This window comes from Helianthus annuus, chromosome 4 (assembly GCF_002127325.2).
Source record: "Helianthus annuus cultivar XRQ/B chromosome 4, HanXRQr2.0-SUNRISE, whole genome shotgun sequence".
Lineage (NCBI taxonomy): Eukaryota > Viridiplantae > Streptophyta > Magnoliopsida > Asterales > Asteraceae > Helianthus > Helianthus annuus.
In genome coordinates, this window is record NC_035436.2 from 196,880,743 (window position 1) to 196,941,690 (window position 60,948).

A 60,948-nucleotide genomic window follows, 5' to 3' on the forward strand; every position below is an offset into this window, starting at 1 on the left:
GAAAAAAAAAAAGTAAAAGATAAAATTCATTGATTAAAATAATAATAATATAATCTTTATTTGAATCTTATTAACAAATATTATCTATATCTATTTGTTTAGTGTAAAAGATAAAAAGATAAAATTTATGGATTAAAATAATATATTTTTTATTTAAATCTTATTAACAAATATTATTTATATCTATTTATTTAGGCGGGAAAAATAGTTGAGATCATCTTATAGAGCGCCATGTGTCCCCCATATGATTTACTTTATTATATGTATAGAATAGATGTAATGTAATTAAAAAAATATTTATAAAACTACCGACTTAAAATCCTTATTCCATAAAATTTTAGTTAAAACCCATATGCAACTCAACCGAACACATGCCGGTCTATACAATATTATTATTTCTGTTAGCTTTAATATTAACCTGGTTTTTTGAACCCAAAATTCCTTTTGGGACAAATTTCCCACATCTGCCGCTTCATCATCATCATCATCTCTTTATCATCAATCCTCAATTAAGTACCCCATCTACCATACATATTGTCAGCTTCAATTAATCACCCCCCAATTACATGAGAAGACGACTTACGTACCTGACCACTGCAACTCAGCATTCTTTTTTTTTTTTTTAACGGCAACAACAACGAAACTTTATTCATCAAAACGAGAGACCTAACGAATAGCAAGATGCTATACGTTACATCTATCGACTCAAGAGTACATCCAGGAATACAATTACAACATCGCGACTATATCTAGGATCAACGAAACAAAACAAGATACATATTACTCAAAACACTCTAGGGTGGATCATTCCAAAATGTAAATTTGCTCCATTCGTTCCATGTTATTCCAATATGCCTTGATCTCAACTTGATCCAATCAAACGCTTCTACCTTTATCTCTTCCACCAATTTACCCGGGGTAGTAAGTGAATCATTGAAAACTTTATTATTTCTATTCTTCCACAAGTGCCAACCGGTTAAGAGATGGATTGCGAATATTATTTTTACCTTATTTCTGGGCCATTCCGTTTTCTCATGAAGTCTTGTTTTCAGCTCTTCACCATGGCTTATGGCTTCTGATCGGTATTTTCATCCAAGACCAAAGTAGTAACCAAACTTCTTTAGCGAACGGGCAATGTATAATGATATGGTTTGCGGTTTCGGGAGCTAAACCACAAACTTTGCAGTCCGCTGAACTCATTTGTATTCCCCTATGACTTAAGGCAACCTGTGTTGGAATCTTTTCTTCGATGGCTCTCCAGTTGAACAGATTTACCTTGGCCATGGCAATTTTGCTCCATTCCAAGATATTTGGTTCTGCGTTCACATCAAAAATTCCAGCCAATTCCTTCCGAATCTCCTTTACCGAATATCCATTCGCTGCATTGTTCTTCCACCTCCATGTATCCTTATTCCGACCTATAGTTTGCTGAAGTAATAGCACTTTCAGTTCCTCTCACTCGTTTTTTTCTTCTATACAATTAGGAAGTCTGCAACACTTCCAGTCCCACAATAGGCCACCATGATTTCTTATGTAGTTGTGTTGCACCTTATTTCTTTTATCTTTAGCCAGACCAAAAATAAGCGGGAATTCCTCCTTCAAAGGCCGATTGGATGCCCACGAATCCAACCAAAATAAAGTTTTGTCCCCAATACCCACCTTACTCCTTAGGCTATTTTCGACTGCAATGCCGTTCTTTGCGAACTCCTGTTCCACTCCAATAATTACTTTCCAAACCCCGGGTAGTGTTTTCTTTACCGGGACGCTTTTCATCGTCCTTCTGTTATGATGGAGGGCTTCTACTACTTTTACCAACAACTGCTCCGGTTCTTCTTTAAACCTCCACCTCCATTTCATCAGTAACGCCATGTTCATTTCTCTAATCCCCCCCACACCGAGGCTGCCCATGTTTTTTTGATCCAATTATTCTTTCCCATTTCATCCAACGGATCTTATTCACACCCCCACCTCAGCCCCAAAGGAAACGTCTTCTAATTCCTTCAAGTGTTTTTATTACCTTCTTCGGGGCCCTATACAAGGATAAAAAGTAATTTGGTAGGGATCCTAAGACCGACTTGATTAGTGTAAGTCTACCCGCAAACGAAAGAAGCTTTGCCTTCCAAATTGACAATCTCTTATTGAATTTATCAATCACGTCTTTCCAGTTCCCAGCCCTATTCATGTTTGACCCCACCTTTAGACCAAGGTACGTAAAGGGCATGCGGCCCATCTTGCATTTCATGGTTTGAGCCAAGGACTCGATCTCCGCTTCGTTTGGCCCAATACCATATAGGAAGCTTTTTTTGTGGTTCACTTTAAGCCCGGACATTAAGTAGAATAATCTCAGGATTCTACGCAGTGTCATCAGATTTTCCTCGTCCCATAACCCCAAAAAGATGGAGTCATCCGCAAAAAACAAGTGTGATAAGCAGGGCCCGTTGTTTGGTAACGCTAAACCGGAATACATACCTGAACGAATCGCCTTTGTCATCAGGACATGCAAACCTTCCATTGCAATTGTGAACAAGAACGGGGATAGCGGATCTCCCTGTCTTAGGCCTCTCTTGTATTGAAACTCCCCCGTCGGGGATCCGTTGACTAGGACCGACGCCTTTCCAGAAAATAGAATCCCCATCATCCAAGTCTTCCACTTCGAGGGAAATCCCATGTGCGTAAGTACTGTAATTAAAAACTTCCAATTCAGTGTGTCATATGATTTCTCTATGTCTGCTTTAAAAAGGAAAATTCGGTTCTTTTGTTTCTTTGCCCAGGATACCACTTCATTCAAGATCAGAGGCCCGTCCACTTCATTTATTTACAGCAGTTCCATCTACCCCTGCCTTCAATCCTCCAACTACCTTACATTGCATCTGCCCCCATCTTCAACAACATTAAACTCCATCTCTGTTCATCTCTTTTAAAACAGATCCTCAATTCGCACAAACCCTTACTCCATTTCTGTTATCATTAATCTCCATCTCTGTTCATCAATTAAAGTTACCAGCACTACACCTTCATCTGCCGCCTTCACCGGAGCAGCTTCGTTAATACTAGCACCATTAATCCTCCAACTACCGCCTTCAATTACCCCCATCTACCATGCCAGCTTCGTTTATATTAATCCAACCCTTACATCTGCCCCCTATATATCTACCATCAAACCTTTACATCTCAACAACAAAACAAAATCACCCATCTCTGCTGTTGCTTGTTGCTGCTGTTGCTCGTTGCTGCCGGAGCCGTACCGGAGATAGAATCATCTGCAGGTAAATAGGTAATAATCATTGTTGCTGCTGTTGTTGTTTCTTATGCTTAAGTATATAATTTTTGGGACAGATGTGTTGGTAAATTGGATGTTTTGAATATGCATTTGGAAGTAGTCATGTGTTTTTTTTGGTTAGTTTTTTTTTGAACGGCAAATTTGGATCACTGACGGACCACTGGAGTATCATCGTGCCACCAGCAGAACCACCCGATCATATCCATCTCCACTAGCCAATAATGTCTATACACCAATTCAGGAGGAAACCCAATAAATCTGGGAAAACCCCCTTTGTGGGAATCGAACCCATGACCTAATGGTCATAAGCCTTATTCCACCCCCAAATACCACTAGACTATAATGCCATGGGTTGTTTTTTTTTTTTTTTTTTTTTTTTTTTTTTTTGGTTAGTTGAATGATGGAATCAGATCATCAGTTGTAATAATACAACCATAGTTGTTGATGAAATTCTTTATGTGTTGGTAAATTGGATGTTTTGAATATGCATTTGGAACCTGTCTCATCATGTATTGGTGAATCACGTGGGGATCAAGTAGAATTGGTCTTTAAGTACATTAATTATTAAGTTTTTAATGTTTGACGAAAGTGATTATTTGTTTAAAGGTTTAGTCTTATTAGACTAGTGGGTATGGGGGCCTGCTAGGACCGGCGCCGGTCCCCCACACCACCCCCCACTCCTCCGGCTTGGCAAGATCGGCTCCCCACAGTCGGATAAGACGGGCCTCTCTCCTATCTCTTCACACACACACACCTATACATACATGCGCATATATATATAAAGGGGTTCATCCCCCACCCCCTAGGTCCATCCTCTTCAGGCCACTCCTACTACGTGGCGGTGACGTGACGACCAGGGGCGGACCTATGTGGGATCCAGGGGTTGCACAGGATACCCCTCAATTTTCTTCGCGAAGTGCAATTTTTCTTTTTTAATCTCCGTTTTATGTATTGGGATACCTCTAAGCAAATATTAGGATACTCCTAAGTATAGATGAAGATGAGATAGAAACAAAAATTTCTGGTTAATGAAAACGTAATTTTCCGGTGGTCGACGTAAAGTTGCAGCGGTACTATTTTAAGCTCGGAGAAGATGAAGTTATTATTATAATAGTTCGCATATGGGAAACATAAATAAAAAAGTAAAGGAAGTTTGCAAGTCAGAACTTATATTAATATATTAATTTGTTATTGTAAATGTTTGTTTGTTTTGCTTTTCTTTTTCTGTTTGTTTAATTTTTTTATTTTTTAAAGGCTTTATTTATTTATCATTTTATTAAGTAATGTATTAGCTTTCCTTTATTAATAAATTTTTTGTTCTTTTTATTGTTAATATATTATTGTTACAAATTAAATATTATTTATAAAAATCAAGAATAACATTTAAATTTCTATAAAAAAAATACATTCTCATGTATGTTTGGTACACGCGTTAATATTTTTTTTTTTTTTTTTTGATAATCAACGTATGATTTAAAGTATAAAAATAAAATTATATTTGGATACTATGATTAAATAGTTTTGATTCTCTCATTTTATTAGGGAGTGACACTCTGTTATAGAGTATGGACTATAGAGAATTAATTTTACTTTCAAAAATTAGTTTCAACACATTGGTTGGTTTGGGTTAACCCTAATTACACACATTATTTGCATAATTACACATTGGTGGCACTACGCCAAAATAGGGATACAACCACACGAAAAAAGTGTTTTAAAATATTATAAATGGCCTTTAGCCACACATTTATTTAAATGTGTGACATGCCGGTTTTAGAAAAAATGTGGCTAAAGCCCAGTTTTGACGTAGTGTGGTCGCGAACCGTTGAATGTTTAAAAGTCTTTTGCATTTAATATATATATATATATATATATATATATATATATATATATATATATATATATATATAGGATTAGGTTCAAACGTGAACAAAATCCCATGCGTGAACTGCGTGAACTAATCTGGGCCCTTGATTTTTATCATCTTGAGATTTTAAGTCAATGGCATGATGGTAATTATTTGAATAATTGTTACTAATTAATTAAATGAATAAGGGTATATGTGTAATTTCTATTTTAAACTGATTGCATAAATCTCGTTCTCTCTTACAAATCATCATATTCAATCTTTCTTCATCATACAACTTTCTCTCACCTTCATTGCCCAGATCCATACCCCTGGCAGCTCTAGGGTTCATGACAAAATTGGCCAGTGGATTTTTTCTAGTGGTCAAAGAACCCCTGCTCTCTCCCTCGTTATCTTCTCCGGCAACCAGAGCAACGCCGGCGAAACGGCGTCCCTCGTTCTCTTCCCCTGCTCTACCCCAAAAAACTACCAGATGAGTGCATAAATCCCGTCCATAAATCCCGTCCGACGAAACAACATAAATCCCTCCGAATCAGGCTTCAACGGTGGTCTAGATCTGATGTTTTTCACAGCCGTTTTATCGCCAGAATCGAAGCCAGATCTGATGTTTATCACTGGAATCGAAGAAATCAGGCTAATTTTCGACGGATCTGATGTTTGTCGCCGGAATTAAAGCCAAATCTGATGTTTATCGCCGGCAGCAATTTTATTGAAACTTACCAACACGCTGGTAGCAATTTTGATACTTTGAAACATGTAAAGAAGTATTTGACTGATTACTGTACCTCCTCGGTTATATTCTTACTAAAGCGAAACTTTTGGCAGAGTAAACGAAGGAAACATGAGGAGCTGAAGTTGGGCAGGAAGTTAAAAGAGAAGAAGGTATGCCTATTAGTGTGTCAAAATGTGACTTTTATAAAGTTAGTGTGTCAAATATGGTTGCAAAACTTATGTTATATCAATGAAACTATGTAGGTGGTTTTACACATTACAAATGCACTTTGGATGATTTTCTACCTGTTTTATTTCTGCTACACTTTATATTTTACCCGTTTGACCCATTCAAGACTTCAAGATAAAAACATAAACCGGATCCACACATACCTCTACAGAAAATATTATAGTTTGGTTTTACAACTTATTGTATCAACTGAATTGCGTCATGTTCCTTTCATTAATGACATTTTTGTCTTCTTAGGCTGTACAAAATTGACATTACTTTATAACTTATAAGGTTAACCATTTATTTGCAATTTGCTTCACACCTTCCTTATTATATATGAAACATTGTGCACACCTTTAGTTTGAGGCTAGTTATGTACTTCAAGTCAGGCTTTAGATATTATATATTTATATGTATACAGTTGCACTTAACTTCAATTTATCCTTGAATCAATTGAATGTCCTTAAAATTAGCATTCTGATTGTGTTTCAACAGGATAAACTGCTGGAATTCTCATCGAAGCCAAGTGTATCATCAAATTCAACTTTGAATGTGGCTCCGTTTTCTGTTACCACGAGTAATCGGTTCCAGAGTGGTGGTATTCCTTTAGAAGGTCAGTATCTTTGATTATTCTTGAATGGACTATAACTATACACCGTCATTATTAGATGTGTCATTAGTTTTTTCATTGCTTTAAGGCGATGTACACATGTGTATTCTGATTTTGCTTGTTTTTAAGGCGCTGTACACATGTGTATTCTGATTTTTTTCTCTGGTTTTAAGGCGCTGTACACATGTGTATTCTGATTTTGCACTGTTTTTAAGGCGCTGTACACATGTGTATTCTGGTTTTGCTATGTTTTTAATGTGATGTACACATGTGTATAGCGTCTGTGTTTGTGATATCTCATATTTTTTTTGTATATTGAATGTGTAAAGTTGTTGATGTACACTTGTGAATTATGCAAAGTACTAATTGCTGAGTTTTTTGTGTTATTATAGGAGACGTCGTAAACGAGGAAAGTGGAGATGGAAGGTCGATAAGGATGATTCACGTATGAGGTCGATAAGGATGATTCACGTATGTTTGTTTGCTTGGTCGATAAGGATGATTCAGCATACAACGCGGCGAATAGTTGTAAAAGACTATGTCTTTTTTATTTTTCCGATTATGTTGCGTTTATTGTTTTCACGAAACTAGAACTTGTAATTGTATGTTTTTTTTGGTTTGGCAATCATTATGGAAATTGTTATTTGCTTAATATAAAATAAGTTTACAAGTTTTGTTTATATGTATGTATTATGTAGCTAATTACACATATGTACCATGCTGAGTACACATGTGTACTGTTCAATTCATATCAAAGTACACATGTGTATACCGTTGAAATATGAAGGTTACGTGAATCTTAAAAATCATAATCCGAATCCTGGTAGTGAAATCTAAAAAATAAAAATGAAATAAAAGATAATGTGGATAATGAATTTAAAATAGGAAAGATATAACTTAATTCAATTATTAAAATAATGATTTAAATCTAATTTTTTATATAATTACAATCATACCCTTAACAACTAAAAAGGAAATCAATGGTCCAGATTAGTTCACGCAGTTCACGCATGGGATTAGGTTCACGCTGGAACCCTACCCTATATATATATATATATACATATATATATATATATATATAAAGTGTAAAATACATTACGGCTTAATGTGCATCACGTACGACAACGTGCGTGATTATAGGTATAACATGCGTGATTAATATTTTCAACATGCGTGATTAATGTTTTTCAACATGCGTGACTTGGGTTTTTTAGTTTATAACGTGCGTGATTTTGAAATGAGCGTGCGTAATTACCTGTTATACGTTAAGCTGTAATATACGTTAACTGGCCTCTCTCTCTCTATATATGTATGTATGTATGTATAAAGGTCCATTTTTGTTAGCCGCTCAGTTCCCTAAGGGCTCTCTAGTTCTCAGGAATGACCTCCCTAGGTTAAAGAAAAATTAAGGACCCATTTTACTAGCCGCCCCGGGATCTTAAATTCTCAAGGACAGCCCCGGGTAAAAAAAAATAGGGATACCCTTGAATCTTTCTTCTAGTTCCGCCACTGGTGACGACCCATCCTCTTGGGGTGAGGCTCTCCGTACCCACTAATCTTAGTTATGTGGTAAATTAAAAAAAAAAATGTGAAGTAGAAAACATGCAGAGAGTATATGGAGCATGTACCATTCTCTGTTAACAATTATCTCATAACTGTTTTTTTTTTTTTTTTTTTTTTTAACAGGAGATGCCAGTGGCTTATGATATTTTTTTTTTGTTTTTTTGCTTTGTTTTATAGTTTTTGGATATTATGAAACCTCTTTTATGTTTTGTTTATGAGTTGTGTTTGCCCTGTCCACTACTTGTTAATGAAAATAACCAATTTCTAGCTTCTGTCTTTTGGTGGTTTGATTTTGAATTCTGATAGGAGATCGTAGCTTTTCAATTGCACTAACTAATCCTACGGCTCACCATATATCATGTTAGGATAAGAAACTGTAAGAATCGTAATAGAGAGGGAATCACAAATTCATTATCCAGATGAATCAATTACAACGGTGATTAACGAACTTATACACTCGTTCGTTATTTCTAACAAACTAACTAACAACAATAACCTCTAACTATGAAACATTTACATCTTCAGTCCTTCAACTAATACATTTTCTTATTATTTCCCTAAACATGTAACAATACTCCCTCCTTTTAAAGATTCTTGTCCTCAAGAATCTATATTGAATGAAGGATATCTAGCCATGAATTCAGTCGCAATTTCCCACGTAGCATCATGCAGGGGCAGATCTTTCCATTGAACCAAGAATTTCACAACAGCCTTATTCCCTTGTTTGGCTAATTTACGATCCAAAATTGCTAATGGCTGTAACATCGATGCACTAGAATCTGGTAATGTTACCTGTTGAGAAGGAGGCCCAGGTGCTCTTTTCAGTAATGATACATGAAAAGTAGGATGTATTTGAGAGTTTGCAGGCAGATCCAATGTGTAAGCAGCTGTGCCAATTTTTTTAATAACCATAAAAGGGCCAAAATATTTCTGAGTGAGCTTAGAATATTTGTGTAGCCTTAAAGAAGACTGGATGTAAGGTTGTAACTTTAAGTAAACCCAATCTCCAACATTAAAACTCCTTTCACTTCTTTTCCGATCTGCAAATTGTTTCATTCTGTTTCTAGCCTTCTCCAAAGAATTTTTAAGAGTAGCGATCATCGTTTCCCTTTGCTGGAACCAATCTTCTAATGCTTGCACATTAGTGTCACAGGGAATGTGTGGTAAATGAATTGGTGCTTCAACACCATATAAGGCTTTAAAAGGTGTCATTTTTATGGCTGAATGCCAAGTGGTATTATACCACCATTCTGCTAGAGAAATCCACTTAAGCCAAGATGCAGGTTCATCCATCACCATGCATCTAAGGTATGTCTCCAAGCATCTGTTGAGTACTTCAGTTTGGCCATCCGACTGTGGATGATAGGCTGTTGACAATGCCTGATCAATTCCCTGTAGCCTTAAAAACTCCTTCCAAAACAGGCTTAAAAATAGAGGATCTCGGTCGGAAACTATTGTTTGGGGACACCCATGCAGTTTGAAGACATTATCCATCATACTTTGAGCTACTTGAACTGCTGTGAAAGGGTGTTTAAGTGGTATAAAATGACCATACTTAGTGAACCTGTCCACCACCACTAAAATAACGTCTTTCCCTCCTGATTTAGGCAGCCCACTAATAAAGTCCATTGAAACATCAGTGAAAATAGACTTAGGAACAGGTAATGGACTCAGTAAACCCGGTGTAGCTACAGCTTCATATTTGGCTTTGAGGCAAACATCACATCTTTTAATGACATCTTTAATATCTTTATAAGCACCCTTCCAATAGAACATGTCTCGAAATCTTTGTAAAGTTGGTTGCATACCTGAGTGACCCCCTAAAGGTGAAGCATGGCACAAGCTTAAAATTTCTCGCCTCAATTGTTGATCCTGTCCAATCCATAATTTCTTTTTTCTTGTCAGCAATTGCCCATCCCAACCCATATGTTTGATAACCTCTCCCTGAATCAGTCTCTGGATCAATTGTTGAGCTGCCATATCTTGTGCCCAATGAGCCTTAATTTTTGGTAATAAAAGGGAATCATAAGACGAAATAGCCAATTGAAAAAATGTAGCTCCTTGTACTCTTGATAGCGCATCAGCCGCCATGTTCTCACTGCCCTTCTTGTATACAATATGGTAATCATATCCCATAAGTTTGCTAAGCCATGTATGTTGCAGCGGGGTTGTGATCTTTTGCTCCAGTAAATGCTTAAGACTTTTTTGATCGGTTCTAATGACAAAGTGTTTTAAGATCAAATACTGGTGCCATTGCTTAACAGCTAGCAATATGGCCAATAATTCCTTCTCATACACAGATAGTGTACATTGTCTAGCAGACAATGCTTTGCTCACGAATGCTATTGGATGATTATTCTGCATAAGCACTGCACCTAATCCTTTAGAACTGGCATCAGTTTCCACCACAAACTCTTGAGACCAATTTGGCAAAGCCAAAACTGGTGCATTCATTAAAGCTGACTTGAGAATTTCGAATGCTTGTTGCGCTTCTTGAGACCAATAAAAAGCGTCTTTTTGCAAGAGACAAGTTAGAGGCTTTGCAATAGTGCCATAAGATGATATAAATCTTCTGTAGTATCCTGTGAGACCCAAAAAACCCCTGAGTTGCTTAACCGTAGTTGGTGGAGGCCAATTCTTAATTGCTTCAATTTTTGAAGGATCGGTTGACACCCCTTCCTTAGAGATCACATGCCCCAAGTATTCAACTTTAGAACCACCAAAACTGCATTTTGACATCTTAGCATATAATTGGTTGTCCCTAAATAACTGCAAAACTTCTTTTAGGTCTTTAACATGCTGCTGCATTGACTTGCTATAAACTAGCACGTCATCAAAAAAAATAAGAACAGATTTCCTCAACAATTGTTTGAAAACAGAGTTCATAAGACCTTGAAAAGTTGCTGGAGCATTTGTGAGACCAAAAGGAAGTACTAGAAACTCAAATAATCCCTGATGTGTTCTGAAAGCAGTCTTGTGGATGTCTGACACATGCATTCTGACTTGATGATACCCTGATCTCAAGTCTAGTTTGGAATAAACATCAGCTCCTCCTAATTCTTCCAACAATTCCTCTATTAAAGGAATTGGAAATCGATTTTTGATAGTTTGATCATTAAGTTTTCTATAATCCACACATAATCGCCAAGTACCATCCTTTTTCTTTACCAAAACCACAGGAGACGCAAAAGAGCTAACACTTGGCCGAATGATTCCCATATCCAGCATTTCCTGAACCATTTTCTCAATAATGTCCTTCTGCCCTACTGGATATCGATATGCTTTTTGATTGATTGTGACTGCTTCATCAATTAATTGAATCCTGTGATTGCAGCTTCTATCAGGTGGTAAAGATTTCGGAGTCTGAAAAACGTCATCATATTCTTGTAACAATGCTGCAATTTCAGCATCTTGTTTAACATCACTTAGCTTGGCTTGATGCTGAAAAGAATCATTCTCTCGTATTTGCATACTAAAAAGTTGAATTTGCACCATGGACTTGTCATTACTCATTAACTCTGACAGTTTTTCTAGAGAACATAAAGAAACCTCCTTATGATTGATGCCTTTCAACTGAATGACTTTAGAGTCCACCTTAAATTGCATGGTCAATTCCTTAAAATTCCACATTATATCATTGAGAGATTGCAGCCATTGAATTCCCAAAACCATATCATAGTTATCCAACGGCAATAAGAATACATCCGTTTTGAACCATGTTCCCTGCATTAGCCACTGGAAGTCCTTACACAATTGATTACATCCAAGCTCATTACCATTGGCCACTTTAACTTTCATTAGGGGTAACTCTTTTGTATGACATTGTAACTTCATTGCCAATTTTGAATCCACAAAATTGTGAGTTGAACCTGAATCAATTAAGATCTGTATTTGTCTAGTACCTATAGTACCAACCACCCTCATTGTGGAAAAAGAGTTGACACCCATTAAGGCATGTATAGAAATCTGTGCATCCATTCCCATTTCTTTCAATTCCCCCTGAGTCTCTTCCTCTATATCTTCTTCATCAGCATATAATTCCAAAACATATAAGTGTTTAAACTTACAGTTATGAGTGGGAGAATACTTTTCACTACACCAAAAACATTCCCCTTTAGCTCTCTTCTCTTCTGCCACCTTAGCAGGTACTTTTTTTACATTCTTTAACATCTTATTGGCAGGTGGTGTTGGTAGTAAAGCCAAAGAATTCACTGGATTGGTTATACTTTTTGTACTCGTACTAGACCCCGTACTAGACCCCACGCTGGTACTCACCTTTGCATTAATATTATTGTTGTTATTTATAAACCCAGATTTCTTAATTTCTTTGTCACCAAAAAGTGTAGAATACACCACACTTTGTTGCTTGGCCATAGCTATAGCATCTCTCATACATTTGGGCTTAAAGATTTTGACTAAGCAACGAATTTCAGGTTTCAATCCCCCCACATATAGGCTAGCAGCATATTCATCAGTTAAGTTAATTTGACCCTATTTAACAAGGAGTCAAATTCTTTAGTGTAATCTTGAAGAGTACCTGTTTGATGGAGATTTTTCAATTCTTCCATGGGATCTTGAGATAATCTTTCAGAAAATCTGTTCACAATCGACCTACAATATTCATCCCAACTAATATCTTCTATCTCTCGATCTTGACTGTCAAAATACCCCTGATGCCATTCTAGAGCCGGACCTTCTAGATTGATTACCGCATAATGGACTTTTGCCACTTCTGGGGTTTTATCCACCGCAAAAAAATGATTACATCGAATAATCCATCCCTCCACTTCTTCTCCGTTGAATTTTGGAAAATCCAACCTTCCTGTTCGAACTAATCTCTGATCGTGTTGTCCCCCGGTTCTTTCATTACCCATACGATCTAACTTGCTGTTGATTTCAGCCATCTGATTCACCAACGCCGTCACACTGGTTTGCAGAAACAGAATTGCCTCTGAGTTCTGCTCCAATACCAGTTGTTGATTCGCTATTGCAGTTGCGTTATCCTGAGACAATTTCTCTAATCGTTCCATTGCTTGATGTCTCGTCGGCATACACGAAATACAAGCCCTAATTCCTCAATTGAACCACAAAATACAGAATTATAGGTTGCAGAGCTCAGGATTGAATCGAAACGGTAGAAATTGACCGAACAAATGATCAATTTCAATGATTTTGAAAAAAAAAATTGAGTAGAAATTGACCGAACAAAGATCAATTTCAGATGAATTGAAACGAATTTGAACGCAAATCAAACTTCAAATGATTGAGCACAGATCTTCCGAGGATCGGAAGCTCTGATACCAATGTTAGGATAAGAAACTGTAAGAATCGTAATAGAGAGGGAATCACAAATTCATTATCCAGATGAATCAATTACAACGGTGATTAACGAACTTATACACTCGTTCGTTATTTCTAACAAACTAACTAACAACAATAACCTCTAACTATGAAACATTTACATCTTCAGTCCTTCAACTAATACATTTTCTTATTATTTCCCTAAACATGTAACATATCATCCTCATTTTTAGCTCCAAAATCACCAATCCAAGCCTAAATCTTTTATCTTCAAGGTGATCTCAAACGTTTTAAAGGAAAACGAAGAGAAGATTGGTTGTTCATACCACTTACAAGTCCTTACATGAGCAAACTTTATATTAAAATTATTTATCTTACATAAATATAAAGGAGAAATAAAAGAAAAACATTAAAAAACAAAAACCAAAGAATTAAAATAAGTTAGTTAAAAAATAAAATAAACCGAATAATGAGTTGTTTGGTAAAAGAACGTGATATTGAATAAAAGATAAATGCAAAAAATGCAATATATTACTTTAAAATAAAGAAATAAATATAAACACTCATTGGTAAATAATTTTTTAAATAACCTATTTTGGTAATTATTTTTTTCACCACCACCATTGTGGGAAAAAAACTTAAAAGAAAACACCTATTTTGGTAAAGATTTTTCAAATCAACCATTTTGGTAAATATTTTTTCCACCACCACTCTTTTGGGAAAAAAACTCTCATCACCACACCCTCCAAGTGAAGAGGGGGGGGCGCCATCTTCCATTTGCCACCATGGTAGCGCCAACTTTGAAATGTTCAGGTGGGGCCCATTAGTTTTAATCCAATCAATTTTTTTTTAATTTTGTTCAAGTGGGGCTCCATCCACACCCTCCAAATTAAAGGGGGGCTCCATGGATGATGTGGATCCTACATGGCTTGATAAAGCCCCTATGGGGCTCCAACCACACCCTCCTGGGGATGGTACATGTGAATGCTCATAACTTTTTTATTAGCCTATATTATAAATTAATCTCTACATTTATTTTAAGTGTTAAAATAGCTCATTACCAAACTCATTATAAAGACCATAACTTAAACGAATTTATTACATATTTTAAGTGAATTTAAATCAAAATGAATTTATCCGGATTCGATTCGAATTCGAATTTTTAGTCGATTTAGAATCGAATTGGTTGATCTTAATCGAATTTGAAACGAATACAAATTCAAGCAAAAAACTAAATTATATGGAAAATTCAATTCGAGCAATTCGAAAATTCGATATTCAATTCGAGAAAAAAAGTGTTGGCTCCACATTCGAAAATTTCTAAATTAATTTGCTGAATTTTGGTTATTAAGTTTAATAAATTTGGTTTCCTTTACGTTTTCTTAATTCTGATTTGGTTTTGTATTAATAATTTTGTTTTGTGGTAAAATCTTGGTTTTGAGTTTGGACAAGTGGTTGGGGTCTTAGCCTATTAGGTGGGAAAAAAGTGATGCTACGTAGATGACATATAGACGTACTTTTTCCCATTCATAAAGGCCCAAAATGAGTATAATAAAAGGGGCTTGATTTATTTATGTTAGTTCTATATATTAACAAATTTGATGTAATTAAAAAAATAATTATAAAACTGTGTACGGTTAATGAACAACCCACTAAAAATCCTTATTCCTTAAAATTTTAGTTAAAACCCATATGCAACTCAACCCAACACATGACGGTCTATACAATATTATTATTTCTGTTGGCTTTAATTAACCCTGCTACCCCTGCCTTCAATCCTCTACTTATCTCTCTCCTCTAATAAATAACTAACCCATATGGACACTTGGCAAAGATTTAGACTAGCCACATCAACACAATCCTATGTGTCAATCTTACAGCCCACTTCACCTTTCTTTTAATCGGGTTAAAGCTTGGGTCCTTGGTATCTGACCCGGATCCACTGCCCAAATTAATTTGAAATTTTTATTCTGCCTTGCATCATACTACTGTCTCTCTCTCTACCAACCATCGCTCTCACAAACCCTATCTCCTCGCAGATGTGATTCAGCGTTCTCTAACCCTAACCCTCACCATCGTCGGAAGATACCAGCGATTTGATCCGTAATACAACCCTTGCATCATACCACTCTCTCTCTCTACCAACCATCGCTCTCACAAACCCTATCTCCTCGCAGATGTGATTCAGCGTTCTCTAACCCTAACCCTCACCATCGCCGGAAGATACCAGCGATTTGATCCGTAATACAGTATGTTTTCATTGCCAATTTCTAGGTTTTCGATTTTTTCCTATTTGTATGGTTGTGGTTAAAAGAAATTAGGGTTTTTCAACAAAAAATTCAACTCACTTCATTACTCGTATGGCTATTTGTTTGTTTGATTTTGATTCTGCTTTTTGTTTTTCAGTTACAACTGTGATGATACCCTAATGGAATAGAGTGCCTTGATAACGATTATGGTTTGATTTTTCTTCTGGCAGTTCATTTGCTTTCAAAATTCAAGATAAGAGGGGTCGTATGCACATATTTATTAGTGGTATGCTTTTTATTTTGATTCAAACATTTAGATTTTAGACGTTCAGAAACCTTAAACGTCTTGTGCGCTTGCCCTGCTAGATTCTCATAGTTTGGCGGATCATACAATGGCCATAATTCAGTTTTATATGTTTTCTTTCTATAGTTAGATTCTAAATACTATTTTGCTTTATCTGGTTTTTGGACTTGACAACAATAATAAAGAAGGTGCAATGGATGTTGTACCTTTCTCAGCTGAAAAAGAAGGCTGGCGGAACTCTTGCGTTAGTCAAACAAGGTCAAGACAAGATAAAGTCAACCCCAGCAGGGGAATATCTTACATCGGCTCTGAATGATTTTGACCTGGAACATTATGATGGTCTCGCAGCTATTTCTGATGGAACAAACAAGCTACTAATGCTGGTACGATTGCTGTTATTTTTGAATTTTGTAATCACTTCATATATTTATGAACTTTTAACTTTTAATCTAACTTTTAGGTGAATTTGATTTGAATGGTGCAGGTTTTGGCTGCTGTTATTAAAGCAGGTGCTTCACGAGAACATGAAATACTTGCTGAACTTTTAACTTTTAATCTAACTTTTAGGTAAGTCCGATTCTTTTTTGTAGTTTGGCTTCTTTTTGTTGACTTCATGTTCTCATTTTGTTTGTAAATCATGTTGTACGAGTATGATGTTGTAGTATCCCCACCTGTTACATCAGTCCGCTAGCCTGGGCCAAGTCTGCAGAGAAAATGGGACCCGGATTGCCTGAATACCGCAACACATATGACAAGAACTACTGTTTAGGGCAGCTCATATTTTGGCATAACCAAGCTTACGCAGAGCCTAATGCTAACCTCATCAAAGCAAGCAGGGGTTGCTTATCGTTACCGGAAATCGGATAATTTTATTCCAAAATCCAGAAGCCATCATCTCAACGTGTCTATGGCCTGAGAACTGTGAAATCCATGCTTTCTAGGATGGTCAGTTCTCTCTCTCTCTCTCTCTCTCTCTCTCTCTCTCTCGACATATAATCATTAAATGATTTGCTCCAGACACTTTACACTAAATGTGGCAGAAATGGGTTTGACTTCGTATTAATGAAAACTGATACATACTTGGGTCATTTTTATAAATAATTACTGGATTAATTATGATAAAAAAACCATTTTGTTTTAAAGTTTCAACCCATTTGACCCTCTTCCCTTTTAGGTATATATATTTATTTGACCCATTTGAACCATTCGAGATAAAACAGTAGGTCGGGTAACAGGTAGGTTTGGGTCAAACGAGTGGCTGATGTGCAAACACTTTTTTTAGATTGTTTACAAATAATTAATGACTTAACTATGGTGACAAATGCAATATTATTGTATAATAATAATAGAGTCCTTAAATAAAAACGATATAGAAGGTTGTATGCATCAAAATAGACTTCGGGTAGGTTTGGGTCAAAACGGGTTGTTCTACCCACTAACGGTTTATTGTCACTTAAATTGTTTTAAATTAATAAATGCATTAATTTTAATCACAAAATCAATATTATTACAACACTACTCTACATTTTTTAATAAAACGAAGACAAACAAGCATTCAATGAACGATAAACAAACATATATTAAAAGGTATGTAATATACTATACACTAACAATTATTAAATGCATTTTATTAGTGAAAATTCAAAGTATTTAAATAAAAATATAGAAAGTAAAAATCCTAATGAATTATCGAACATAAATGTACATATTACCGAACGTTCACGAACATAAACGAATAGATGCGATCTCTGTTCGTGTTCGTTCAGTTAACTAAACAAACGAAACTTTTTGTTCGTGTTCGTTTATTTATCAAACAAACTTCCTGTCGAACGGTTCACAAAATCGCTGAACGTTCGGTTCATTTGCAGCCCTATTTGAATGATATAGATCTATCATAATACTAAATTTTCGTTTATAATTTTTGTTATAGGTTATGGAGCAGCTGGTGGATAGACTAGACGTTGCAATGTTTAATGCTATTCTTCGTGAATCCGCTGAAGAAATGCCAACGAATCCGTTATCAGATCCGATTGGTGATCTTAGGGTTCTTCGTATTCCTGCTGGAAAATCAAGCTTTGGAGCTGGAGCCCAGTTAAAAAATACCGTGAGTGCTAAACCCTATAACTTACAAGTGGTGACTCTGACCAGTTGACCTATGAGTGGTCAATCTGGTAAAATTAATAAGTTGCTTAAAGTAAAATGGAACAAAATTCAGCCAAACTGTAGTTGTAATTCATAAATCCTAAATCATTTTATTCATAAAGTTACCATTATTGAAATTTTATAATTAGTTTAATCACATTTTACACACTGATTATTTATGATAAAACTAAATTCTTGGACAGGTAGTGTTCGGATCAACCCAACCTGACAAATACCAAAATTTACATATTTTGCCACCTGTAATACAATTCACTTTATATGAAGCGCTAAGCTTTTTTAGCATTTAGCTTATTGTATCCAGAATACCTCAGTGATTTAGGAAAAGAGCTCACGTTAACTTTTGAAGTCAACCGATTACATTAGAAACGAAAATTTTGTAAGATTTTATTACTAAAATGTCACAGACCATTACTTATGCTTATTTTTCCAGTTTAGATCATTAAACCCTAACTTTTGTGAGTTCACTTTTTGGCATGTTTAAAGTGGTTAAAGATATTGTCTTTGACTGTGCCTTAACAAAACCATTTTTAAACCACCCCGTTCCAACCCACACATGATGTTGAAGTTGTTAATGGGGCGAAGATGTTATTTTTAGTATTATTTATATATAAAGTCTAAATTTTTTTAACAACTTAATAGGGTGCCGACACACCTTTTAACTGCGTTTCTAACAACCTCATTTCAGAAGATACACCAGCTTTTAAGGTAATTCTATATTTTACAGACCTATCAAATTGAAATGTAATTTTGGTGATAATACTTGTAGTAATTGAATTCTGTTATGGAACATATTAGAGCACAAATCTTAACAAATAATTGCAAAAGTAAACTTTTAGCATCCTATTTTCAAATGTTAGTCTTTACTTTGTGGATATATATAGTTGAGATATGATGCTCGGTTTCTTTTGGATGGGCGATATTTGAAAAACAGTATAAAGAACTTGTATAGAATAAGCCTTCATTTTTGTATACTAGCATGAGATTGATGTCTTTCATGTGCTTTTAAATTTTTTATAGATATCCTTACATAAGATGGAAAAAGGTTTTATTTGTGTTGTAATTGGCGTATTTATTGAGAAACTAAATTTATGATTCCAGGGGACCGTATCGTACACCGGAGATAACCAAACCCCTAATGATGCTGCTGACAAGAGCATAGGAAAACGCCCGGTTAGTTCTGAAAGCAATGAAACTAAGAAAGATGCTCGTCTTGAACTCAAACGAAATCTGAAAGAGGTGTACGATGTTGAAGATAATGATTGTGCATCTGCTACAAAAGCTAGCCCAACGATCCAGCCTATTCAAGTTCAAGATGGCAAGTTTGATTTTCTCATTCCCAAGCTGGAAAAATAATTATATCAAGTGTGGTTGTGTGGTTGTTTTGTTTATGTGTTTTTTTCCAGAAGACTTATTTTAGGTTTTGGGATTTGTGGCATTTTAACTGTTGGTTTTTGAAATGTTGAACAACTTATGATCGTTATTGTTATTTCAATGACTAGCAATCTTGTATTGCGTTTGGTGTGTTACATGTTATGTCTATGGATGCAATATGTTTCTTACTATCTTTATTACTTACATTTATTAGTAAACAACTGTGTTTCAAAAATGTGTCAATATTACAAATTATAGTAAAGATATTTGTCATCTACAAAACTCATTTCTAACAACCACACAACTATAAGTTATATAATCGACTCAAAATCTAATACTTTTCAGTACAATTTTTAAAAGAACATTTCACATTCAATTAACATCTAGCATTTTCCATATATTCACCATAAAGACCAACCTTTTTATCAAATTTATACATGATTATCAACGTTCTATCAACTTATCCAATACATGGTTATATTCTATATACTTGTATCCTATATTTTTTCTAAGTTTTGTTCACACATAACCACTTATTTACCTACATTTTATAATAACCGTATAAACAATGAACATATAAACAATATATTTGCTTTGTTCCCCAGATTCCTATAAACGAATTCGTGCCGTGACTGCTAGACAAAACCGACAACATCGAAAACGATGTTTAGAGAACAAGAAAATTTCACATGCATCAAAGTTGACTACTTCTAATGTTTCGCAAGTTTTACACGGTAATCTTATACTTTAGTTTTTTACTTCTTTTTTTCATTGCATATTAAAGTCATAACTTTCGTATTTGTTATCAATGACTGTTGTAATTCAATAATCACGAGTTACTATCTTTTTATTTTCTCAGATTCAAACATGTTTACTATTCAAGCTAAGCATAACAGAAACTTGAGAAAGCAACATTTAGATTCCAGGAAATTTAATGCAACGTCTACGAATTCCATTGGTACCTATTTTTTTATTACTACAAAACACGTTTATTAATATTGTCAAATAATATTAATTGATTTAACCTAACTTACATTAATATACTTGCATCTTATTATATAACTAATTGTCTTGCAGATGTTGGAAAGGGTAAACGCAAGTTATCATCTTCCAGTCAATTTACATTTTTTGTCGACCAGAACGAGCATGTAGGCCCACATATTTCTGTGGATTTTCAAAAAAAAAACGACTTGCTAACAACACGTCAAATATAATTCGTTCAAGCCCATTATCAGACATAACTAATGGTATTATCTTTTACTTACGTTTCATTATTAGTAAATAGCAATGATAACTCTACGAAATTCAGAAAAAATATTAATAAATATAACATACGGAATTTTGCAAAACATGTTAATAATATATATCAACCTAAATTTTGACAATTAGTATCATATATATTGCATATATATAATTACAAAAAATAAACAAAAGTGTGTAAAGGTTGCTATTGTCTGCACATGCTCAATGCATAGCATCTTCATATTTGTGTATTTGATACTTGGTTGCAGGTGTTACAAAGGGTAAAGAGAAGGTATCAACATACACTAATCTACCATTAAAAAATGCTACTCATGAAGAGAATAGTTTTCAGCGGACGTCTCTTAGATTGCAACAAAAAACTATTCAAAATAAGAGGCTTAATACAAATCAATCAACTCCATTATCAAGCATCACTAACGGCACATTTTATATTATTTACAAATATTATTAAATTAAAACAAAGTTACTGATTTTACAAATTTTCAGTCTATGCTACTTTTGATAACAACATCGCGACACCACCATCGTTTACTTCCAATCTGATTGAAAGCATCTCTATTTCTACCGTCAATAATGACTCTTTATTGACCAACCGGCACTCCACTAAGCGGAAGTTCAATCCCGTTGGTTTGGATATTCCTCAATTTCCTACAGATGAATTGAACTCATAGGATGAAGAAGTAATTAAAGGAATCTCTAAAGGTATGTATTTAAAAGTATGCGTTTATAAATTTCATACATCATTATACAAACATATATAAATATTAAGTCAATTGTTAACCGTTATGTTTTCTAGATTACTTGGATCATCTTGATCAGGATAATGTATGTCAAATATGTAAAGCTAAATTATGGAAAGCTGAAGCTATTAGAGGTCAAAAAGATGAAAAATGTTTTTCTCTTTGTTGCGGTTATGGAAAAGTTGAGCTTCCTCCGTACAAACAACCTCCTACAAGTTATTTACAGCTATTTGTTGGTGGTGATAAGAAAAGCAATTACTTCTTAAAGAACAGTCGACGTCTTAATTCAATGTTCTCCTTTACCTCGATGGGTGGCAAGATTGATAAATCAATTAATAAAGGAAGGGGCCCAAACATTTTTAGAATAAGTGGTCAAAATTGTCATTTAATGGGAAGTTTGCTTCCTCAAGATGGTTCTAAGCCAAAGTTCTCTCAACTTTACATCTATGATACTGATAATGAAATATCAAATAGACAGAATGTTTTCGGGTATGCTGACAAACTCATTTTTATTTATTTATTAGTTTATTTCACGACCTTATTTTAATCATTCAACAATCATAACTTATAGTTCTTCTATTATTATACAGTGTTACTTCAAATAAATCTCAAGTTGATGAAGCCATTGATGTGGAGCTTATACAACAAATTAAAGACATGCTGGATTTAGAAAATCCTTTTGTCAAGATTTACAGGATGGCTAAAAATTGTTTTCAGGAAGACCCTCATGTGAATCTTAAGTTACAGCTTATTGGTAAAAGAGATAAAGACGGGAGGACATACAACATTCCGTCATGTTCTGAAGTAGCAGCATTAATTGTCGGAGACATTACCGATTGTGTAGACAGACGTGATATTATTGTTCACACACAAACAGGCAATCTTATACGTATTAGTGAACTGCATCCGTCTTATCTTCCTCTTCAGTATCCTTTGCTTTTTCCTTTTGGAGATGATGGTTATCGCGTTGATATCCCACATCGAGAGTTGCCTCCTGACAAAAAGAAACCCAAGAAGCGTAACTTGTGTACAATGAGGGAGTTTTTTTTCATACAGAATTCAAGACAGGGAAGGATGTTTTTCACTTATTCATAATTCAAGAAGGCTATTCCAACAGTTCTTAGTGGATGCTTACACAATGATCGAAAGTGAAAGGTTGTTCTTCATACGTGGCCACCAAAAAAACCTACGTTGTGAAACGTTCGAGAATCTAAAGAATGTAAAAAACGGTGGAGGTTTAAACGGCTCAAACGTTGGTACACCTGTGATATTGCCCTCATCTTTTACTGGTGGAGCTAGATACATGATGCAAAACTATCTAGACGCGATGTCACTATGTAAGTGGTTTGGGTACCCAGATTTTTTTATAACCATTACCTGTAATCCCAAATGGCCTGAAGTCAAGAGATTTCTTAAAGACACCACCTTAAAGGCCGAGGATAGGCCAGACATATTATGCCGATTGTTTAAAATTAAACTTGATGCTTTTGTTAAAGATTTGAAGGACAAATCCATTCTTGGAAAAGTTCTAGCCGGTAAGTAACTTACGTTGTGTACTTTTTGTAGATATTTTACTGTTTACAACAATTCTATATGACTGTTGTTTATTTTTTTGTAGTTGTTTACACTGTAGAGTTTCAAAAGTGTGGACTTCCCCACGCTCACGTGTGTTTGTTTATGCACCCTGATGACAATGTTCCTACAGTTGATAAGATCGATCCCGTGATTTGTGCTGAGATTCCTGATGAAATCGAAGATCCAGAATTGTATTTGCTTGTAAAGGAACACATGATGCATGGACCTTGCGGTGCTGATAATTTCAATTCTCCATGCATGATAGATGGAAAGTGTTCAAAAAAGTTTCCTAAGAAATTTTTGGAGCATACCTCAATTGACGGTAATGGTTTTCCAATGTACAGAAGGCGAGATTCTGGTAAAGAAATTTACAAATATGATGTTAGAATGGACAATAGGAATGTGGTTCCATATAACAAAACCTTGCTTAAACGATATCAAGCACATATAAATGTCGAATGGTGCAACCAGGCTGGTTCTATCAAATATTTGTTTAAATACATAAACAAAGGTCCAGACAGAGCTACCCTTTTGTTGAAACAAGGCAACAACGACGATCCCCTTAATGAGGATACTGATGAGATTAAAGAATATTACGATTGTAGATATGTATCTGCATGCGAAGCGTCTTGGCGTATCTTTTCTTATGATGTTCATTATCGGACTCCGTCTGTTATCAGGCTACCTTTCCATCTTCCAGGACAACAAAACGTTGTTTATGGTGCTGAAGAAGATATAGACGACGTTTTAAGCAAACCTTCAGTTGCTTCTACTATGTTTTTAAAGTGGATGGAAGCTAATGCAACATATCCAGAAGCACAACATCTAACATACGTTGAATTTCCAACAAAATTTGTATGGAAGCTTGAAAGAAAAAGTTGGGAACGAAGGGAAAGAGGCTTCTCTATTGGTAGAATTCATGCTGTGTCACCCGCTCTTGGTGAAGCATACTTTTTAAGGATTCTTTTGAATAAAGTTAAAGGCCCAAGATCATTTGTTGAGATTTTGACAGTCAATAAATAGATATGCAAAACTTTTAGGGAAGCATGTTACAAACGAGGTCTTTTGGAGGATGACACTGAATATATTGAGGCTATTCAAGAGGCAAGTCACTCAGGATCTGGGTATTTTCTACGGTCTTTGTTTTCGACAATGTTGCTTAATGAGACTTTATCTAGACCTGAATTTGTTTGGCAAAAAACATGGCAGTTCCTATCTGACGACATTCTCTACAAACAACAAATGCTACTAAAAAGTCCAGGTACTATAATTTATTTTTACAGTTTTAGTACTTACATCATTAAAAAACAAGATTTGCATTGACATTACGTTATATAATTGTAACATGTTCTATTTGTAAAAACAATCCATGAGTTGCAATAAATGCAATTACAAATCGCATATGTTCATGAGTATGTAATAACCTTTTAATGACCAATGTATTTTTTTTACTTAGTTGACCCAAATCAAATGTACCCGATATATATACTAAATTGGCATTCAATCTATGTCTTGCGTATAATGATTAATCTATGTTTTCACTAATTTGACCCATAGGATATCCATAATCTCAACATTTATCCATATGCTTTATTTTTCTATGGATGAGAAATATAACATTAAATTGTAGGTAAACACTTTGTAGGTCTTTCCTTACATTGTTGCGTGTTTGAAAATTGACTGTGCACTTAGGCATATTTGTTTTCAGTTTAACTTTTTCTTATTGTTGCTAATATTGATTTCCGTTTACATTTGTTAAGGATTTATTAAATATTTATTAAATTGTCTTAAGTTAATAAGATTTCCATTTACATTTGTTAAGGATTTGATGAAACCTGCTAATGAGCATATAGATTTTTCTTTATGTTTTAAATTCTTATTATGCAATTTCCGAGCTGACTTTATTATAATCCACATTTGTCTGTTGTAGAGTTATCACTTACTGACAATCAAATCAAGAACCTTACACTATTTGAAATTGAGAGAATATTACTTCGTAATAACTCAACTTTGAAAAAGTTTCCAGCAATGCCATTTCCTGATTCTGATTTTGTTTCAAATTGCAACAATCGATTGATTACCGAAGAGCTATCTTATGATATCGATAATCTGAAGACCGATGTTGTTACTCTCATTAGTGCGTTAACAGATGAGCAAAGACATGTCTATGATAATATTATGACATCTGTTACACGAAATAAAGGAGGTGTGTTTTTTGTATATGGTTACGGTGGTACTGGAAAAACTTATTTGTGGAAGACATTATCAACAGTACTCAGATCTAAAGGAGAAATTGTTTTAAATGTAGCTTCGAGTGGAATTGCATCTTTGTTACTAACCGGAGGCAGGACCGCACATTCCCGTTTCTCTATTCCTTTAAATCTAACCGAAGACTCTATGTGTTTTATTAAGCCAAATAGTGATGCTGCAGAGCTACTAAAAAAAGCCTCCTTGATTATTTGGGACGAAGCTCCAATGACTCACAAACATGCCTTTGAAGCCCTAAATAGAACAATGAATGACATTTTGATCTCTGGCAATCATAGCAGCTCAAACATCATGTTTGGAGGTAAGGTCGTTGTTTTTGGTGGAGACTTTAGGCAGATTCTTCCTGTGGTACAAAATGGAAGCAGGCATGACATTGTTAATGCGTCATTATGTTCTTCTTATATTTGGTCAAACGTCAAAGTCTTAAGGTTGACAAAGAACATGAGGTTATCTTTAGGGATCGACTCTACAAACATCAAGGAAACTACTGCTTTTTCAAACTGGTTATTAGACATCGGAGAAGGAAAAGTTGGTGAAGCAAATGATGGTGAATCAACTATTGATATACCTGAAGATCTTTTAATTGGTGATTCTTCTGATCCTATTATTGATTTAATTAACTTTGTCTATCCTTCCATTCTTGATAGATTCCATGACCCTAACTATTTTGACGATAGAGCCATTTTAGCACCTACAAATGAGGTTGTTCAATCTATCAATGATCGCTTGATGTCTTTGTTTCCTGGCGATGAAAAGGAGTACTTAAGTTCAGATTCAATTTGTCAGTCAGATCATGTAAACGAAACTTTTGATGAAAAGCTCTACTCACCGGATGTTTTGAATGGACTTAAACTTTCAGGTGTACCTAATCATCAATTAGTTTTGAAGGTGGGTGTTCCAATAATGCTACTTCGAAATATTGACCAAAAGAATGGTTTGTGTAATGGTACAAGACTACGAGTACTTTATCTTGGTAATAGGGTGATTGAAGCTGAGATTATATCTGGTGCTAATATTGGTACAAGAACTTTCATCCCTCGCCTTAATCTGTCACCATCTGATAAGAAAATTCCTTTCAAGTTCAAAAGAAGACAGTTTCCGGTTGCTGTTTGTTTTGCAATGACTATTAACAAAAGTCAGGGACAATCATTATCCAAGGTTGGATTGTATCTCAAAGATCCTGTTTTCTCACATGGTCAACTTTATGTGGCACTATCAAGGGTTAAAAGTAGAGCCGGTTTAAAGATGCTGATAACATAACAGATAAAGATGGCCATGCTACAAATAAGACCACAAATGTTGTATACAAAGAAATTTTTGGAAATTTGTAGTCTTTTTTGTTCATTTATCATTTGTTAAGGAAACTTTTGCATTTATTTTATTTAAACTGTTTTGAATATAAAGTTATATGTGTTTTCTTTTTTTACCGTTCAATCCGTGTGACACACGGGTAATAACCTAGTATATTATATATGATGATATACCCACTCCCCATCTCTGTCGATAAGGAATTCTTAACACTTAAGAGAGATCAGCTGATTCTTAACAGTTGCTGATGCTGTCGGTAACATCATTGTGATTTTTTATATCTGCAGTCGATTTTTCTCAGTTTGGGTACTAATAGTTGATTGCTTTAGTTAAGGCTGAGAACATTAGATTTATTTTATAAAGGTTTATTATGTTTGCGTTAAATGCTTCTGTTTTTGTTTCCCTTTGGCCAAAAGTAAGGTTTATGTTCAGGCTAGGAGGAAAAACGTTTGCGTGAGGTTTCTGATATGAACCAAATCATAAGAAAATAGAGAGATAAGTGAAACTTGATTCATAATATTTCATTCGATAAATACTCTAAGCTACTACTTAGATAACTAACTGCAAAGGAAATGGCTAAGTAGATGGAAAATACATGGGTGAATGGGAACCAACATGTGAGGATTTATGCTTGCATTCTTTTGCTATGATACTGTTTTGCTTCATTTTTGTATGTAGATTTTGTTGGAAGTTTAGTGTGAATGAAAGTCTCAAGTTGGTAATTCACTTTGTCCCACATCGGTGTGGGAGTGAAAAGATAGGCTATATATAAGGAGAAACCTTAATGAAGCCTTTGAAGTCTTATGACATGTTTTACCACAAGTCCTACCCGCGCGCACGCAGGGGGGGTGCAAAAATGGAACCGGATTTAGTTGAACTCGTGTACGCCCGCACATCCTGCGGACACGAATGCAGCTCCGAAAACCCGGGCTCGCGAGAGACTAATTATTTTTATTAATTAGTCTTTAAAACAGTTGGTCTTAATGGGTCTTTAACTGAAATGATTTTCAGTTTTAATGAGAACCATTATACTATTCAGTTTCGAAACCGCTGAGCCATTATGTGAGTTAATTCTCTGCAATGATGAGGCATAAGTTTTGAAACCGACTAGCTTTAATTCTCTGCAATGATGAGGCCAGAATCAGTTATGATCTGTGCCTATAAAACCCAATGCAGACCAACACAGTGAGACACACCGAAATACAATCTCTTCTCTCGATCTCTCTGCAGCATTCTCCGGTTTATTTTCAGGCAAGTGTTCAAGTCCGGCAGCGCTCGGTGCTGTTTCGAACCGGCGTACCCTGGGAACAGACGGCGAATCTGTTTAAGGGAATTGTGTCAAACACAAGCCCGGTTAAATCGTTTACTGTTTCTTTTATACTTCTATTTGCAATCTTCTCTAACCGCTGTTCTCATCAGTGGTTTCTAATCAGTGGTTTCTTATCAGTGGTTTTCAAGCAGTGGTTATTTTTCTAACAGATTTTCATTTTTGTATGCTTTTAATGTGATACTTTGTTTAGAATCTTGAGTTTGTTGCTAGTGTGTGTGGTGTAGGGGATGTATCCGCATTAAATGGTCTGAGTGATCTAATTGTCGTCAACCTTATATCTATAATTACGGGATGTAGCCACTAAATCAACAATTTATACTCTATATAAGCCTATACGTGGAGTATAGAGGTCTATATGCTAGTATAGCCCTATACAAGGAGTATAAAGGCCATACGAGGTTTATACGAAGGGACCTATACGAACAATATAGACAGACCTATACGAGGCATATAGGTCCAACACGCTAGACAAGATCTGACACGCATCAGTTTTTGTTATACATTAAAAAAGTTATACTGACACGTCTAGCTCAATACGAGTCGTGGTAAGGGTGTGAAAATAAGAGAAAGGGTGTCTCGATAATAACACCCTAATTGCTAAGTTTGTGAAGGAGGTAATCAAAATAATGCCAAAGAAATAAAAAAATAAATAGATGATAAAAGAGAAAAGGAAAACAAAAAGAAATGATTTTTGATTGGTTGGTTGAGTTTTAGCTTTGACCAATCTTCCTTTGTTGACTGAGTCCACCTTATTTTACCTGTGATCCCTGTCCTCTTTAGCCCTGGTACATGGTACAACGATAGTGACAATCCATGGATATCCCAGATTTGCTGCTCCTTCGTAAATTATATTTAACACTTCCCAACTTCCCACATCAATCCAACCTAAACCTCTCCTTCTCTATAGTTTTTTTTTTTTCGATTTCTAATGTTACTTTTCATTTATAAACAAGTTAAATATCTGAGTACCCGTTGTTACGATTTTTTTTATCAAAACAAAACCCTAAATCGCTCTCTCATTTCGCAGCCGACGCCCCACATATTCTGCCGTCCATTTCTATCCACCGTCAGTTGCATCGACGACAAAGTTTTTTTCAGCAGATGATTACCTCCAATTTTATTGATTATATAAATTTAATAGACTTACAGTTGTTGTTTCACAATATTATTAGTTGAATGCTTAAAGTTGTGTAACCTAAATTCCGTTGTTCTTAATGATTTCAGTATGGAGCTCCACTCTACAATGATATGGAGTTGCACTCTGCAGCGAAAGGCATACAACTTTTTAAGACACTAATATGTGGTACAAGTGGACTATACTACTTTCATAAAAAGGTAAACACAATTAGTTTTTTACTTTTTAAGTGGTTATTATGATTTGGTTTACTTTTCTTTTTTTTTTCTTTTGTTTTCTTTTTTTTTTTATGACAAAATTTCACTTCAAGTTTGATTGCAGCATTATGTATCTCAAATTATGATTACAAACTAATGGTAGGTAGACGAGCAACAAGCTGCGCCGCTACCCCTTTCTAAATAGCAAACCCTACCCTGCTAAACACAAAATTCTGCCCCTTAACATGTGCGGTGTTTCATTTGGTTTACTTAAAATGAAAGACAAGTAGCGAAGTAATTTATTCTAGTTGTTTCGTTGTTTTTAGATCCTCCACATTCATAAAACCGGACATAGAGTTTCTAGGTCGGTTGAACGGTTTGGATTGGGTTCCGAATGTGTTCGACATTTTACCTAATTTTTTCAAGTTTTTAGATATAGGAATTCAAGTTTCCTGCACTTAACGATAGGCTTAATAACCTGCACCTAGTAGTATTTTGAATCCGCTGGCACAACACCAAAACAAACCTTTGTCTATTATTAAACATTCTATCATTCCGTTCTTGCCAAACAAAGTAGATATGGTGACATTAATGAATATTATGTAAGATCAAAATATGGTGACAAGCATATTTTTGTTTTATAAATCGTGGATATAATTACTTATCGATAAAGGTAGAACTGACCAACAAGATTGGTAAATGGGATTTATATGTTTAGGGTGTTGACGAGTTGACGATAACACGTACGTTTAGGGTGTTGATTAAGTATCACTATATAAATTTTGAAAAGTCTTTAGTTTATGCAAGAGTTTTCACATCTCTTATAATGATAATAAAAACATTCATAATCAACATCCTTCCGCAACGCGCGGTATATCGACAACTTGTTGGAAGACAAACAACATTGAAGGGATTTGAAATTTTAAATCTTTATGTCAATATAGAAGGGATTTGAATTTTTAAATCTTTATGTCAATATAGAAAGTGATTTTAAGTAGGTTTAAGGAAATTTTAATGAAAACGATGTAGTTTTTATTGGTTTTGCTTGTAAGATTAGGTGTCTAAGAGCACCGTATTCACTTTCCCCTATTTTGTTTTATTAGTTACATACAACATTTCCATTAAGTGGTTAGATACATGGGTTTTGCCTTCTCTCATACTTCATTTCCTTGCATCACAAAAATACCATAACATTTTGGCACACTCAAATACCCTTAGATTGTTGTTTTTCATCCTTGAATATTGGTTGAAACTAATCAAATATCCTTTGTTTAATTTCTCTTTCTTTATCACTCTTGTATATAGTTTTTTTGTTTTTTCGAGAACATGGGTTCTTAAATTTTGTTTGATCAAACTTAATGATGTTCTTTGTTCTTCTGGGTGATTTTAATAATAAATTAATAATCAAATATATCCTTTGACGTTCTGTTTCATTCTTGATGTTTGAATGATTCGCAAATAAGGAGAGTACGATTCCAAGTTTCTGAAACTGGATGAGATCAAGGCTCAGATGCTAACAGTATTTAATTTTACAGGGTACCCAGGTATACTTGCACGGTTGGCAACTACTTTAAAGAAGTATGGGACCAGCTTGGCACACCTTACTGTATGTGTTATGCAGCGGCACAAATGGTGACCATTCTTTATCGTATGCATGGACCAGAAGAGTGCAAAAGTCTGATTTTATCACCTCAAACTTTGCTTAATCTTGGTTGTCAATATGTAGATAGACTTAGAGTCTTTCTTACCGAAAGCGAGTATGGACTATATGATATTGAAGCTCAACCATTCCTTTATCTCCGCACGAAAAAACCTGAATCATTAGCCAAGTCCGACAAACCATACTTGATCAAAGATTTGGCGATACATCGTACAAAGGAAACAATCTTGAAAGCCCTTATAAGTAATTTTCGTGAAGGTGGGCCACAATACCTGATGCTAGGGGCATGCAACATGCATGGACTTACAAGTGCTAAGGCGGCGGATACAACTCCGGAGAAACCGTTTATTAGAAAAGAGCCTCGACTGAAAAAGAATTATCCCCATGAGCATTTCGTGCTCATCACGGGAATCTATGTTGCATCTGTGAATCCTACACGCATGAATGTACAGTTGAGAAACTTGTGGGGCGATTAGGGATTTAAAGGAACTGCATGGGTCGAGAGTGACTTTTTCGAAGAGGCTTATCTACCAAGTATTTGAGGAGGTTGATTTCTTTTAACTAATGTATCATACAAAGGAAACAATCCTCAAAGCCCTTATAAGTAATTTTCCTGAAGGTGGGCCACAATACTCGATGCTAGGGGCATGCAACATGCACGGACTTACAAGTACTAAGGCGGCGGATACAACTCCGGAGAAACCGTTTATTAGAAAAGAGCCTCGACTGAAAAAGAATTATCCCCCTGATCATTATGTGCTAATCACAGGAATCTATATTGCATCTGTGAATCCTACACCCGTGAATGTACAGTTGAGAAACTCATGGGCCGATTGGGGATTTAAAGGAACTGCATGGATCGGGAGTGACTTTTTGGAAGAGGCTTATGTACCAAGTATTTGAGGAGGTTGATTTCTTTTAACTGATGTTTATTTTGTTTAAAGTAGACTTAGTTCTCGATAATAGTTATTGTTTACAAACAATATTAATACATTAGCAAAGTTGGTGCTTTCTTTGTAATGGGTTTGTTTATTTTGTTCATGTTGGGATTGAGCCCTATCAGAGGAACAGATAATGTAAAGCCAAAACCTGATCACAACAATGGATTCACAATAAGCAGAAGTTTACTCTAAACTCTCCCCTTGACAGTGGTTATCTAACAGCTGATGGATCTTGAGTGCTGCTCAACTACAACAACTGGTAAACCAAACTCTGATGATTATCCAACGACTGCTGAAGACAAACACTGATGCTCTATCTACTGCTGTTTCCTAAGTACTGCTGAAGACTCAAGCACTGCTCTCTCAAAGACTGATCACCTTTAAAGAATGCACTAAAGATTCAACATCTGTGCTCAGACTACAACAGTGGAACGTGAAGCAGTAGTTTTCCTTAGCTTTACATTTTATTACTTATCAGATGTTACATGTCAGTAGTTTGTATAGAACAGTGTTTATAGTTTGTTAGGTCGTTAGATGTCACTATCATGGTGACGTCAGCTGAAGTTCATCAGTAGTTTGGTTTGCCTATAAATATGACAGTATTCTGTACTGTTATATTTGATCGTTTTGAGTGAGTTCTTCTCCTCAATTCATCCTTTCATCTTGTGCAACCAACTCTGGTGTATCAGGCTGAGGGGGACTTTAGATTGTAAGCTTGCATTGTAATCTTTTGCTTTTATGTAAATCTTTTGACTCAATGAAAAGCAATTGTTTATCAATCTATACCTTCCTTTGATTGTGTTTACAAAGTTTGCTACAAATTTCCGCTGCACTTATATCATTTCATATGTTCTGATTAATCGTTTTATGCAAACAAACACTATCATGATGGCCCCAGATCCTAACAGTTCATGGTTGGTGTTGCTTGTTTTCCTTTTGTTTGTAATGCTAGTAGCTTTCCTTGCTCGTTTTACATAAATTATTGTTCAATATTGTTACATAGTTTTAGGTCACTACAGAAGTTATTTATTTGAAGGTCGAAGAGACCTTAACCATGATAAGAAACTTTTAACAATAGTTTAGTTCATTAAAATCATAAATACTAACATCACCCTAAAATAGACAATAAGAAATAGTTATTAAACATGTAATTTTGCTAGAATTTGAACTATGAAGTGTTATATTGTGCTCACGAACTTCATGTAGTAAATGATTCATTCTTTAGCAACATATTCTTTTCAACAAATTATTTCTTCCTCTACAAGTTTGTAGACCTTTTGTCGGCTGTAGTGATTTGTTGGGTGTAAACAAGTATTGGATCTAAGTGCGAACCAGTAAAGTTTCACCCATGACAAAAATGAGTTGTCAAGATTTTAACTAAATGTGGAAGAAAAAGTAACAAAACAAGATAAGGTATGGTGACTTGTAACACACTTGTTCTCTAAATCCTAACACAGCTACTGCTACTGTGGAACAAGCATACTCTTTGTTGTGTCCTGTTAAAAACCGAAAAAGAAAAAATAAAAGATCAGATCTTGAAGCTTCTTCCACCTCTCTTCCATACTCCAGTACCCTCAATACCTTATGACAAAATAGACTTTGAATCCGGGCGCCATTTTAACTCTTTAAGAAGAGAAAAAAGCGCCGCTAATTCATGTGACATCGCACTGTCCTTCATGTTGTTACACGCAACTACTTTAAGTCTTTTAACTTCTTTCCAAGAATGAACTACAGGTTAAAAAATCGTCCATTGTAAGTAGTGAGCATCCTTCCAAAGATAGAGACGCCACTCTCCTATACACCATGTCAAAAAAACAAAGGAAAAAAAAACATTAAAAATTTAATCCATACCCAATTCGACGGATTTTCACTTGCATATATAAATATAAAGATTTATGATACAATACGAGGAGTATAAAGGCCCATACGAGGCTTATATGAAGAGATCTATACGAACAATATAGACCTATACGAGGCGTATAGGTCCAACACGTTAGACAAGATATGACACGCATCAATTTTGTAATAAATTGAAAAGGTTATACAACCCGTGTAGCTCTATACGGGTCGTGTTAATAGTGTTAAAACAAGAGAAAGAGTGTCTCAATAATAAAATAATAAGACCCTACTTAAATTGCCCTTAATATGAATTGAAAATAATACCTTTCATTTGATTTGTCTGACTTAACTGGGTTTTAATTATTGGACTTAAGTGGCATGTTTCCAATATGCCGTGCATTTTTTAAAAATTTGTCTGAAATAGTAAAGGTGAACAAAACACAAGGACGAAATTGAAAAGCAATTGTTTATCAATCTATACCTTCCTTTGATTGTGTTTACAAAGTTTGCTACAAATTTCCGCTGCACTTATATCATTTCATATGTTCTGATTAATCGTTTTATGCAAACAAACACTATCATGATGGCCCCAGATCCTAACAATTGGTATCAGAGCCTGGACAGTCAAATTCGATCTAACAATCAATTTGACATAACAGTTCAGCTCAAAAGTTATTGATACTAAAGGATTGGTTGTATTCAGTTGAAAAACAGAGTAACGAGTGAATCATGGTCAAAATGGTTATTCAAAAACTCTGTAAATCAACCAAGATGTCATATGACACACAAATCTCACACAACAAGTGTTTTCATGCATATATCACTCATAGTTTTCAGATCTGTAAAATATCTGATAAATTATGGGATCGTTCGATGTTCTCAAAATTGATTTCAATTGTTCTTTCGATATTTGTGATGTTTTTCCATAAACACTAAAGTATGTACCTCAGTTCAGCAGAACTTGTGTTCATCCAAAATACTAGAATACTGCTGACATAGAAAAGGGGGAAATAAAACTTTAGGCAAAATCTCTCATGTGCTTAAAGGCAAGTTAAGTACCTTCAAAAGGATCAAATCAACTTTGTCCAAAACACATTGAGAAAATAAGGTGTCAAAACTGTCCTAATCATAGGTAAATGTGAGATCTGTAATAAAACATGATCAAATATGGTCAGATCTCTCAAAACATTGCTTCAAAGTGATTATGGACAAAGTATGTTCAAAATATAATCTCCTAGTGAATATTTCTGAACATATGAATAAAAAGGGTAAAAAGGGAAAAGGAAAAAGAACAAATCTCAAAGTGTAGCTATCTCAAAAACTTTTGAATTCAAAAGCAAAAGAGTATAAGCACAAAACACTCTTGAAGTTCTAGTCAGGTCATCAGTGGTCATTTTGCAACTGTGTGCATTCATCAATACAGAAATTGTTCTGGTAACAATAGCATCTACAGTGATGGTGCTTAAAAGGAATTTACAATCAATTGACAAGAAAATGACCCAAACAATGGTCAAAATAACTTGAGAATAATATGATCATGAATTTACTGGAAAATTGTCGGATCCTTTTGATTATTTTCAAAACTTCCTTTGATTTTTGTTAAGGTGTTTTCCTCTAATATAAAAACCAGATAAAATATATTATGATCTTTCACTCATTTTTTTTAGTAAAAGTTCATCTCTGGTCTGGATGTAATTACCTTATTTTTGTGTATAATTACTATCCCTAAAACTGATCAAAAGGAAATGACACACATATCAAGATCATGATAAGCTCAAGTTTGGTTTTCACAGATCAAAAAATTGATTGCAAATTGATTTAGACTACTGAGATACTCTTGCTCTAGTTCAAGTAATTAGACACAAAATGAGCAGCTCAGGTAGAAATGTCTTCATCATCTGGAATGCTAAACCACTGTCTAAGATAATAGACATTTGGCAAATTCTTGAACAAAATTCCATGTAGATAACTGCTGGCAATTTAATCTTGATAATTTACATCTAAAATGTATTTTGTTAAGAATAGCATCTCAAATGCTCAACAGATGTTAGATAAGATACTGTGCCTTCACAAAGCAAAATCAAGTTCTACATCTGAACAAGCAGATGCTAACATTGTTTGTCAAAAGTTGAAATACTGCTGCACTATCAATTGTTGAACCAATTTTATCTTCTACCACTGTTGTTTCTAAAGTGCTGTTGTGCCTTAACATCTGCTCTCTAAAGTCTGACCACTGCTAAAGTGTCAACCTCTGTTCTCCAAAACACTGATGTTTAAAATCTTTGTACCGTCCACTGTTACATCCACTGTTTCATTTTATTACCGTTGTAACTACTGATACTTGATCCATCAGTAGTTGTCAAAACAACTGTCCTCCATTATTTACCATTCCATCAAATGTTTGACACGTGGTCAGTTTTTAGCCTTCAGATCAAAATAACCGCTGCCACATCAGCAATCACTTTTTCCCTAAATAAAACCCTGATTAAATCCAAACAGGGTTTTACTGTCGAATTGAATTCCAAAAGTTCTCTTCTCATAGCAGTTTCCCTCTCATAACTCCAAAAACTTCTTCGATCTTCTTTATCCAAAATGACGAAACCAAAATCGAAATCAAAATCAAAACCATCATCTTCCTCCACAACAGCAGATGCCACTCAAATGGCCGCTGAAACACCGGAGATTCGCTACAAAGCTCCACACAACTATGTAGGTATACTCACAAAACCTACCGATAACCAAACTTTCGACTCCATCCTTGACATCATTTCTGCATCAAAGTACAAAACTTTGATAACAACAGACGCTCCTATTTACCTTGATACCCAGAGAGAGTTCTGGAAAAATGCCACCCTTGAAAAACAAGGAGATATCATCGCCGCCATCAACTCCTCGATACAGGGTAAGAAGGTAAACATATCACCAAAATCCATCTCTGAAACCTTTAAACTCGATGATTTAAATGGAAAAACCTCATTTACAAAAGACGAGTTGGTAAAGGATTTCATGAACAGGGGCTATGCAGAACAACCAAATAGGGATACCTTACAAAAGGGTTACTTCCCTTCTGCACCCAGATTTTTATTCCACACACTGCTCATGTGTGTTTCTAATAAAACAACGTCTTTTAATGAGATACCAACGAAAATCCAATGCCTGGGGTATGCAATTTTAAATGATAAAAACTATAACTACTCCCAGGAAATATTTGATGATTTGGTAAAGAACGTTGATAATAAAGCATTTCTGCTCTTTCCAAGATTTCTAAGCTAATATTTTGAACAAAAATTTGTTGAGAAAGATGCAGAATTGCCCAAACAAGGTGTCTCATTCAAAATAAACTGTTTAACAATTGAAACATTTTCGAGAATGATGGCACCAATAAAATTAAAAACAAAGGAGGCTGAGCAGGTTTTAGAAACTGCTACTGATCCTCAAGCAACCACTGCTGAGCCCACTGCTCCAGGTGATCAAAGTAGCACACCCACTGCTTTGAAACCAACACCTGCCACCAAAAAGACCAAAAGTAAAACATCCAGAAAACCCACCAAATCCACACCAAAGGCAACTCTGGAAGATGAGATCCCAGAGTCAATGCCAGTGACAACACAAAAGTCACAAGAAACCACTGCTGCTACTTCCTCACAGCAGATGGAAGAAAGATCTCAACCCCAGCCTAAAACTCCTCCTGCATCCTCACAAAAGGATCAGGTTGTAAGCACAGGGACACCAAATTATGAAGCTCTGTATCCACTCGGATCCCTCTTCCACAGTCCTGATCCCAAGGACATGTCTCTTTCAACACCCATACCCTCACCAATCATATTACCACAATCAATAATACCCCTGTTGCATGCAGTTGATATGGAACAGACACAAACCAGTTCCTCTCTATCACCTATTACTGAGAGTATACCTCCACAAGTGACTGGGTCTGATGCTCATACCTCTGCTATCCCAGCAACAGCTGAGGAGGTTACACCCCCTGAATTACAAGTAACTCTCGGTGGTAGTTCAAGTGGAGCAACAACTAAAACTGATGGATCAACAGATCTTCAGTTGGACAGTTGTTACATTACTAAGACTCCCTTGAAGGCAATTTTTTCCATGGCAACATCGGTAACCACCAGTAAATTATCTTTAACTGCTGGTAACATCAAAGGTTTATCGGTTGCTGAAGAAAGAAGTCCCCAGTACCAAGAAAAAGGGGCATCAATGGATGACTTTTGGGCCACAGCTCCTAAGTCACACATTGATACAACCACTGCTGGTGGGGATTCAGATGATCTTGTTAATTCAGGTGATGATTCAAAATACATTGAATTGACGGCCAGAGTTAAAAATCTGGAATCTTCTATTGCAGAGATAAAAGATATGGTGCAGCAGCTGTTAGAAGCTCAAAAAGCCCAATCATCTGCCCCTCCTGCTCAAGCACCTGCTCCACAAGCATTTGCTGCAAATGAGCTTTGGAATATCTTCCAGCCCATGCTTGAACAACAGCAACAAATGGCTGCTAAAAAGCATGCCAATCAAGTACAAATGCTGACCAACATGGTGGAATCTCGGTTCAAAGACACTCAAGCAGACATCAAAGCTATAAAGGCTAGCATACAACAGAATTCTCAAAGTGAGAAAGGTCCATCTACCATTTTCTTCATGGATACACCCCTGGCAGATAATGCCAAAAAGGGGGAGAAAACCAAGCTGAAAAAGAAAGGTATAGAAGATGGGTTGTACATTGAACCAGAAAAACCCAAAACCTCAAAAACTTCAACTCAAACAGCTGATACAATAGCAGTTACAAAAACTACTGTATGTAGTCAAACAGCTGCCATCTCATCAACACACACCACCTCAACACAAATCACCACAACTACTGTTCCACCACCACCACCTGTGTCCACAACACAAAAACCACCATCAAAATCAAAAACCACCAAACCATCATCACCCCCTGCTAAAAGGCAGGAGACAACAGATGTTACAACATCTGTTGTAATGGCAACAGTGGTTGAAACACAAGTTGTTTAACTACTGCTAGTCAACCACTGATCACCACCCAAACAACTGCCACAATAACCCCTGCTCAAAAGCAGAAGACATCTGCTGATACATCAGTAGTTGTAATGACAACAGCAGTTGAGACACCAGTTGTTTCAACAGTTGTTAGTCAATCATCCACCACTGCTCTATCCTTTCCTATATCTCAACCAAAGCTCTTTAGCAGAAAAAGAAAGCCAATCACTGCCGATGAAGGGATACATGATCCGAATGCTGAAAAGTATCCACTGGAGCTTGAAGCCATTAAAAATGAAATGAGGCAGTTTTATACAGAAACAGATCCATCAAAAAGAAAATTCTCCTCACTCATAGGCTATATAGCACCAGAAGATATAACTGATTATCTCAAGATAAAGGCTAGGCAAGCTAAAGTTAAAGCTAAGGTTGACAGTGAAAAAGAAAGGCTAAGCGAAGAAGGCATTGCTAATAGACTGGAGTTCTACCTTGCAAAGGTTAAGCAGATGGAAGAATTTGCACAAGAGCTAGACAAAGAAAAGGCTGATCAAAAGAAGAAGTTGAGAGAACAACTTCTAGCCTTCATCATGAAAGAAAAGTTCTATCCTGCTGAAGAACAACAGTTTAAAGAATGGCCTTTAGTAGCTTTAAAGCATGAGGCTGAAAGGATCCAAAGAAATAAAAATGATCCTTCAAAGAAAAAGAATGCTCCAAACTGGAGTAAATACAAAAAGCTCATTGCTGACCTCACTGCTGAATATAAAGGAAAGAAAAAGGAGCTAGTGGATGCTAAGGTGGACACTGCTGAAGCCATATCAAAATGGTCTAGGCAGCAAACTGATGAAGCCTATGAGAGGCTGAAGAAAAGGAAGAAGAGAGAACAAATGGTGAAGCTGGAACAACAAATTGAAAACCTCAAAACAATGCTAAAATCAGCAGACAACCTTACTCTTGTGACAAACCAAGAAGAAGGTAAACAGCTGTCTGACAAAGAGGTCAAAGAAAAGGAAGCAGAGTATCTCAAAGACACCATCATGACAATGGGTCTAAAAGAAGATAGCTCAGCAAGAATTCAAAACCTTTTTAAGAAGGTATTAAACAGTCCTGCATCCCCAAACACTGCAACAGGCATGATAGAAAAAGAAAAACAAGAGCTTACTGGACAAGAAACTGCAGAAGACATAGCTGCAGCAAACAAAGTCATTGAAGAAGCTTTCAAAAGAATGTCTGAGAGTTTGCATATGTTTTCAAGGCCATCATCCCTCAACTAATCTGATAATAAATCTCTCCCAAGAAACCCATTGGATTCAAAAATACTAAAGTGGAAGTCTGATCAAAAGACCCACGTATTGACTTTGCTCAGATCCAATGGTGAGGTGAAGCACATATCAAGGAAAGAAGCACTAGGCCTTAGTGTTGAAGATTTGCAGGATCTCCTTGAGCTTTCACTGTGCAGGGATGAAGATGACCAGAGTGCCAAAGAATTTGAAGCTGAATTTAAGGAACAAGCTAAGGCACTCTTGATGAGTAATAAAGATCCTGTATAAAGACAGGTTTTGGCATTATCTGTTCCAGGGGGAGATTGTTGGGATTGAACCCTATCAGAGGAACAGATAATGTAAAGCCAAAACCTGATCACAACAATGGATTCACAATAAGCAGAAGTTTACTCTAAACTCTCCCCTTGACAGTGGTTATCTAACAGCTGATGGATCTTGAGTGCTGCTCAACTACAACAATTGATAAACCAAACTCTGATGATTATCCAACGACTGCTGAAGACAAACACTGATGCTCTATCTACTGCTGTTTCCTAAGTATTGCTGAAGACTCAAGCACTGCTCTCTCAAAGACTGAACACCTTTGAAGAATGCACTGAAAATTCAACATATGTGCTCAGACTACAACAGTGGAACGTGAAGCAGTAGTTTTCCTTAGCTTTACATTTTATTACTTATCAGATGTTACATGTCAGTAGTTTGTATAGAACAGTGTTTATAGTTTGTTAGGTCGTTAGATGTCACTATCATGGTGATGTCAGCTGAAGTTCATCAGTAGTTTGGTTTGCCTATAAATATGACATTATTCTGTACTGTTATATTTGATCGTTTTGAGTGAGTTCTTCTCCTCAATTCATTCTTTCATCTTGTGCAACCAACTCTGGTGTATCAGGCTGAGGGGGACTTTAGATTGTAAGCTTGCATTGTAATCTTTTGCTTTTATGTAAATCTTTTGACTCAATGAAAAGCAATTGTTTATCAATCTATACCTTCCTTTGATTGTGTTTACAAAGTTTGCTACAAATTTCCGCTGCACTTATATCATTTCATATGTTCTGATTAATCGTTTTATGCAAACAAACACTATCATGATGGCCCCAGATCCTAACAGTTCATGGTTGGTGTTGCTTGTTTTCCTTTTGTTTGTAACGAGTTAATGTCAGCCGCGCGTTGCGGCGGGATACTTAACTATGAATGTCTTTAGTATTAATATCTGAGATGAAAAAATTATTGAGGTTTGCAACAACACATTGGCATTTTGTTAAAACTTTAGAGAAAACAAAATGTAACCAAAATTAAGAGTAAACTTCTCTTTTGCTCCCTGTGGTTTGGTCACTTTAACGGTTTTGCCCCAAACCTTTAAAAATAGCCATTTTACTCCCTGATGTTTTGGTTTTGTTGCCAGTTTGCTCCCTGCGGGGAGCAAAATGGAAAAACAAACAATTTGGATGGAGTTAGAGGCGGGGAGCAAACTGGCAAAAAAACCGAAACATCAGGGAGTAAAATGACTATTTTTAAAGGTTTGGAGCAAAACTGTTAAAGTGACCAAACCACAGGGAGCAAAGCAGAAGTTTACTCCAAAATTAATTATGATATAATACGATAAAAACATAACCGATAAGTATTTTTAGTATTGGGTTGGTCTGTGACAACATGAGAATTAAACCCATATGTCATTTTTTTCCTGTTCTAAATTTCATACAAAAAATAGTATTGTTATAGTGCAATCCAAAGAACATGTATTCGGATGGTATTGTTTTATTGGAAACAATAAGAAAGTAACTGAACAAAAAGTTAATTCACTTGATTCAATTCAAACAATACTCATTTGAATTGTACTATTATATTGGAAAAACATCCCATTAATATCGCATCTGCAATGACGTCTCGTAGACTGAGGTAACTCACCGGCGTAACTTCTTCAATGGCGACGCCGAATCAACCGAGTAAATAAATAATAGAGTTAACTTTCGTTTTGCTTCCCGTGGTTTGGTCATTTTAACGGTTTTGCTCCAATAGTGTAAAAATAGTCATTTTCCTCCCTGGTCTTTCGAGTTTGTCACCAGTTGCTCCCTAATCTTTCGAGTTTGTCGCCAGTTTCCTCCCTGATGGAGTTAGAGGCGGGGAGCAAAATGACCAAATCATATGGAGCAAAATGAAAGTTAACTCTAATAATCGTGTGGGATTTTGATCGGACAATTATCACTAACGAATGTGATCGTTGACGAAACTGTTTCATCCTTTTCATGTCAATCATGGTTCTTTTTCTGATAAATTTACGGTCAAAGTATAGTGCCAAAATCGGTACCAAAAACCTTGGTGCTTTGCGACCGAAGTTTATATAATGATCCAACCAAAATCATGCTATATTGGTCATTTGTAATAACAAATTTCATCATCTAAATATTATGTATCCACGCATCTCAACCACGCAAACATATCATAATACAAATAAAATCATTATATGCATTTGTAAATTACAAAAATTCTAATTTTGAAACTAACATTCCTGGACTAAAATGAACAATGAATGCTGCAACCAAACCCTAAAAAAATAATTTCGATGATGAAAGTGAAGAAGATTCTACCAATAATTCGTGACGGAACAAATTAACAATTGCAGATACAATAACGGTAATACTTGCAATAATTTGAAGGTTTGAGACGATAAACTGTTACGTCAGGGAGATTCATACAAAACAAAATAAACATGAAAGAGATTCATACAAAACAAAACCAAAATAATCGTTTTGGTAAAAACTCAAAACTGAAACATATCTTCTTCTTCACTTCTTCAGTTAAGTTTAAACGGCCGGAAAATGGGTACACAAAAACGTGATCACAATCGGATAATTAACCGATGAAAATGCGTATATAATGTTAATGTTAATCTCTTCGTTCCGTATCATCGGAGCGGGAAGAACTGAGGACGATTCTTCTGAATTCCATGGATCCCTCATGCTAAACCGATGAACAAAGGATTACGGAGTCACGGAATATCTCAAACATGAATTTAATGATTAGGTAGGATACAATAGTTTTTTATTTAAATGGGGAGGTTTGTGAAAGCATGACGGTTCGTTAGCCGGTGCATTAATTTAATAAGTAGGTGTGATACAAACATGTTTTTACTTAAACAGTGTGGTTTGTAGTGGAATGACGGTCCGTTATTTACATTTTGTAGTATTATTTATTATATAATATAATATAAATATGCCTTGGTGAAGAGATGTGATGCTCCGGTGTTCTTTAAATGATTTCGTCTGGTAGGAAGTTGAAGAGACACATCCCAAATTGATTTTTTATGCATAAAATTAAAAGGGTGTAAGTAGATAAGTAAAGGGTGTGACTTTTAAATAAATAAGACATATCCTAAGTTGCTAATTGTATAAGGGTATAATGCTAGTAGCTTTCCTTGCTCGTTTTACATAAATTATTGTTCAATATTGTTACATAGTTTTAGGTCACTACAGAAGTTATTTATTTGAAGGTCGAAGAGACCTTAACCATGATAAGAAACTTTTAACAATAGTTTAGTTCATTAAAATCATAAATACTAACATCACCCTAAAATAGACAATAAGAAATAGTTATTAAACATGTAATTTTGCTAGAATTTGAACTATGAAGTGTTATATTGTGCTCACGAACTTCATGTAGTAAATGATTCATTCTTTAGCAACATATTCTTTTCAACAAATTATTTCTTCCTCTACAAGTTTGTAGACCTTTTGTCGGCTGTAGTGATTTGTTGGGTGTAAACAAGTATTGGATCTAAGTGCGAACCAGTAAAGTTTCACCCATGACAAAAATGAGTTGTCAAGATTTTAACTAAATGTGGAAGAAAAAGTAACAAAACAAGATAAGGTATGGTGACTTGTAACACACTTGTTCTCTAAATCCTAACACAGCTACTGCTACTGTGGAACAAGCATACTCTTTGTTGTGTCCTGTTAAAAACCGAAAAAGAAAAAATAAAAGATCAGATCTTGAAGCTTCTTCCACCTCTCTTCCATACTCCAGTACCCTCAATACCTTATGACAAAATAGACTTTGAATCCGGGCGCCATTTTAACTCTTTAAGAAGAGAAAAAAGCGCCGCTAATTCATGTGACATCGCACTGTCCTTCATGTTGTTACACGCAACTACTTTAAGTCTTTTAACTTCTTTCCAAGAATGAACTACAGGTTAAAAAATCGTCCATTGTAAGTAGTGAGCATCCTTCCAAAGATAGAGACGCCACTCTCCTATACACCATGTCAAAAAAACAAAGGAAAAAAAACATTAAAAATTTAATCCATACCCAATTCGACGGATTTTCACTTGCATATATAAATATAAAGATTTATGATACAATACGAGGAGTATAAAGGCCCATACGAGGCTTATATGAAGAGATCTATACGAACAATATAGACCTATACGAGGCGTATAGGTCCAACACGTTAGACAAGATATGACACGCATCAATTTTGTAATAAATTGAAAAGGTTATACAACCCGTGTAGCTCTATACGGGTCGTGTTAATAGTGTTAAAACAAGAGAAAGAGTGTCTCAGTAATAAAATAATAAGACCCTACTTAAATTGCCCTTAATATGAATTGAAAATAATACCTTTCATTTGATTTGTCTGACTTAACTGGGTTTTAATTATTGGACTTAAGTGGCATGTTTCCAATATGCCGTGCATTTTTTAAAAAATTGTCTGAAATAGTAAAGGTGAACAAAACACAAGGACGAAATTGAGAGCTAACTCTAATCAAAATAATGTGAAAGAAATAAAATAGATGATAAAAGAGAAAAGGAAAACAAAAAAGAAATAATTTCTGATTGGTTGGTTAAGTTTTAGCTTTAACCAATCTTCTTCCTTTATTGACCGAGTCCCCCTTATTTTACCTGTGATCTCTGTCCTTTTTAGCCCTGCTACATGCTACAGAGATGGTGACAATCCATGAATATCTCGTAAATTATACTTATAACACCTAAAACTCTCCTTCTCTATAGGTTTTTTCTCGATTTCTTAGGTTAATTTTCATTTATAAACAAGTTAAATGTCTATTTAGTGTCGTTCAAAAAAGAAAACAATATCTGTTTCTTACCCGTTGTTAAGAATTTCTATTAGTAGGATCTGGGAACCTCAGTTAAACAAAACCCTAATTCATCATCTCCAACTACCCAGCAATTACTCCATCTCTGTTCATCAATTACACACCAGGCTCCGAGTGCAGATGGTCAAAGGGCATGTTTGGCTAAGCTTTTCAAAACAACTTATTGGCTTATTGACTTATCAAAAAGCCAATAAGTTGTTTTTGTGTTTGGCTAAGCCAAAAGTCCTTTTAGAAATGGCTTTTTGCAAAGAAGAAAAAGGAGGTTTCAAGAAGTCACAATATTGTGACTTTTTTGCCAGCTTTTAACTTTTCAAACTACAAATTACCAATATACCCCTTCTTTACCCCCTTATATCTAAAAGAATGCCCATTTTAGTCATTTTACATCAATAAACTAATCCAAACACTTTTTTTAAAAACTCCTTTTCAAAAAGTCATTTTCCCAAAAGTCATTTTCCAAAAGTCTTTTTTAACTATAATAAGCTTAGCCAAACATGCCCAAAATATAGTAAAATTGATTGTTGATCGATTGTTCTGTTCATCTGCGCCAACATCCTCATTCATCGTTAATCTTCAATTTCTCCAACTACTCATCTATGTTCTCATCAATCTTCAATTACTCCCCCATCTACCACCCTTACATATGCCCTATATCTACCCACAAACTTCAAACAAGCGACATCAGCAGCTTACCAGCGACAGCGACATCAGCAGCTTTTGCTCCGGCGGCCCTTCTTCTTCCACACTCCAAGAGGTCGCATTTACATTCTAAAGGTGCTTTTGATTGATTGTGCAAATTTCTTACCTTGAATTGCTAGTTGAATAGCCTAAGAAAACTGATTGATTGTGCAAATTTCATACCTTGAATTGCTTGTTTTTTTTTCTAGGGAATGAGGAGATGATATATACAAGGGGAATTGACGAATGTTTGTTTTTTTTCTAACTGAGAATTGACTGGTTTTCTTTTCTTTTTCTAAAACTGATGTCGAATGTTTGTTTGTTTTTTTTCTAACTGAGAATGTTTGTTTATTTTCAAACCGAGAATGTTATTTAATTTACTGATGTCGAATATTTCGTAAAATGTTTTTCAGTTGCATCGACGATGAAGTTTTGTTAAGCAGGTGAGAACGACCAATTTTATCGATTATATGAATCAAATAGACTTACAGTTATTGTTTCACAATATTAGTTGAATGCTTAAAGTTGTTGTGTTAATGATTTCAGTATCGAGCTCCACTCTACAATGATATGGAGTTGCACTCTGCAAAGAAACGCATACAACTTTTTAAGAAACGAATATGTGGTACAAGTGGACTACACTACTTTCGTAAAAAGGTAAACACATGTTAGTTTTTTTTTACTTTCTAAGTGGTTCTTATGATTTGGTTTAACAAGTAGGGAAGTAATTTATTCTAGCGGTTTCATTGTTTTTAGATGATCCACATTCATAATACCGGACATAGAATTTCTAGGTCGGTTGAACGGTTCGGATCGGATCGGGTTCTGAGTGTGTTCGACGTTTTACCTAAATTTTTTCAAGTTTTTAGATCTAGGAATTCAAGTTTCCTGCACCTATTTTTAATCTGGCTAGACTTCTTAAACGATAGGCTTAATAACCTTCACCTAATAGTATTCTAAATCCGTTGGCACAACACCAAGACAAACCTTTGTCTATTATTAAACATTCTATCATTTCGTTCTTGCCAAACAAAGTAGATATGGTGACAATAATGAATATTATGTAAGATCAAAATATGGTCACAAGCATATTTCGTTTTATAAATTGTGGATGTAATTACTTATCGATAAAGGTAGAACTAACCAACAAGATTGGTAAATGGGATTTATATGTTTGACTATATGTGAGTTCTGGATTTTGCACGTTTTGCTTTTCCATTCATGTTTCCAAGATGCTCATATATAATATTAATAGTAAGATAAGCTTGTAACATCATCTTCTTCAACTTGGTCGCTGCAAGTAAGTTACCGTCCATCAGAAAAGTTCGTTTCTGTCAACCGCCTTTCATTTTTCACCTGCACTCAAGGGTATCCTAACATTTACTTAAGCTATCTCCGATAAATAAAACGAAGACTAAAAAAAATTTGCACTTCGTCACAAAAAAGTTGAGGTGTATCCTGTCCAAACCCTCGCCCACACATAGATCCGCACCTACTTGAATATCGGTTGAAAGTTATCAAATATCCTTTAATTAATTTCTCTTTCTTTGTATACAGTTTTTTTTCGGGTTCTTAAATTTTGTTTAATCAAACTTAATGATGTTCTTTATTCTTTGGGTGATTTTAATAATATAAATTAATACCTACACGCGTTAATGTACAGTTGAAAAACTCGTGGGGCGAATGGGGACTTCAAGGAACTACATGGGTCGGGAGTGACTTTTTCGACGAGGCTTGTGTACCAAGTATTTGAGGAGGTTGATTTCTCTTAACTTAACTGATGTTTATTTTGTTTAAAGTAGACTTAGTTCTCGATTTTAGTTATTATTTACAGACATTGTGTAATGCATTAGCAAAGTTAGTGCTTTCTTTGTAATGGGTTTGTTTATTTTGTTCATGTTGGTGCTATTTGTTTTCCTTTTGTTTGTAATGCTACTAACTTTCCTTGCTAGTTTTACATAAATTGCTGTTCAAAAAGTGTTTCCTTCTAAACCTGTGTTCTTCACTTAAATTTGCTTGCATTTTCTTAGAAAAGTCAATAAAAAAAGTTACAATATTGTTACATAGTTTTAGGTCACCACAGAAGTTATTTATTTGAAGGCCGAAGAGACCTACACCATGATAAGAAACCTTTAACAATAGTTTAGCTCATTAAAATCATACATACTAACATCACCCTAAAATATACAATAAAAAATAGTTATTCAACATGTAATTTTGCTAGCATTTGAACCATGAAATGCTATATTGTGCTCAAAGAACTTCATGTAGTCAATGATTCATTCTTTAACAACATATTCTTTTCAACAAATTATTCCTTCCTCTACAAGTTTGTAGACCTTTTGTCGCCTGTAGTGATTCGTTGGGTGTAAACAAGTATTGGATCTAAGTGTGAACCAGTAAATTTTCACCCATAACAAAAATGAGTTGTCAAGATTTTAACTAAATGTGGAAGAAAAAGTAACAAAACAAAACAAGATAAAGAAGGTATGCTGACTTGTAATACACTTGTTCTCTAAATCCTAACACAGCTACCGCTACTGTAGAACAAGCATACTCTGTGTTGTGTCCTATTAAAAAACGAAAAGAAAAAAAAAAGATCAAATCTTGAAGCTTCTTCCACCTCTCTGCCATACTCCAGTACCCTCAAGACCCTCAAGACCTGATGACAAAATAGACTTTGAATCCGGACGCCATTTTAACTCTTTAAGAAGAGAAAAAAGCGTTGCTAATTCAGGTGACATCGCACTGTCCTTTATGTTGTTACACGCAACTACTTTAAGTCTTTTAACTTCTTTCCATGAATGAACTACAGGTTCAAAACCGTCCATTGTAAGTAACGAGCATCCTTCCAAAGACAGAGACGCCACTCTCCTATACACCATGTCAAAAAACAAAGGAAAAAAAAACATTAAAAATTTAATCCATACCAATTTCAACGGATTTTCACTTGCATATATAAACATAAAGATTTATGATACACATCTTTAGACTAACGCCGCATTAGTCTAAAGATCATTTCAGTTCACCACATTTTTTTTTAATGTGTTGATACGAGTACTAACTACTAAGCACGCCATGCGGGAAGAACAAGATCATAGTCATACCTACAAACACTTGCAGCACTGAATGCGTTGTTATCCAATCCCAAACAATCCGCAAAAACCAAGTCCCGAACAGCTTCGCACACCAAAAACAACGCTCCGAGCCCCTGCTTATCTCTCAACTGACACCTTTCCAAATATAACTCTTCAAGCGTAGGGCAAGAACCTAAATGCTCACTAGGCCCGGGATTCGGACCGATAAATTTGCAAGACTGAAACTTTAACGTCTTCAAATTCGTGCAATACGATAACGCGGCTAACCACCCACCTTCAAATTCGTGCAATACGACACAGTGTAGGTGGTGGTTCCACGGTACGGTGGTGGTACGACATGATGATGCGACGGTGTTGGGTGGTGCAACAATTTGGTGGTGTGACGATTGGATGCTACATTGGGTGACGATTGGGTGGTGTGATGGTTCGATGACACGGTGGTGGTTCAACGGTTGGGTAGTGGTGCGACAATACTGAATGATCACAATGTATATCTATTTTTTATTTGTTTAACTTTATTTTTCTCTTTTATTAAATAAATTATGTCAACATATTTAATAAAAATAAAAAATAAATGCCATCTAAGATAGTTTACCTCTCATTCAAGTTAATTATATAGGATTAGCGAATAAAATAAACTGATAAAACACAACGTGAACCAGTAACTAAGTAACTAACTGATAAAACACACATCAAAAATGCTAAAAATTATATCAACCAGTAAGTAACTCTGATAAAACACATTGTGATAAAGAGTAACTGAAACCAGTAACTGCTAAAACACATTGTGATGCACCTAGTAACTGATAAAACACAACGTGAAGAAATTGTTAATGATTTGAACTTCTTAATTTATAGTAACTGTCCTTTTGAAATCGTAATGATTTGAAATAGTCAAAGAGATATACGTTTCCAAAAATATCTAGATAGTTAGTTTAGGATATATAATATTCCAAAATTAAATTAATAATCAAATTACCATCATGCCATTTTGAATAAAAAAAAACTAAAAGCCACATGTCACCTCCATATTGCTTCCTAGACTTTCTAGGAAACTTAGCCTTTCTAGCAAACTCCCACACGTGTATGGCCAGAATTTTATCATCAAATCGTAAAATACACTAGTGTATCTCAACATCAAATCCTGGCCTTTGATCTACACACATGTATGGCCAAGATTACTTCACTCAGTTCGCAAGCTACACTAGTGTTCACTCTTGAACCTAATCCTCTATATATATAGGGTAGTGTTCATTTGAGAACCACTCTTATTGCGAGAACCAATGTGAACACACCAAAAAAAACTACCCCCCAAGCTAAATGCTAAAAACTCCCCCCCCCCCTAAGAAAACCTAATCCCCCACCCCCCTTAATTACGGAGTATAGCGATATTAATTTAAAAATATTTAAAAAAAAAATTTGTGTGTTTTTTTTAGCTATTTTAGGTATTTTTAGTTGTGTTCACATTGGTTCTCGTGGTTCTCGCAATAAAGGGTGGTTCCTAACGGATCCTTCTCCTATATATATATATATATAGTGTGAGGTTCATTGGGGAACACTAAAAAAGTGGGGAACAGTGGGGAACCGACTCAAACGAACTCCGATTGGACTCATTCCAGCGGCGTTGGAACCAGCTCGTCGAACCCTAACTAGGATCTCTTAACCCTAAACCCTAAATCATAACCCCTAAACCCTAAAAATGTTAGGGTTTGCCTTTTAGGGTTTAGCTTTAGGGTTTAGCTTTAAGGTTTAGCTTTAGGGTTTAGCTTTAGTGTTTAGCTTTAGTTTTAGCCTTTAGGGTTTAGCTTTTAGGGTTTGTAGTTTAAATTTTATGGTTTAGCTTAGGTTTTAGCCTTATTTTATAGCTTTAGAGTTTAGAGTTTAGGAGTTCGGATTTAGGATTTAGAGTTCAAAGATCTTAGTTAGGGTTCGACGAGCCGGTTCCAACACCGCTAGAATGAGTCCAATCGAAGTTCGTTTGAGTCGGTTCCCCACCGTTCCCCACTTTTTAAGTGTTCCCTAATGAACATTCCCCTATATATATATATATATATATATATATATATATATATATATATATATATATATATTTCCGATCACAAAGAGTTGTGTCTCAACTTAGATTATTTATATCATTATTATACCCGAATATTAACCCTAGATAAGAATCTAAAGATGAATTTCCACGATAGTTATTAACTTTAACATTTATATTTTACATAAGTATACAACTCGCATAACCAAACGACATATCACCAATGCGTCGTCGAGTCACACGTTCGAGTAATAAACAATTTTTTCAAACAAGTCTGGCTAGTTGAGTGAACGTAATACTTCGCCAATTTGGCCCTACTACTATGGCTATGGGGTGTTCACAGTTCGGTTTTATAGGTCAAAAAGTAAGTCAAACTGCTATTAACGGGTTTTTTTTTTTGTCATAGAAAACTGAAACCGCACCTAACCACTGAAATCTGAAACCCAACCAAACCGTTACTAACGGTTTAATCTTTGTTTGGTCTCACTATTTAGAACTTATAATTATAACCAAAGAGGTACGCTTAAAATGGATGTGAGTGTACATTGTAATTTCAGTTTAACATCTAAAATCACTTTTGACCATGATAAAAAAAGATGGATCATGTAAAACGAATTATATGACCATCAAGTTCTATTGTTATAACCTTAAAAAATGGATTAATCCTTCTTATTTTCTTGTTCATATTTCTATTTCGTTATACCTATTTGGTTTGCTGTTTTTATACCTGATTGGTTTTACTGTCCAAAATTAACAAAGTATAAGATTTCAGGCTGTTAAGTTGAATAAAATTGGTTTCCTTTATATTTTATTGATTCTAATTTGATTTAGTAATTTTGTTTTGTGGTACAATCTTGGTTTTGAGTTTGGACAATTGGTTGAGTTCTTTGGTAAGAAAAAAGTGATGCTATGTAGGCGACACATAGAGGTATTTTTTTCCCACTTAGAAATGCCCAAAATAAGTGTAACAAAAGGGGTGTGATTTATTTATGTTAGTTCTCTACATATTAACAAATGTAATGTAATTGAATAAATATTTATAAAACTGTGCACGATTATGAACAACCCACTTAGACCAAGTGTAATGGGCGTTTTTTGCCCTCAATCCCGCCCAATCCCGCCCCAAAACGCCAGCAAGGCCGCCCCCATGGGCGTGTTCTGGCGTTTTCTTTCAAAAAAAGTCCGGCAGCATGTTTTGAATCACGCCGGAGAAGAAGGGGCTTGACCAATGATGTTTAATCTTCTTTTTTCTTGTCTAATAGTTTTTTTGTTGTTTTTTTTTTTTAATTTTATTTAATAATGCCCCACAATCATTACATCCCCACTACACCCATTTTAGAAAATGTCTCTAACGCCCCATTGCTGACGGGACTGCCAAATAACGCAAAACGCCAAAGATAGGGTGTTAACCACTACAGATTGTTTTAAAATAAAATCCTTATTCCATAAAATTTTAGTTAAAACCCATATGCAACCCATGTTGGAAAGTGTTTGCTGCACATGACAAGGATGTGTGCATGCTGGATGTTATTGTCCGTTGAATAAAAGGAGTCCTAGAAGTCTATTTTGAATAAGTAGTTTGAATAAACCAGTCCAGCACGTGATTGTACTTGTTTGTCCGGTCTTTAGGCTTTGATTCAGTCTGCTAGCTGTTCCTAGTTATAGTCTATTTGGTTTCCAGTTGTATTTAAAGCCAGCTTGGCCATTAATGAAAGTTAAGTTTTACGAGTGAGAAATCATATACCATTGAAACTCTTTCACTTACACATGACGGTGTATACAATATTATTTCTGTTAGCTTTTAAGTAACCTGGTTTTCCACCATGAATCCTCAATTAAGTCCCCCATCTACCATACATACTGTCAGCTTCAATTAAACCCTTACTTACATGAGAGAAGACGACTTACGTACCTGACCACTGCAACTCGTCGTCCAGCATTCAATTTGTGTATCTGCTGTAAATAAATGTAACCTCCTACCCCTCCCTCCCTGCCTTCAATCCTCCAATTACCTTACCATCTGCCCCCTTATATATCTACCAATTGCCGATTCCCACTCCCCATCTCTGTCTATTATAAGGAATTCTTAACAGTTAAAGAGATCATGCAGATTCTTAACAGTTGCTGCTGCTGTCGGTAACATCATTGTGATTTTTTATATCTGCAGTCGATTTATCTCAGTTTGGGTACTAATAGTTGATTGCTTTAGTTAAGGCTGAGAACATTAGATTTATTTTATAAAGGCTTATTATGTTTGCGTTAAATGGTTTTGTTTTTGTTTCCCTTTGGCGAAAGTAAGGTTTATGTTCAGGCTAGGAGGAAGAACGTTTGCGTGAGGTTTCCGATATGAACCAAATCGGTGTTTCGAGAAACTAGAAAGAACATAATAAGAAAATAGAGAGATAAGGGGAACTTGATTCATAATATTTCATTCGATAAATACTCTAAGTCTCTAAGTTACTACTTAGATAACTAACTTCAAAGGGAATGGCTAAGTAGATGGAAAATACATGGGTGAATGGGAGCATGTGAGGATTTATGCTTGTATATGTATCTGGTTGCATTCTTTTGCTATGATACTGTTTTGCTTCATTTTTGTATGTAGATTTTCATTTTTGTATGCTTTTCATGTAATACTTGTATTAGAATCTTGAGTTTGTTGTTAGTGTGGTGTAGGGATGTATCCGCATTAAATGGTCTCAGTGATCTAGTTGTCGTCAACCTTATCTCTATAATTACGGGATGTAGCCAGCCTATACGTGGAGTATAGAGGTCTATACGCTAGTATAGGCCTATACGAAGAGTATAAAGGCCATATGAGGCTTATAGAAGGGACCTATACGAACAATATAGACCTATACGAGGCGTATAGGTCCAACACGCTAAACAAGATCTGACACGCATTAGTTTTTGTTATAAATTAAAAAAGTTATATGACACGTCTAGCTCGATACGAGTCGTGGTAAGGGTGTGAAAATAAGAGAAAGGGTGTCTCGATAATAACACCCTAATTGCTCATAAGTTTGTGAAGGAGAAATCAAAATAATGCCAAAGAAATAAAAGAATAAATAGATGATAAAAGAGAAAAGGAAAACAAAAAGAAATGATTTTTGATTGGTTGGTTGAGTTTTAGTTTTTGACAAATCTTCCTTTGTTGACCGAGTCCACCTTATTTTACCTGTGATCCCTGCCTCTTTAGCCCTGGTACATGGTACAGCGATAGTGACAATCCATGGATATCTCAGATTTTCTGCTCCTTCATAAATTATATTTAACACTTCCCAACTTCCCACATCAATCCAACCTAAAACTCTCCTTCTCTATAGTTTTTTTTTTTTTCAATTTCCTAGGTTATTTATCATTTATAAATAAGTTAAATACCTGAGTACCTGTTGTTAAGATTTTTTATCAAAACAAAACCCTAAATCGCTCTCTCCCATTTCGCAGCCGACGCCAGACAGATTCCGTCGTCCAATTTCTATCCACCGTCAGTTGCATCGACGGCGAAGTTTTGTTCAGCAGGTGAGAACGACCAATTTTATTGATTATATAAATTTAATAGACTTACAGTTGTTTCACAATATTAGTTGAATGCTTAAAGTTGTTGTGTAACCTAAATTCCGTTGTTCTTAATGATTTCAGTATGGAGCTCCACTCTACAATGATATGATGTTGCACTCTGCAACGAAAAGCATACAACTTTTTAAGACACTAATATGTGGTACAAGTGGACTATACTACTTTCATAAAAAGGTAAATACAAGTTAGTTTTTACTTTTTAAGTGGTTATTATGATTTGGTTTACTTAAAATGAAAGACAAGTAACGAAGTAATTTATTCTTGTGGTTTCATCGTTTTTAGATGATCCACATTCATAATATCGGACATAGAATTTCTAGTGCAAACCCTCGCCCACACATAGATCCGCACCTACTTGAATTTCTAGTGCAAACCCTCGCCCACACATAGATCCGATAAATAAAACTAAAACGAAGACTTAAATTAATTGCACTTCGTCACAAAAAAGTTGAGGAGTATCCCGTACAAACCCTCGCCCACACATAGATCCGCACCTACTTGAATATTGGTTGAAAGTTATCAAATATCATTTAATTAATTTCTCTTTCTTTGTATATAGTTTTTTTTAGGGTTCTTAAATTTTGTTCAATCAAACTTAATGATGTTCTTTGTTCTTCGGGGTGATTTTAATAATATAAATTAATAATCAAATATATCCTTTGACGTTTTGTTTCAATCTTGATGTTTGAACGATTCGCAAACAATGAGAGTACGATTCCAAGTAGTTTCTGAAACCAAATGAGATCAAGGCCCAGATGCTAACAGTATTTAATTTTACAGGGTACCTGGGTATACGTGCACGGTTGGCCACTACTTTGAAGAAGTGTGGGACCAGCGTGACACACCTTATTGCATGTGTTATGCAGCGGCACAAATGGTGACGATTCTTTATCGTATACATAAACCGGAAGAGTGCAAAAGTCTTATTTTATCACCTCAAACTTTGCTTAATCTTGGTTGTCAATATGTAGATAGACTTAGAGTCTTTCTTACTGAAAGCAAGTATGGACTATATGACATTGAAGCTCAACCATTCCATTATCTCCGCGTGGAAAAATATGAATCATTAGCTAAGTCCGACAAACCATACTTGATCAAAGATTTGGCGATATATCGTACAAAGGAAACAATCCTAAAAGCCCTTATAAGTAATTTTCGTGAAGTTGGGCCACAATACCCAATGCTAGGGGCATGCAACATGCATGGACTTACAACTGCTAAGGCGGCGGATACAACTTCGGAGAAACCGTTTATTAGAAAAGAGCCTCGACTGAAAAATAATTATCCCCCTGATCATTTCGTGTTCATCACGGGAATCCATGTTACATCTGTAAATTCTACACGCGTGAATGTACAGTTAAGAAACTCGTGGGGCGATTGAGGATTTAAAGGAACTGCATGGGCGGGAGTGACTTTTTCGAAGAGGCTTATGTACCAAGTATTTGAGGAGGTTGATTTCTTTTAACTGATGTTTATTTTGTTTAAAGTAGACTTAGTTCTCGATTTTAGTTATTGTTTACAGACGTTGTGTAATGCATTAGCAAATCCCGCTGATCATTCCGTGCTCATCACGGGAATCTATGTTGTATCTGTGAATCCTACACACGTGAATGTACAGTTAAGGAACCTCATGGGGCGATTGGGGATTTAAAGGAACTGCATGTGCGAGAGTGACTTTTTCGAAGAGGCTTATCTACCAAGTATTTGAGGAGGTTGATTTCTTTTAACTGATGTTTATTTTGTTTAAAGTAGAGTTAGTTCTCGATTTTAGTTAATGTTTACAGACATTATGTAAATGCATTAGCAAAGTTGGTGCTTCCTTTGTAATGGGTTTGTTTATTTTGTTCATGTTGGTGCTATTTGTTTTCCTTTTGTTTGTAATGCTACTAGCTTTCCTTGCTCGTTTTACATAAATTACTGTTCAAAAAATGTTTCCTTCTAAACCTGTGCTCTTCACTTAAATTTGCTTGCATTTTCTTAAAAAAAGTCAATAAAAAAAGTTAAAATATTGTTACATAGTTTTAGGTCATCACAGAAGTTATTTATTTGAAGGTCGTAGAGACCTAAACCATGAGAAGAAACCTTTAACAATAGTTTAGCTCATTAAAATCATACATACTAACATCACCCTAAAATATACAATGAGAAATAGTTATTCAACTTGTAATTTTGCTAGCATTTGAACCATGAAATGCTATATTGTGCTCAAAGAACATGTAGTAAATGATTCATTCTTTAACAACATATTGTTTTCAACAAATGATTTCTTCCTCTACAAGTTTGTAGACCTTTTGTCGGCTGTAGTGATTCGTTGGGTGTAAACAAGTATTGGATCTAAGTGCGAACCACTAAATTTTCACCCATAACAAAAATGAGTTGTCAAGATTTTAACTAAATGTGGAAGAAAACGTAACAAAACAAAACAAGATAAAGAAGGTATGGTGACTTGTAATACACTTGTTCTCTAAATCCTAACACAGCTAGCGCTACTATAGAACAAGCATACTCTGTGTTGTGTCCTGTTAAAAACCAAAAAAAAAGATCAAATCTTGAAGCTTCTTCCACCTCTCTGCCATACTCCAGTACCCTCAAGACCTGATGACAAAATAGACTTTGAATCCGGACGCCATTTTAACTCTTTAAGAAGAGAAAAAAGCGTCGCCAATTCAGGTGACATAGCACTGTCCTTTATGTTGTTACACGCAACTACTTTAAGTCTTTTAACTTCTTTCCATGAATGAACTACAGGTTCAAAACCGTCCATTGTAAGTAATGAGCATCCTTCCAAAGACAGAGACGCCACTCTCCTATACACCATGTCAAAAAACAAAGGAAAAAAAGCATTAAAAATTTAAACCATACCAATTTCGACGGATTTTCACTTGCATAAATAAACATAAAGATTTACGATACACATGTAACTGAACTAAATATAGAAGTGGCATAAATGATGCGTCAATGCACGGCATTGCAACTTATAATATATTTGGAAAAAGAAAGAAAAAAGATCCCGACTTTAGAGGGCGCACACATTCGTACTCAAGACAATAACGGTCCATTTAGAAAGCAAAACGCATTATTTCAGTTCACCACATTTTAATTTTTTTAATGTGTTGATACGACTATACGAGTACTAACTACTAAGCACGCCATGCGGGAAGAACAAGATCATAGTCATACCTACAAACACTTGCAGCACTGAATGCGTTGTTATCCAATCCCCAACAATCCGCAAAAACCAAGTCCCGAACAGCTTCGCACACCAAAAACAACGCTCCGAGCCCCTGCTTATCTCTCAACTGACACCTTTCCAAATATAACTCTTCAAGCGTAGGGCAAGAACCTAAATGCTCACTAGGCCCGGGATTCGGGTCAATAAATTTGCAAGACTGAAACTTTAACGTCTTCAAATTCGTGCAATATGACAACGCGGCTAACCACCCACCTTCTAGTTTATGATCGCAAAGGGTTAACTCTTCCATCATTTGGCAACACTGGCCGATCGCTTTAATCCCGTCATAACTCCCTTCGCAACCGACAAGCTCAAGCTTTAACAACCTCGGACACACTTGAGCCAAAATAGTCAACCCAATATCCGATATCACAGAATCATACAACCCATTAACCGAACCAATGAGTTTCAAAATCTGTAAATTCCGAAAACCTGCAAGCCCTTTTAGATCCAAATCGGTACAGGAGCACAACTCAAGTTCCTGCAAAGCCAAACACTCATTTGCAATAGACACCAACCCTTCTACGCTTACGCCACACAACACAAGCCTTCTTAAATTAGGGCAACATTGAGCTAGAATCCGAACCCCTCTATCGACCGCACGAGTGCTCAAAAAATCAGGCTTCCAAACACACTCATTGTCGGATATAAACGAATTAACATGAATCGACACAAACTTATTACTCAAACAAATACCCGAATTCCGAGGGGATATTATGCAAGCTTGAACAATATCAACATCAATAAGATTAGGAAAACGAAAACCAAGTCGACCCGAATCAAGAAAATCCCAATCCAATAATCTCAATGACTTAACTAAACCACCACTAATCTTTAACCACCTTTTACAAACTAAACAGCTAGAAAGTTGCTGACTTTTTGCAAGATTTGAGAGTATAACAGTCAAAACTTGATCTGAAACCAAAAGGGTGTAATCTTGAGCTACCAAAATGGGGCTATTTCTATCTAGGGTTAGGGTTTCATCAGGTTCAGAAGGGGGTGTGTTTGAATTTGAATTTGAATTTGAATTTGAATTTGAGAGAGAATTAAACCTCATTTTGATAATAATAATAATATCATTCTTGAGAGCTTGTTGTGAGTCTTGCAGACATATGCTTGATCTTTTCTTCAATGGGTATGAAGGTATCTATCAATCAATTTGATTTGGGGGGAATCTAGGGTTAGGGCTTGAAATGAAAGACTCACCAAGATTGAAACTTTATTGCCGCATTTGCCCTTCTGAATCGTCAAGATTGTTGATAGATGAAATTGTTGAAGCCCCAAAATGTGAATTTGATTTTTGAGAATTTTTTAGAAAGTAAGCTCTCAATGTCTATGAAATTTTTGTCTTACCTTCTCTCTGTTTGGATGTATGTATGTGTGTGTATGTATATATGTATGGGTGTGTGTTTAGTTTTTCTCGTGAATGGATCAGATTCGTGGGACGCACAAATTTTCTTGTATGATGACTATTATTAAAAATTAAAGGGTTAGAAGAGTCAGACAAAGTGAATGGAAAATTAAATTATTAGTGTGTGATTATGGACCATGGTGACATACATATATATAAAGTTAAAAACATTATAATCATAACCTGCTCTAGTGGTGGCTACGGGTCTTTTAGTTACACTTATGGTGGGTTCGGATGAGTTTTCCTTTCAGGTCTCAAGTTCGAGTCTGGGTGATAGGGGTTTCTCATTGAGGGGTTTAAATTGGGGATCTATTGTGCGAGGAGGCTCTCTAGCGTGAACCCGGTTAAGACAACGTATGCTAGAACTCCCGATATTCACGAATAATTCACACCTTTCAAAAAAAAAACATTATAATCATAATCATTTCTTGGGTGTTTGATCTTTTTTTAAGTTTATTTATGTGTTACTACTAAGTTGTTAAAACATGTTACAATCATTTTAACATTTAAAAGTTACTTTCATCATTTTATGATATTCACTATTTAGTAATATGAATTTTTGGTTAAAGATGACTAGCTAACAAGGAGGTGATGGATGACAACTAATTTGTGTTGGTATTGAGAAGTAAAAATCATCGTTTAGGTTGTAGAAATTGTAGATGTAGGTGATTGATTTTAATGCTTAAAGGAATTTGATTAAATAGAAGGTTCAAATACACACTAAAAAATATATTCTTACGAGTGATGATTAAAATCCCTAACCTGATTGTGATTGCAGATTGTTTAGTCGATAATGTTCAAGTTAATCGGTACGATGTATATCGTGGACTTTAATCAAAGTGATTAGCAAGTGATAATCAACCCCTCACTATTCTCCGCTATGGTTTCCTCCAAAATGGCTATAAAATGATCCCCAATTGTAAATGATCCAAAATTACTATCGAAAATATGCCTTAAATTGTCGAAAACGTCGGTTTGTTGAACTGGACGTTAACCAACGCACATATTATGTTTCTATGTTCTTTGTCAACGCCAACGACTCCCCATTGTCGAACAATGTCTATCATAACATATTTGCAACAAACCCAATTAACACTATGAAACGGGCCTTCTTCCTTAATTGTGACATTGTTACAATCTTCATAGGTTAGTAACTCCGTCATGTTTCACCGTTATTATCTCCCCTTCCCCCCTCACATGCCTCCCACCCACTTGACGACCCCTCGCCAATTCTTCTTCGCGACTTCCACATTGGCACCCCTCCCACGGTCACCCCTTGCAAGTCTTAGAACAAGAAATTCATAGTGTCACTTACAAATTCGTAATCTTTTCCAAAAAAAAAAAAATTGTCAGTATCATGTCAAATACATGTAAATTTTTATTTAATTGTAGAATGTAACACATAAAGTAAGAAAGGTCGAAAGAGTGTTATGTGGTATCTAAATGCGTAAGTTTCCTTATTGAAATGAGGCTGGGGTAGCTGGAATGTCAAATACTCGAATGACAATCGATTATTATTATTATTATTATTATTATTATTATTATTATTATTATTATTATTATTATTATTATTATTATTATTATTATAAAATTGTGTTGAGG

General features: G+C 35.4%; 4 protein-coding genes, 2 long non-coding RNA genes and 1 pseudogene across 16 annotated transcripts; 5 read left to right on the forward strand and 2 right to left on the reverse strand.

Annotated features, from left to right (window-relative positions):
* The first annotated feature begins 15,510 nt into the window (after positions 1–15,510).
* Positions 15,511–19,806, forward strand: LOC110937800. 10 transcript variants are annotated; one of them, XM_022180256.2, is made up of 8 exons: positions 15,545–15,813; positions 15,971–16,099; positions 16,303–16,500; positions 16,602–16,684; positions 16,780–17,062; positions 18,048–18,221; positions 18,920–18,985; positions 19,379–19,806. In XM_022180256.2, exons 5-8 carry the CDS (start codon positions 17,048–17,050, stop codon positions 19,631–19,633), a joined length of 510 nt encoding a protein of 169 aa, XP_022035948.1. In that variant the 5' UTR covers positions 15,545–15,813; positions 15,971–16,099; positions 16,303–16,500; positions 16,602–16,684; positions 16,780–17,047; the 3' UTR covers positions 19,634–19,806. The 10 variants fall into 10 exon arrangements, with proteins under 10 accessions (XP_022035951.1, XP_022035946.1, XP_022035948.1 ...); XM_035988751.1 differs by having other exon boundaries at positions 16,333–16,500; XM_022180254.2 differs by having other exon boundaries at positions 15,517–15,813; positions 16,602–17,062.
* A 449-nt stretch (positions 19,807–20,255) lies between these two features.
* On the forward strand, positions 20,256–24,625 carry LOC110935244. The gene is made up of 7 exons (XM_022177327.2): positions 20,256–20,385; positions 20,511–20,609; positions 20,729–20,898; positions 21,163–21,616; positions 21,711–22,143; positions 22,245–23,189; positions 23,273–24,625. The coding sequence occupies exons 6-7, from the start codon at positions 22,793–22,795 to the stop codon at positions 24,250–24,252; spliced, it is 1,377 nt and encodes a 458-aa protein (XP_022033019.1). The 5' UTR covers positions 20,256–20,385; positions 20,511–20,609; positions 20,729–20,898; positions 21,163–21,616; positions 21,711–22,143; positions 22,245–22,792; the 3' UTR covers positions 24,253–24,625.
* Positions 24,626–25,191: 566 nt separating this feature from the next.
* On the forward strand, positions 25,192–26,961 carry LOC110934138 (annotated as a pseudogene).
* An 18,875-nt stretch (positions 26,962–45,836) lies between these two features.
* Positions 45,837–47,979, forward strand: LOC110937803. Of its 2 annotated transcripts, XR_002591060.2 has the most exons (5): positions 45,837–46,087; positions 46,201–46,239; positions 46,405–46,434; positions 46,538–46,648; positions 47,655–47,979. It is a non-coding gene; the product is annotated as an uncharacterized LOC110937803 (long non-coding RNA). The 2 variants fall into 2 exon arrangements; XR_004890795.1 differs by having other exon boundaries at positions 46,201–46,434.
* A 280-nt stretch (positions 47,980–48,259) lies between these two features.
* Positions 48,260–50,119, reverse strand: LOC118491618 (F-box protein At5g51380-like). The gene is made up of 3 exons (XM_035989522.1): positions 50,114–50,119; positions 49,099–49,562; positions 48,260–48,865 (listed from the first exon to the last, which is right to left on the reverse strand). The coding sequence occupies exons 1-3, from the start codon at positions 50,117–50,119 to the stop codon at positions 48,592–48,594; spliced, it is 744 nt and encodes a 247-aa protein (XP_035845415.1). The 3' UTR covers positions 48,260–48,591.
* Positions 50,120–52,870: 2,751 nt separating this feature from the next.
* LOC118491196 lies at positions 52,871–56,642 on the forward strand. Its single transcript, XR_004890796.1, has 4 exons — positions 52,871–53,260; positions 54,572–54,646; positions 54,767–54,877; positions 55,484–56,642. It is a non-coding gene; the product is annotated as an uncharacterized LOC118491196 (long non-coding RNA).
* Positions 56,643–56,918: 276 nt separating this feature from the next.
* Positions 56,919–59,386, reverse strand: LOC110937802 (F-box protein At5g07670). The gene is made up of 2 exons (XM_022180260.2): positions 57,884–59,386; positions 56,919–57,510 (listed from the first exon to the last, which is right to left on the reverse strand). Exons 1-2 carry the CDS (start codon positions 58,990–58,992, stop codon positions 57,246–57,248), a joined length of 1,374 nt encoding a protein of 457 aa, XP_022035952.1. The 5' UTR covers positions 58,993–59,386; the 3' UTR covers positions 56,919–57,245.
* Between the last annotated feature and the right edge of the window lie 1,562 nt (positions 59,387–60,948).

Excerpts from the sequence above, each read along its gene's own strand:
- LOC110937800 (XM_022180254.2), top strand. Across the intron at positions 18,222-18,919 it reads GAGCCCAGTTAAAAAATACC|GGTGCCGACACACCTTTTAA; the intron begins GTGAGTGCTAAA and ends ACAACTTAATAG. Across the intron at positions 18,986-19,378 it reads AAGATACACCAGCTTTTAAG|GGGACCGTATCGTACACCGG; the intron begins GTAATTCTATAT and ends TTATGATTCCAG.
- LOC110935244 (XM_022177327.2), top strand. The coding sequence starts at position 22,793 with ATGATCGAAAGTGAAAGGTTGTTCTTCATACGTGGCCACCAAAAAAAC. Across the intron at positions 23,190-23,272 it reads TCTTGGAAAAGTTCTAGCCG|TTGTTTACACTGTAGAGTTT; the intron begins GTAAGTAACTTA and ends ATTTTTTTGTAG.
- LOC118491618 (XM_035989522.1), bottom strand. Across the intron at positions 48,866-49,098 it reads AGTGCTGCAAGTGTTTGTAG|GAGAGTGGCGTCTCTGTCTT; the intron begins GTATGACTATGA and ends CATGGTGTATAG.
- LOC110937802 (XM_022180260.2), bottom strand. The coding sequence starts at position 58,992 with ATGAGGTTTAATTCTCTCTCAAATTCAAATTCAAATTCAAATTCAAAT. Across the intron at positions 57,511-57,883 it reads AGTGCTGCAAGTGTTTGTAG|GAGAGTGGCGTCTCTGTCTT; the intron begins GTATGACTATGA and ends CATGGTGTATAG.